The 72,089-nt window shown below is 34.8% G+C and overlaps 5 protein-coding genes across 9 annotated transcripts in view; 2 read left to right on the forward strand and 3 right to left on the reverse strand.

Annotated features, from left to right (window-relative positions):
* Positions 1-2,674, reverse strand: part of LOC128558478 (uncharacterized) — a 4,849-nt gene extending 2,175 nt beyond the window's left edge. Inside the window, exon 1 of one of the 2 annotated variants that reach the window (XM_053547898.1) lies at positions 2,581-2,674. In XM_053547898.1, coding sequence (XP_053403873.1) covers positions 2,581-2,591 — 11 coding nt within the window. In that variant the 5' untranslated portion in view covers positions 2,592-2,674. Of the gene's footprint in view, positions 1-1,966; positions 2,084-2,580 lie in introns of those variants that run through there. The other variant, XM_053547906.1, reaches the window with a different exon arrangement.
* A 2,897-nt stretch (positions 2,675-5,571) lies between these two features.
* Positions 5,572-25,221, forward strand: LOC123537619 (interferon-induced protein 44-like). 4 transcript variants are annotated; one of them, XM_053547860.1, is made up of 7 exons: positions 5,572-5,613; positions 14,480-15,009; positions 15,367-15,419; positions 16,034-16,231; positions 18,838-18,984; positions 20,125-20,296; positions 22,292-25,221. In XM_053547860.1, exons 2-7 carry the CDS (start codon positions 14,481-14,483, stop codon positions 22,597-22,599), a joined length of 1,407 nt encoding a protein of 468 aa, XP_053403835.1. In that variant the 5' UTR covers positions 5,572-5,613; position 14,480; the 3' UTR covers positions 22,600-25,221. The 4 variants fall into 4 exon arrangements, with proteins under 4 accessions (XP_053403835.1, XP_045177399.2, XP_045177392.2 ...); XM_045321464.2 differs by lacking the exon at positions 5,572-5,613 and adding an exon at positions 9,249-9,379; XM_045321457.2 differs by lacking the exon at positions 5,572-5,613 and adding an exon at positions 9,492-9,647.
* Positions 25,222-26,419: 1,198 nt separating this feature from the next.
* Positions 26,420-37,434, forward strand: LOC123537656 (interferon-induced protein 44-like). The gene is made up of 7 exons (XM_045321494.2): positions 26,420-26,525; positions 30,785-31,311; positions 32,001-32,050; positions 33,637-33,834; positions 34,374-34,520; positions 35,025-35,196; positions 36,349-37,434. Exons 2-7 carry the CDS (start codon positions 30,786-30,788, stop codon positions 36,651-36,653), a joined length of 1,398 nt encoding a protein of 465 aa, XP_045177429.2. The 5' UTR covers positions 26,420-26,525; position 30,785; the 3' UTR covers positions 36,654-37,434.
* A 596-nt stretch (positions 37,435-38,030) lies between these two features.
* LOC123537670 (ras-related protein Rab-32B-like) lies at positions 38,031-46,814 on the reverse strand. Its single transcript, XM_053547894.1, has 9 exons — positions 46,697-46,814; positions 46,387-46,419; positions 45,412-45,508; positions 44,694-44,750; positions 44,028-44,060; positions 43,320-43,347; positions 42,569-42,643; positions 41,669-41,777; positions 38,031-40,979 (listed from the first exon to the last, which is right to left on the reverse strand). Exons 1-9 carry the CDS (start codon positions 46,770-46,772, stop codon positions 40,804-40,806), a joined length of 684 nt encoding a protein of 227 aa, XP_053403869.1. The 5' UTR covers positions 46,773-46,814; the 3' UTR covers positions 38,031-40,803.
* Positions 46,815-55,695: 8,881 nt separating this feature from the next.
* Positions 55,696-59,961, reverse strand: LOC123545582 (T-cell-specific guanine nucleotide triphosphate-binding protein 2-like). Its single transcript, XM_045331907.2, has 2 exons — positions 59,699-59,961; positions 55,696-57,111 (listed from the first exon to the last, which is right to left on the reverse strand). The coding sequence occupies exon 2, from the start codon at positions 57,106-57,108 to the stop codon at positions 55,807-55,809; it is 1,302 nt and encodes a 433-aa protein (XP_045187842.2). The 5' UTR covers positions 57,109-57,111; positions 59,699-59,961; the 3' UTR covers positions 55,696-55,806.
* Positions 59,962-72,089: the final 12,128 nt, after the last annotated feature.

The raw sequence follows: 72,089 nt of genomic DNA on the forward strand, positions 1-72,089 counted from the left end.
TGTCCGATTCTGGGGTTCCAAATACTGATGACAAATATTTAAAACAGACTTATATATTTATATAGATATGTCCTAGAAGAAACTTTTGCTATGATTTAACTTTTATGATATACATCTTAGAACAGTAAGCCTATGCTAGATAGTTTTAGTTACAGATGGACTAGCCAGATCGAGGCTAAGTGAGCGGTAAGAAGGTTCGCAAAAATAGTTACACGAGAGCGGGATATTCCAATCCGCAACTTCAGCCAGCGATAGATTATTTTGGTCTTCCAATGTCAATGATAAACAAGCAACTTATTAATAAGTGAATTTATATCCTAAGCCAATAGTAAGTTTTGTGCATAAGGGGACTATATTTGAAAAGATATTTGATTTCCAGATATACACAAGTTGTGTACAATATGACCGTGCGACGTTTTGTTGATACATATTGTTCACTTCATTACTTTGAATTGTAGATCTTTTGTGAACAAAGATAATTTTGTGGGCCAATACTTCTTGGATGAGAAAATAGATTTCGCTCTTTTGACTGAAACTTGATAAATATACAACATCAGTTTGAAATCTGAACCAAAATGAATATAAATTAAGTGTAACAATTTTACTAATCGAAAAAATCAAAAAGGTGGTGTTGCGATATGTACTGTTCGAAGCTTTGAGTATTTTGAAATTCATTTTCAAAACTTTGACCATACACGTAGTTGGTGTGTATCGACTGGTAACCAGTGCGTTGTTGAATTCCTTGACTTAACCGAAAACGTTTTACCAGATTATGGAAGTTTACTTATAAAGAGCGATTTCAATTTGCATATTAACAGTGACACGAGTGATATATTAACTAACTTCAAGGACTCCCTAGTAGCAATGGACCCGGAACAACATATTGATTTCAGTACTCATACAGGAGGACATAGCTTAGATCTAGTTATAACTGAGTCACTTAGTGGTGTTCGTGCAGAGAAATGTGAGTCTGGACCATTTTTTGTCTGATTACTTTGTTATTATAATAAGATTCTCTTGTTAAAAGAGAGATTGCTAGTAGGAGTGTATCATTTAGAAACTTCAAAACTTTGAACGAATCAGAATATTCATGTGACTTTAGTGCAAAAAAGTTTATTCACAGAATATCAACAAGTATGTGAATGAGTATGAATCGGAAACAGAGGATGTCCTGAATCAGCGAAAGGAGAAAACTATAATTCAGAGAGCACCCAAACCATGGGTCAATGAAAATTTGCAACATTTGAAACAACACGTTTGAAAGTCTGAGCGTACATCGAGGCATTGCGGCGAAACAGATCAGTTGTAGTCATATAAAGCAGTAAGAAACGAATAACATCTTGAAATCTAACGTCAATTTAGAGAAACACACTCACTGACAGTAAAAAGATAGAGAACGCTAAAGGTGATTCCAAGACTCTGTATTAGTATCAGAACTAACTGGTACCAAATCTGAAAACCCACTGCCTCAAGGAGAGCCTAATGATTCATTGGCCGAATCATTTACTGTCTTTTTCATAGCAAAACTCTCAAAAATACGTCAATGCCTAAGTGAATACCCAAGACCTTCAACCTCAAGTACAAATTTAAAACAAAGTTACTGAATTGACTCAAGACTCATCAGTGAATTGAATACTACGTCTTCAGAGCTAGATAGTTTGCCAACACGTATTCTGAAACCACATACATGAACTTTTCACTAGTATCACTAAACTGGTGAATCTCTCAATACAATAAGATGCTTCTCCTGTGAAATACAAACAAGCAGTTGTTAGACCTTTGCAGGTCTTGAAGTGGAGCTTTCGAAATATCGTCCTCTGAGTAATTTATCATTTCTGTCAAAATTAATAGAGAAAGCTGTTCTTTACAGATTAACCAAACATATATAAAGATAGGGTCATATTTTTATTCATTTAGGGAAATCTCAAAATACGATTTATCATTGTAAAGGAACATATTTACTTACTGGGTTTATATTTCCGTTTTATTTCCTCCCTGCTTACGGACCTGTACCAAATGAAATGTTAAGACGTTTTAACACCAAATCCGAGGTTAACTAAAACTTTGATATGCCCAATTTAACCGATGTAGATATTGCATTTAGTCCACAGGACAAATGTATATAAGGGGAAACATAATCTGTTGATTAAGATAACGTTAAATGTTACATGTATGTGTTGAAATATATGCTCATTTTACATGTTGAATAGAAATTTGAAAAGAAAATTATGAATGTATACCTTCCTTGTTAAGAAATCTATTCTTCAGATCGATCGATAGAAAATATAATAATTTTGTGTATTTTCTATCGTTATTTGAAACTTTCTGACTGATAACTTTTCGTTGCCTAGCCTTTTATTGGGGGTCCATCAAGCTCTTTTTCTATGGACTTATGAATACCGGTAGTCAAATAAATTGCCGTGCCATAGACATCGTGAGAAATTTCTTTAATAGGCGATGTCTTATTTTCATGCGTTTGACAATCTATAAACTGGTCAAACCTGAACGACAAATGAATAAGGCTATACCATAACAGCAATATAATACATAAAAGAAGAAAGTTGAAGAACATTCATCTACCTACTTAACATTGGCGAAGTTTCTCAAGCCTGCAGATTTTAAACGAATAAACGAAAGTGAAAGTAGAACTATTTCGACAATTTCGATGTTTACCGTTATCATTACTGCTGATAATGTCAGCGGTTATCAGTGGAGTGTACCTGTTTGCCAACACTAGAAAAATGTTGTTTGCAGTTCAAAATTGCGATATTTGTTAAGTTTACTATTTTGACAAACCTGAGGGCACATTTAATGGGAAATGCGTTCTTACTTTAGATTTTTCAAACGGTAGCCTTCAGTTTGCAGCCACATAAATAATCTTTATTCAGTGTTTGGTCTGATAGGTTCAGGATAAAGTATTGCAATTGTAAATGTATATAGGCTTCTTCTCAAACCTCCCGCTACAATATAAAATTCTTTAACTGGTTGTAGGTGCAGATGGCAATATCCGGCTCGAGGGTAACTGTTCATGGCGGTAACGAGGCTCTCTGAGTTACCGCTTAAACAGTTACCCGAGAGCCGGATATTTCCATCTGTACATACCACTAGTGGTTGAATCTTTTTCATGCATTCCATATTCCCCAAATAACAGTAAAAAATAAATTCAAACATTTAGGCAACGATTTTCTTATAGCACGTATTAACAAAGCGCGAGAGCCTTACGTCTGTAAACAGAAAGTACATCATGATGTCACATAGACGAAAACAACGTAATAGTTCTGGTTTTTTTTATTATCTGTAGCGAAACGTTATGTTTTCCCGTCAAATGAAAGAAGCTATTTAATATCATTTTAACTATATATGTTTGATTAAACCAGTTTATTGAAATATGAAACTAATGCACAGGCACTCAAGTTTATTTTATATTTTCTTTAATATTGGCGAAACAATTAAAATGATATTAAATAGCTTCTTTCATTGAAATTTACAGCAAATATTTTTTGTGTAACTTAAAGTGAAAACTTTATCTTTTCAGATATAATTGACAGGCCTGAAAACTGTTAAATTTTAATGCTTCATGTTTTTATAGCTCACCGCCTTACATTCAAGTTATTATTTCGGGCGTCAATCATTTGCAGATATCAACACATTACCCCTGCATATTATGTTTTCGTGTCTAGTGCTATGGTTTTAATGTCGGAGCTTGTTTGTTTCGTGGAGAGAGTATACGAAAGAATTTCACTATAAAAAAAAGTTAAAACGCCGAACATTTCCAAAAACAAGATGTGCGTGGCTTCAAGCTGCTCCCTCCATTACAAGCATGAAGACGGCTACTGATCACATTGAAACTTGAAAGGCGATTAGCTTATTGAAATATGGCCAACAGAAACGGTTCTCTCAAAGTAGATTGTTTTCCCAGTAATCCACTTTTATTCCTTGTTAGCCAAGAGGAATTATTTAAAAGAAATTGATATTTGCCGTAATGCCACGATAACTGCCGAAATCATACGATTATAAAATTGGTCAATCGAGGATTTCCGCTACCAATTCCAGATAACTTTAGTTTGTTTTTTTTTTTGGGTTTTTATTGCATTTATATCAAGGTTGTTTTTCGTTATTACAAAGATAATAGGCGAATTGTGTTCGACTTCATAAAGACTTACTGTATGATATGCTACCTTGTTATTTATTATCCTGATTTCAAATTTAGGAATTAAAAATATGTTAGAGCAGGATTCGAGTGAAGATAATTTAAAGAAAAATCATAAAATATAAACAAAGTTACCATTGCAAGTGTATCCTCTAGTATGTCAAAACAGTGAAATAAACATCGCCAATTAGAACGGAAAAAACAATACTGTTCTCACTAATTAGCAGTAAACTGCAGAACACGTTACCCGCACTTATCCCACCCCTGTACTTTTGTTATTTTAAATAGATTAATTCATTCAAAACGCCGATTATATTGGGTCAATGTACTTAACCTTTAGCCTCTGACTGGCTCACACTATTATGTATTATTCGAAGGGTTGTACACTGAATAGTGAACAGTGCAGACCATGACCAGTCTGCGCGGATGTATAGGATGATCTTGGTCGCGAAGGCAGAATCACTTGCCGTCAGCAGGATAAAGGTTAACAGATCTTCTATTCTATCCTAAACGTTATTTGAAGTATATTTTTGCTTGGCGTACGGTTAAACAATCATACTCGCGATATTATGAATGTCATAAAAAAGTGAATTCAAGAAAGTAGATCTAAGTCATTATATAATCTTATTTCATAAATCTCGTTACAGAACTTTCTTATATTGACTTGAAATATGTTTTACTGCCTGTAGGTAATAGGACCGTGTTTTATTACTGGCCAGAGACATGAATTGAACCCTCGTCATTTCAAATATAAAAAAAATCTGACAGTGCTACTTTAACTGTCTGTGCCTAACCCTAACCCCAACCATCTTACCATTAGATTGAGCATTCGGGTTATTGTCCCAATTTATCAAACCGATGCAGACATTTCTATACGTGCATTATGGCTACGTAGCTGCACGCATATATGCATGTGTACGCGTATAGATATATAAGTGAAATTGTAATTACACGTGCACTTGTAAAATTAGACCTGGATAATTATATTTCCCGGTGTCTTTGTTTCATCTGTGTACGCGTAAATGTAATTACACAATAAAATGTGTGTGCATACATGCACGTATACTTTTCATACGTCCACAAGTAAACATGTAGGTGCTCGCATATATGGACGTCCACTTACATATTCGCGTGCGACTATAAATTTATATGTTCACCGGTCAAATATATTGACGTCCGCATTCAATTTTACAAGTGCACATTTAGTTTCGCATGCACGTACATATTTGTGTGAACCTACATAATTACGCAACGCTAATGTGCACACATATATTTACACGCGAACGCGTACTTTTATACGTGCACGTATGTTTGGAATGTGCACGCACGCAAAGTAAACTTTTGACAAAAATAGTACACCATAGAATATAAACACTGATATAACACGACAACTCAAATTCGATGTAATCACAACTGCGAGAAGGAAAGGAAATTAACAAGATTAACTGAAGTCAGGACAGAAAGTGAGTGAATGTTTGATTATTTTCCTTGACTACTTAATATCGATGGACTGGCGACTTATATAATGAGTAATATAAATATGACTTGTGCAGAAATATTTTCTTGTAATATGCAAGGCCGAGACCCAATATTTTGCAGTATTAGACGCGACGACAAACGGTTCATGTGTCCAGTTCTGTTTAACGATGAGATATATCTTAGCAAGCCGCATGTTATGTAAGTTACATACATACAAACATGCCATATGCACGATTCGTTACATTCATGTACTCCTTCTGTGCAAGGTTAAACATATCGTCCTATAACTATGATAACTAAAAATTGCAAACCGCCTTCTAAATCGATTTCGTCTTGAAATTGTTGTATTTGTTCAATACCGCTTATAATTATTTCATAATTCGGCCTAAAGAAGTGATGGATAAAATAAATATATGTTCTTCGATGTGTATTTTGTTTGAATCGCAGTCTTCGACTTTGGACATCTTTTCCCAATCAAACTACAATAAACGTTTATTTTAATTCACATCTAACTCATTCAACGACAAATCACTGTTTTGGATATATTATTTCCTGAAATAATATTGTCAACATGTTACTGCGTATGTTATGAATACACTAACATGTCTCTCTCATAATGGTATACTTTATTTCTAACAACTTGATCCATGTAATAATATAGTCTAATTTGAAAGCTTACTAATAAATTAAAAACAACAACAACAACAACAACAACATAGGTATCACAGATATTAACACTCGGTCTCCCTCCCCACTGCTATTTCGAGGTAGCTACTCTTATAGTGATTACAGCCTGCGGCCTAAAGGTCATTGTGTACTTCTTCGGGCAATAATCACGTAATGGCACCGAGTAGCCAAGTATTGCCCACTAAATAAAGACCCTATTTAACTATTTCAGTTAAATGTGTTTTTCTTAATCATTCCAGCAAAGATATTTAACTAACCTCTGTACTATATTGATTTAGTTATATTAATCGTATCACATTATTTAAGGGAGTATGATCAATTTTTCCTACAGGTAAGATTTTTTTCATACTCTGCAAGCTTGAAGAACATTAGTTTCTAAGATAAATAAGAGCAGAAAAGGCACAGGTCACAGCACTCGTTTTTATTTCATACGGCGTTTTCTTCATCCACTGTTTAAGCATTTCTGAAATTAAGTAAAATTGAAAAATGGGTGCACTTTATAAAACATATAACAGCCCATTAAAGTTTAAAGGGGTCTAAAGTCTTAAAAGTCCCTATACTGATAATTCAGTACTAAGTATAAATGTCACTAACATCAAATTTCTTTCATCTTTGTTGTCAAGGACATAACTATCCCACCCTCTTTGTTCAATGGAAAAAACGCATTTAGATCTACACACACACATTCCGTTGTTAATGTTTTATACATATTTGTTACCAAAGCTATTCTACTTAAATTGATATTTGAAATTACCGACCCCCTACCCCATCTGTTACCATTTCGCTATTTTAAATTTTTAAAAATATTGAATGTACTTTTAATTGAAATTCACTAGGCAATAGGAGATAAAATAAAGTTTTATTTAATACATAACATCAGCAGGTTTACCTAAAATGTTCACGTCAATATCCCTTCACAGAAAAGGTTCAGTGTGCTCAAGATGACGTCTTCTCTGAAGACATGATTACTTCCGGTCGGCCCGTTTTACCATGTCGTCTGTCAATAACTGACTGACTGTTCAAACCTTTTAATTATTCTGTTCACTTGAATCTTGTTAAATTTCTCATCCTCAGGATATCGTTTTTTGCATTGATCGAATGACTGTGACCGGTGAATAACTCTCATTATACAGATTTACTATCTATGTTCACTTTTCTTTGGACAACGCCATCTTGAAAGTATGACTTGTTTAGATATTGTCGTTTATGACGTCAACCTTTTTACATTACGTAAAACTTCATTCCGTCTCCTTTAGAATACAATATAACATGACTGCATTATGTGTTACATGTACGTTTCATATTAACTTGTAATGGTAACAAATATTATGAAACACCCTGTATATCCTTACTTTAGTAATGGTCCTCTTGATACAGCAAATGCTCTATGTCCCCCGATGTCTTCTTTCAATTTATATATAGTTCTCTTAAAACGTACCGTGGCTTAGTATTACTATTTTGATGAGTTTTGTAACGTGTGTGCAAATATTCACTTCTTGATTGATCAATATAGTGAAACCTTTTATAACTAGTCTGTTTTATCGAAAGGTTGAGTCAGCAGTGGCATCTATATTATCACTGCACAAAAGTCATTGGTGAATTGAAAAAAGCGAGTTCAATAATATGATCATTGTTTTGGTTTGAATTTACTCAAACATACACATGTAATGATCATACTTTATATACCAAACTTATTTACATTTGAATGTGTCATTATCATGGACTTTTCCCAATCTAGATAACGGGGATAATCTTCAAGTTATCACAGAATACATGTTATACTGAAACATCAAAGTTATTTATCTGTCATTGACAAGCTGGTACATATGGAAATCTTTAGTGACCTTCATTTGTGGTTAAAAGTTGAGTTTTGCCATCGTTATTTTTTCTAAAATGAAATTCAGTTATAGAATTCCTGTATATGAGATGGGCGAATATTTAAAAAAAAAACAAAAAAAAAAAACAACAACAACAACAACGCAGTTGATTTACATGTTATCCGACATAGCTTGTATGAATTATGCTTTTCATACCAGTATGATGCATTCAGCTCTTTTGGATTTTCCAGGCATGATCTTATGGTGGGCGCAAAATCTAGTCGAATGCAATATCCAAGTTGAAACTATTGTTACATTGACCATTCCATCTTTTTGTTTATTGATAATAGCAAAATGCAGGATAGTCATTGGTTTTGTCTGGCGGCACGTTCGTTTATACCTCTGGGTCTTTTTAGGTCAGTAATGAGCTGAGGCTAACAGCCACTGTCCATCCTTGCCTTTTTGCAAACCGCTCAAATCGCTCGAAGTACGCATCCCTATCATCTTTACTTTCCTCAAACTTCGTGAGTCTGGGTGTTGTGTTTTACTGCAGCTGTGGTGTTTTTTACCTTTATCATCCCCGAAAGCTCCGGCTTCAGCTTTTATCACAAGCACTTCAAACTCATGTTCCGTAAGAGCTCAGTCTTGCTTCTTTATATCAATAGTCTTTTTGTTGAAGTTCCCGTCAGACGATGTCTTTGAATAAGCTATATACGAATCCTATTGTATGGATGTTTAGCTAGTGTCTGTGAGTCAATAAATCAAACACCTCAATGCTCAGCATTTATCTGTAATTGAGGCATAACCTGGATATTTGTTTTTTTTGTTCTATCTGCTTAGATACGTTCAGAATGGTGCTATTTAAATAGAGGTCGTTTCTCATTTTTTCTAAATTAGTAGTTAGTATTTTACGATGCATGGATAAAAGAGTACTTGCTCATACAAACGGTTGGCATCAAGCTATAACTGTAATTCACCCGCATCAAAAATATCTTATTATAAACAACAGTTCAATTATCATTTAAGCAAAGTTACAATGCTTAAGGAGTCAAACAGTAGCTGTGAGTATGTATTATGTTGTTTATACATCAAACATTCAAATTATTTTACAGCAGTACGGCCACATGAGCGGCTGTGAAATGTACCTCGACACCGTTCGAGTGAGATAACAGGAAATAAACTAATACGAAATTTAGAAATTCTTTGATTTTGGAGAAGGAGAACAGTGCTTGACTAAAAATCTTAGGTAAAAAGATAAGTTTGTTGTTTATAGTTTAGACTAGTAGTTTTAGTAAAATATATTCGTATATTCTTCCTTCGGCATTTTTCGAAACCTACTTTCACTTTAGTTACACATATTGATTAAGACAGGTTTTAAAGATGTTTGTCCAAGGATAGCACACTTTCAGTTCATATTTGTGTCTTCTTTCATGATATTTTTATTTGCCTTACTGCCTGATGGCACTACAATATGTAGCCAGATATTCAGAGGTGTGTAGCCTGCTAAAATCGAGGTAAAAATTATGTGTTCACCAAACTATGAGATGTTTATTGGTGATGTATACTTTTTAAGAAAGTAAAGTTGATATCTCGCGTTTTGGAGGTTAAGTTCGCCTCTTCAAATATTTTGATGCTGGTTTGAATTTGTCAAGTGTAAAAGTTATTGTAATTGTATTGCAATACATTCTTCTAAGACTTTCCTGATATCAGAACACGCGCGTGAGAAAATTTCACCAAGGTCATGACGAAAAAATAAGCTGGTGTTTAGCCGTACTACAAAATTCATGTTCGTACAATGCGGAAATACACTGAGCAAATTTCTAACCGGCTACCTCACTTTTAAGAATATTTTCAAGATATCAAAAGAATTTCATTGATTGTAGTATACTGGCGGCATAGCAAACAAATGCAAACAAAAGGGCGATTGCATACACATGATAAAAACAGTATCACAGGTTTTGGAAGAGAACCACCATCAAACAGAAACCCCAAAGCTATTAAGAAGAAACAAAATTTATCATAAAATTTAATGTCTTTGAGCAATGTGGCGGATGCATCTCAGCGAAGTTGAAAAAGTAGACATTCCCAAATAAAACAGATTTAAGTTTTAACTCGTGTTAGTTAAAATGGGCAGTATCTGCTTTGTATGTTAATGTGTCCCGTTGTAAATTTCAACTGTTATAGTTATTTAAATAACCATTTAAAAACTAGCTGATCAAATTCGTCAAGCTCTGATTAAAGAAATCTGATAGAAAACATTAAATTTTACAGGGAGTTTTTGCTATACATCAACCAAAATTTCAAACCTTTTTCATAGAAAAGAGTGGGTTTCAATAAACTTGCCTTGTGTATTTATGCTAATAAACTTGAAAAGTTAAACTTGAAATAAATATTTGCGAGTTAAATTTGGTCGAAATTTTGTGAAGTGTATTGATAAGTGTTTGTTAGCTTGATAACCTTTTGCAACCGCGGATTGTTTTTTTTTATCAAATTATCAAATGGGACTTCCCCGTTTACTCAAACGGATAAGACAGGATTCAGTTTACACCTGTTTAAATGATTGATATCCTATCCAAAACCTAAAATTTATTGGTATTACCAGACAAAATCTAAAATCCACCAGGGCAATATTTGTACAGGTTTGGACTCGTCCTTATTCAGCCATAAAGTTGATTATATTCTAAAAATCTTGTATAAAAGCTGCTAGACTATATGGATATTGGCTCCATTCATCAATTTAGTTTAAGTGATGTTAAATGGTTCTGTTCGGGCAACAATTAACTCGAAACTAATAAACAGATTCATCCTGTCTACCACAGGTGGTAAAGATACGCCAGGTGCTGACACCATATATTCAAAACATGATTACGCTCAATTACATATGACACATCTCTGTGCGATATATCAATATTCTTCTGAGAAACCTCTTGAGCAAGACATCTTCTTTAACAAAGATGCAATTACCTAAACTATAGGCCTACATATGCATGTCAGGGAATACGGCAGTTACTTTAGGATTAGGTATATAAGTCACAGTGTGACAATAAATTAACTGTCAAAGAAGGTTAAAATTGTCAGTTATTTTACTGTGACTACATCAGTTAGAAAAGAAATATCATAAAAAAAATAAGCATATGATAACAAAAATGAGGAAAACATTGTGTCAGACGTTGTGCAAATCTGTCAAAACAGGAACTGAAAGTCTGTCAATGAAGGTATTGAAAGTTTGGCTCTTTGCTAATACATTTTTGAACCGAGTTTATATTTGCCGTCCATAACATGTTTTGCATAATTTGAGTCAGTGCTATATTTTCTGGTCCTTTGGCGTCATGAAGTCCATTAAAAAATCTGTATAATAGAATGCCGCTTAACTTTGTTGTAGGGGTTTGAGGATTACCTCATATTAACAAAATCAGTCAAGCATAACCTGCAATCATTTAGATCTTATAACAAAAGTCTGTTAGTACTATGCCTCCATCCATATGGGTTCAGTGTTGTTATAAGTCCCCTACTGATTGAAAACCAGTTTCGGGGACTATAGGAATGCACTTTTCCTTCCGTCATTCTGTCCGTCCTTCCGTCCGTCTGCAATTTCGTGTCCGATCCATAACTCATTCATGAAGGGATTTTAATATTACTTGGCACAAATGTTCCCCATGATGAGACAACGTGTCATGCGCAAGACCTGGACCCCTTACTCAACGGTCAAGGTAACACTTGGAGGTCAAAGGTCAACGTTTATTTTCCTCTCCGGTCCATAACTCATCCATCAGAGGATTTTAATATTACTTGGCACAAATATACCTGATAATAATGCGAAGTGTCATACACAACTTTCAGACCTCTAGCTGAAAGGTCAAGGTTATACTTGGCAGTCAAATCTTTACATGGCATGAACAAGGTCTGTTTCGTGTCCGGTCCGTAACTCTGTCATTCATCAAGGCATTTACTTGGCACATATATTGCCCATGATCAGACAATGTGTATTGTGCAAAATTCGGAGCTCTAGCTCAAAGGTCAAGGTCACAATTGGAGGTCAAAGGTCAACAGTTTTTTTTTCCTGTCGGCCAATAACTCTGTTATCCATCAAAGGATTACAATATTAATTGACATACATGTTCCCCATGATAAGATTACGTGTTATGCGCAACACCCAGGACCCTAGCTTAAAGGGCAAGGTCACACTGAGATCAAAGGTCAATAGGATTATTTTTCTTTTCCGGTCTGTAACTTTGTCAGGCAAAACAGGATTTTAATATCAGTTGACAAAAATATTCCCCTTGATGAGACAACGTGCATGCGCAAAACCCGGACCCTTAGCTGAAAGGTCAAGGACACATTTGGAAGTCAAAGGCCAAAAGGGATTTTCCTGTCCAGTCTGTAACTCAACAATATTATCATTATTAATATTACTTGGCACAAATGTTCGCTACGATGAGAGGGATTGTCTTGCGCAAGAACCAGGTCCCTAGGTCTAAGGTTAAGGTCACACTAAGAGGTCAAAGGTCAAATTCAAAAATGACTTTGTCCTGAGCTTTTCTTCTTCAGGCACACATGTTCACCATCGTTTTTAGACTTACTTCCATTTGTTGTTACTATAAATAGCTTATATTGTAACTTTTTTTATTACTGGCTGTAGTGAAAATGGAGACCATTTTTCTGTGATACAACATGCATGTTACATCCAATTTTTATGTGTATTTTGACTTATCTCTACCTGGTAAAGAGTTATGTGTTGACTTATATTATATAGATTTTTTTAGGATTAACTTCCCTTTGTTTACTACAAATGTATTAATTTTACGGTCTGTTGTGCTGATTAAAAATGGACACAAAGGGTATAGAGTATTGATATTTGTATGTGTTGAAAATTTCAAGGTGATGCTTTTTATATACAGGCATATGTTTGATTTGTTTTCACATCTCATCGGCGTAATTGAATTTGTGGACACAAACGATAGGGCCAAAGTGTTTTAGATAATCTGAACCAAAGGCTCAATGTGAGCTTTTGTGACCACTTTTCTCTCAAGATGTCCGTCGTCCATCGTCCCTCTTCCGTCTGTCAACAAGTTCTTGTCTGCAAAACCATTTATGATTTTGGTTTTAACCAAACCTTCACACATCTTGTATCACTACACGATCTCGAGTCTTTATTGAACCAGCCCTATTCCATCATGGTTCTACAGTTATGGCCCATGAAACGATAAGAAATTAGCTATCATAATTTCAGTTTCATTTATTATTGGATTTTAACCAAACTTACACACAACTTGTATCACTATACGATCTCGATTTTTTATTGAACAAGCCATATTCCATCATAGGTTCTAGCGTTATGGACCCTGAAAGGGTCAGAAGTTGGCTATCTTGGTTTCGTCTGCATAACTTCAGTTTCATTTATGATCGGATTTTAACCAATTTGCTCACAAGTTATGCCACCATAAGATTTTGATTCTTTTAATTTTTACCTAGCCATATCCCACTATGGATTGTAAGAGTTACGATCCCTGAAAGAGCAAAAATTGGCCATTTTGGTCTTGTTGGCATAGGTCTTGTTTGCATAATATCGGTTTCATTTATGATTGGATTTTAACCAAACTTGCATCGGTTCCTGTCTTGAACCAGCCATATTCCGCCATACTTCTAGAGTTAATGGCCCATAAAAGGGTAACAAAGGTGGCTATTTTGGTGACCTCTATATCCTAAAACAACATAGCTTTCTATAGAATAGAAATTTCTGAGCATCACACAAAATGCATGTCCATACTTGTAAATTAGCAGTATTTAAAGAGGAAATAAGATACCACTATGAAATACAGACCATGTGACTGTCAAAGGCAGTAATTTGTCACAGATGTTCCTTAAAAGCCTCTTTAATAAATGCTTTCGATTACACAATATGCCCCCAGCGGACAGCGCTGGTTTTCCCTGTATATCTGTATAGAAAACTTTAATAATCTTACAAAACTACTGGTCTCTTTCAAAATAAACAAATACAATTATTATTATGAAATTTAAGCAATGGGACTCAGGTGAGCGTTGTCATGGCAATCAAAAGGAAAATCTTTAAAAATCTTCTCCTCAGAAACTATCAGGCGGAATTGCATACATAGGTTGTAGAAAATTAATGATCTCTAGGTGACCATTTATCAAAGCTGCTAAAGCTGCTCCGTTTTACCAACAACATTACTGCTAGAGGGCGGGGCTCGTCTTCCTTATATGGTCTTCTCCAAAATCCGAATCTATGTTTTAGATATTTGATGTGTGAAAAGTTCGATGACATGTAGGCAATATTAATTTGAATTTAATGATTGTTTGTTCTGTATATTAGCGTATGTTTATTCAGGATGGCAGGTAGACTTTCAATTGTTGAGAAAAAGCAGCTCGAACGATTTATACATGCTGGACCAAAGGATTTCAACTTGTTATACAGTTTTACCAGGGACGGTGCGGATGCAACAATCTTCCATCAAATGTGTGATAACAAAGGTCCAACAGTAACAATCGTATATAATACTTTGGAAACGGTTTACGGAGGTTATACCGAGAAAAGTTGGACATCAGGTAGCGGACAGTACTGTAGGGATGAGCATGCCTTTCTTTTCGGTTTGCAACAGAATGGAAAGGTGGCACCTGTAAAGTGTCCAGTTAAAGTGATCGACAGCGCCATTTACTGTAAAACAACGCATGGGCCAGTGTTTGGTAGTGGTCCTGATTTGGTGACATTCACTGGTACATTAAGCGTTCAGGATGACAAATTCACAACAAATGCTAATTACAGTTTCGGAAATTGCTACGACATGGGTGGAATTTCAACAGATCAATTTACAAACAATATAAAAACAGTAACAGAATTAGAAGTCTATAGTGTAACAGGTATGGCAGTTATATATATATTTAGCTATATGTTCTGGTACATACTTACGTTACTGGATAGTCAGGCTTTTTTTTACCTAATGCAAATATTAAAGGATAGAAACATGTAACACAATTTGGAATATTGGATGAAAACATTACACTTAGATATATATTACGTATATCAGTTGCACTTCAACACATAGTAGTTTTACCACGGTAATATCAAAGTTGACAGTAATTCATCGGTGTATATAATAATCTTTGAGTAGAATCTTGTTACAGAAAACTAAAACGAGACGCTGTGAAAGGCAGTTGAAAATTTGTAAAATACATAATGAAAATTTCAGAATCAATGTACTTGAGTTCTGTTTATAGATTCGACGCTAGTGCCCGTTTGGAGGGAAATGGAAGGAGGTTGGGACAAGCAGGTATTGCTCTTAGTATCAATTAGGTCATTCTAGATATTAGTTTTAAAATTGATTGTGGCCGCACATAGCAAGTCCCTTTATAAATTACAAATCCTTACCTCATTTTTAAGAACACATGTATCTTCCAACAACTTTTTTTCATGTCACACTTGTTTATTGCCGAATTACATCAACAATATATTGCTGTGTACTACTAGTATACTACCACTCGTACTTGAATTGAGTTTTATTTGTCCAAATTTAAAATTTTGTTGCATTTTGGTTCTACCAAAATGTTAAGAATAAGACAACCACAATGAAACTTACATACTGCTATGCCTATCTTAAGTGAAAAAAACAATGTTCAATAGCCAGCTAGTCAACATGAATCCGTGCTGGTTTCTTTACATAACTTTGTTGAGTCAGACTTAGCTCGTCATCTGGCTTTCTTTTCAAAGTCGGTGGTATCGGTTCTTACGGCCATTTTTCACTCTAAGACGTAAACATATACTTCTGCAGAGATAGTGGTCTCATTTAAGATAAAACAAAATACAGATATAAAACTCACGCATTTGCTTATCAGCAAGCTTATAGGTAGAAATATATCTTTTTACACCGCACAAGCTCTCTTCCAGGACATGGAGGAACTGAAGAATGAAATGGATTCTTGGTCTCCGCCTCATAGGGTTGGTTTGAAATCGGCAAACATTCTCTTCCTTGGTCCAGTGGGAGCAGGAAAGTCAAGTTTCTTCAACACAATCGCTTCAATTTTCCGTGGTCATGTCACAGGACAGGCTGTGTGTGGAAGCGCTGAGCAGAGCATAACGTCAAAGGTTTGGTAGTTTTGAAGTATATTACATGAAATTACATGAAAGTAAATCTAATACATTTTAGTTTTCTTTAGCATAATAATCGTATTCTCTGCTAAAAATTCTAAATTCTAAAATTCTACATTGCCCTGACCACCATGCCCCATTGCAAACTTCAAAAGACCTTACTTAGTCAAGCCAGTTCGATAGCATTACATCAAAAGCAAAATAATATTTATGCTTTATGCTTTGAAAAAAAGTAAAATGGAAGTTAAAATAAAAGCTTACAATACCTATGTAGTATTGGTTTAAAGCATTCCTGACTAAAGTCCTTAACTTGTTATATATTAAAATGAATAGCTGGTCAACGGTACTCTATGTCTGTAACAATTATGATTACACAATGTCATGCAGTGTTTTCCAAATGATAAAATCATGCCGTAAACTGCCAGCCACCAGAACGACGTTGTCTTCACATACCTCTGATCGCACTCACACTAGATACAAGACGCCATAAAATGACAAGAAATGGAGATGTAAGCACAATAAACAGAAATGTAACAACAATTAACGGGTCGCTTACGATCCGATCTAGCAAAATCCACTCGAGCCGAATACAGCATCTAAGATCGCTCACTTGCATTCGAACCAGTACTATCGTAGGCGCAACGTACCCAGATAATACGTACTATAATGATAATTAGACAACCTATGTTGCGCACATGTTTTCGGAGAATCGGTCTCAGTTGGCTATGTCAATATACATTTAACAGAATCGAAAAGGTGAGCAATTATATTACGATCGGAAACACACTCAGATCGAGGGAAAAGAGCACTTGAATAATGATAGCGATTAACCTGCATTCTATTTATATGCGTTTTTCATTAGTTGTCATTATTGGCTAGTTTTTACTTACAGCTAGCTCGCCAGCTTAGCTCATAAGGGAGAGTGCAGATCTACCGTTCATAGGATCGTGCGTTCAATCCCCGTGCGAGGTGTATGTTCTCCGTGACAATTTGATAAAAGACATTGTATCTGATGGTATGGGGACCGGGGGAGGGGGAAGGCACGAAAGTGTTGACAGTTACTTACGGCGATTATGTTTGTACTGACATAAAATCAAGGATCACCGGTTAGGTTAACTGGCCTCCGTTGCATCACAGAAATACAGCTGAAAAACGGCGTTAAACTCAAAATAAAAATACATTTTTAGAATAATATATCCGATCTAAATCTTATTGACCTATGATGATGCATATATATATATATATATATATATATATATATATATCGTTTTGTCAGAAAAAAAAATCTTATTTCGACTAATGATAGAATAAACTGTGGTCGATTCTCCAAATAAAGTATATTTACCGTACCTTTGCCGGGAAACGCCGCGCCTATGCATTTCTTCTAAACGACCGCATAAGTAAACTTAATTGAAACGGAAACTTACCTCCACTGTTACATTTCAGCTATTTTGACACGTTAACTGAGCTTAGTGACGCCGTTTCTTTTCACTTTATTTAAGCTGTCCAATGTGGTACTCTTAATTAGTCTTCGATGAGCAATTTGATCTCTCCCTAACATGGAATCTCTAAACTACACAGGTCCACATTATTTTACGTATCCGGGTGACCTTTTCCAAATTCAACTTGCTTCTTGAAAACCTTCCTTTTATGTGAAGATTAGTTCCCTAATTTACTACTTTAGGTTTTTTGCTAAACTAAAACTATTTTTCATGTTCGCTGCATTTAGTGAGATATGTCCGCTAAACATTTAACAGCTGCCACCAGACTTGCGTAAGAAAGGAGTTATATGTCATTAATAATTTTGATCGGGTATTTTTTGTATAGGTTAGTGTTTATTAATGCGTATCAGCTACGAGCGGCGTAGCCGCGAGACTGATTAAGTTGTGTAAATGCACATGATTAATAAACACTAACCATCGTTAAATTCAGCAATTTAGAAGATATATCAGTTAGCACAAAAGCAATATTTCTGTTTAATATATTATATTATATTATATTATATTATATTATACCAGATTTATATAGCGCCCTTTTCATGATCAATTTCACGTTCAAAGGCGCTTTACATAGTTCAAATGCAGCCACACAGGGCGCATAATTCATCCTCTACTAGTACAGACACAGAGCGATCTGACCAGAGGGACAGAGTGAGACAAAGCCCCCACGACAGAGAGATCAGAAATCAGATACAGGCTTGTCCGGCTAACTTAGCCTAGCTCGTTTCGAATAGACAGCCTGGTTCTTTAACGTGCCCAGTGTATAGCACTGATACACGCAAGGATTGCCTGGGTTCCTTACCAGTACACCTCTAGTTGGGTGGAAAACACTGAAAAGCGTTTCTGAAAATTCCCGAGTAGCTGCCGGGGATCGAACCCCCGACCTCAGGATTGAAAGGCCAGTGTGCAATAATATTGAAGTTTTTCATGGGCCGGAATTTTACACACCGAGCATAAATTGACATTTTCATGATTTTCAAAATTTCTAAGAGACCTTTAAAATCACGCATAGCTGATATCGTGTATATTATACCACAATTTACAAAACATATCCTGTTGTAGATACATTAGCATTTATATTGAATGTTCATTCATATTTTTCAGTATCAAATGTATCGCGTACGAGGCTCCGCTCTGGCCAAGCCTATGAAATTTAAGTTATGTGATACGCGAGGGATTGAAGAAAATCAAGGTATTGATGGCACAGAACTTAACTATCTACTTGAGGGCAATGTTCCAAATGGTTACCAGGTCAGTCAAATAAACAATCTCATATTTCAGCAAAGCCACTTTCAAGTAGAAAATTTTAGGAATCGACCCCAAGTAACGAAGCACTACAGTATTATGACACATACACTTATTTATCATGAACATTTATTGAAACTTAAGATAATTCTTTACGTTCGGTCTCAAATATAGAATATCATTCAACCCTGAATGTCCAAAACTTCAGAATACACTTAGAAATTTCGGCAAGTAAAAAAGATGTGGCCGTGCGCTTGATTTTTACAAGGTTGGAAAAAAGAACCACACAAGTTTTATTATTGGAATAATATTATATGGCAAAATAAGTTTTGATAACATTGTCGCGGATAGAATTCTTTTCTACGATGTAGATTTGAATGAAACTTCTCATTGTTGTAAATGAATATGATGTGCTGAAATAAAATTTATAGGTCCGTATGAGATATTTTTTGAGATATTTTCCAACGGTACAAAATGTAAGGCATAATTTGAAATCATTTATCATGTAAAACTTTTTAATATCATATTTTATGTTTAGAAAGATAGTAATGTTGCCATTCAATAAATCTTCTCATGGGTTGTCATTAATTCATAAAATGATTTTCATCCCCTGGATGTCGAGGGCCTTTTCTTTCGCTTTATCAAACGTGCAGAACCACCTTAAATTGAAATATTTTCACTTAGTTTACATGTCAAGTATCTGCTTTCCAAGCTGAACAATTACGTATTGGGTTCGCGTTTGGTATGGTTATGTCATGGTCATGACTGACTTTTAATTGAAAAACTCATTTATTTTACACTCTGAATGAGGACTTGGATTTTGTACTGGTATATGTTTTTATCCTGTCCATTTGGAATGTAGCTATTACGCTGCATTATTTTCATGCTACATGTAATTGGTACCGGTGGTGAGACAAATTTTAAGGTCCTATCTTTAAGGTCGCAGCCAGACAGCTAATACGCCCTGATTTCTTTTCTTGTTCATATCTTTGCATGTTTCATCATTTCTGTCTTTCATAGCGAACTTAATTACTACCATTTATGATACAGACTATCATGTATATATTAAAGGTCAAACAATCAAGGTCAGTTGAACGAGATAGGTTCGTTTTGCCATCTTTGTCATTTCGTTTTTGTATTTCATAGTTCAATCCGTCCACACCAATATCACCAGATATATCTGGATTTATTTCAAGTCCAACACTAAATCAAAAGATTCACTGTGTCTGCTTTATCATTGATGGAAGTACAGCAACTGTCATGTCCGAAAGAATGCTAGAGAAGATAAAATCTCTACAAACAAAAGTTCGCCAGAAAGGTATGATACATTTTTTTCATATAATTGCACATGCTGTCGTCAAACGAACACCCACAGTTGTCATATATTTGACTGGCACAAAAGTAGTAGTGTAGTTTTCTACATGATAGTAAATGTGTATTTAATTTATGCAACAACTATGAATTTCTGAGTACCGTGTTTTTTCCATAAGACCAATGAATAGGTTTCACGATCAATATTCAACAGTAGTTCAGTAATGTAATGTCGGTCAGTTAACCCAATCTGTTTTCTGGATTCTTCACCAGTACTAACCTTCCTCTGTAAGTAACTGCCAACTTCTCCACAATACTTAAGCGGCGTTCTGTCTATTTAGCAAGGCGGAGAGGGGTCATTACCTCCTTTGAACGTATGAGTTGGTTGAAAACAAATGAAAGGTAACCACACATCACGTTACCAAGCAGATAGGCTAGTATATGTTAATTTATTGTCGGTCGATTGTGAAGCAAGTTGTGTTAATCGCTGTCGAAACCTCATTCCTTATGGAATTCATTGCCATGGGGATATGAGAGAAGATCTGTCAGTTTACCTTTTAAATGCTGAGTAACATTTTTCACGTTTTTTGGTGTGTCGCGGCTGTGGGTCGAATCCACGACATCCGTCAGGGCACTGTGCCGCTAGGCTTTCGAGGCGGCATTACAATGTAGGTTGTAATAAGATAGGTTATCCAGATATGTCTTAAGTTCCTATGAACTGCTTGGCAGCATTGATGTTAACAGCTTAGGCTGTTTGGCACCACGTTTATGCGGGTGAACTGCTGAAGTAAATTCCTGGGGCGTGACAACGTTAGCCTGATTTACAATATGTCGTTTGTGACGTTATCGACTGTTGCTGCTACAATTATTTAAGATTCTTTCACTGGTTATTGGGGCAGATGGGGATATCCGGTTCTCGGGTAACTGTTTAGGCCTCGCAGAGCCTCGTTACCGCCTACAGAACAGTTACCCGAGAGCCGAATATTCCTATCTGCTCCTACAATTAGTAATAGAATATTTTACTTGCATGCCATATTCATGAAATAGTAGATAAATATCAAACGGATGACTTTTTATAACACATTTTTTCTTACAATTGCGTATTTTAACAAAGCCCGGGAAATCAACGTCCGTAATTAGGAAAGACGTCATGACGTTTCAAAAGACATATAACGATTTTTAGTTTTGGTTTTGTTTGATCACTTGCAACGTTACGTTATGTATTTTCGTAGAATAGTATTCTTTTAATCAAGACATTTACTATAAGGAACAAAGAGAAACTATCAAGGTATTTGATTTCTATCTCGTTTTATGTAGAGAGGAAAGATGTAAATTACAACATAAATTTTTAATATAGATGTAGCTCTTTATACGATTTAAAGCACGAGAGTCATCTCACACCCACGTGTGTAAGATGGAGTTTTTTAGCACCAGGTCCTGTGAAGTCATCGGAAACCTCAGGCTTGTATGCAAGAATATAAGATTCTTTCACCAGTTGTAGGGGCAGACAGTAATAACCGGCTCGAGGCTCTGCCGAGTTACCGCGTAAACAGTTACCCGAGAGCCGGGTATTCTCATCCGCATCTATAGCCAGTGATAGAAACTTTTTCTTGCATGCCATATTCAAGAAACAAGAGTTAAGATAAATTCAATCGAATGACTTTTTATAACACTTTTAAGATGTAAGGTTGTAAGATGGAGTTTTCCAGCACCAGTAAAATCATCGGAAAATTCAGTCTGGTAAGCAAGAACTATGCAATATGGTACACCTTTCGTAAGCTATTTGGGGTTTCAAATCTTCTTGTGCACATTTTGAAACATTGCCAGGAGCAGCAAAATTGTTATGCAAAAGAGGCTTTGTGATTATTGTTCCTATGTAATGAACCCTCGCCCGAATACAGTTATTCAGTAATCAGTACTACATGTAATGCAGTCTTTAGACTTTAGTCAGTCTTTACCTGAGTTAGACTTGTTTCTATTCTATTTCTTTTGTTTGTTTCAGGCATATCACAAGTAGTGTTGGTAACAAAAATTGACAAAGTTTGCTCTCACGTAGAAGAGGATGTGTTCACGGTATTTCAGAGCGTCGCTATTCAAGAATTAGTTGATAAAGTTTCTGATATATTTGGTGTCCCAAGGAGTCACGTCCTACCCGTGAAGAATTTCGAGAAGGAAATATTCCTCAGAAATGACGTCAGCATTCTGGCGCTACTTTCCTTGCGGCAGATTCTTCGTGCAACCGAAGATTTCATGTTTAATCTTCTGGACTTCATTGATGATAAAAAGAAGGACTCAGAATCTTCAGAATGAAAGGTACTGGCATACCCGATTTCGCTGGTACTACTAGTATAATCGTGATTTTATTGTCAATACTTTAGAATTATATTCAAACTGTTTTGTAGTTTTCATATGGGGATGGAATACAATATACGCGTACTATTAGCACTCGTTTGCATCATACCCAAACACTGCATGCGAGTCTTGTCTTTTATTATACACTTTCTGATGAAATTCTGAGATGAATATTTTTGCGTGTTTTCATTGTTTATTTTAAACTGCTGTGAGATAACCATTCAATGAATATATACCATAATTTTAGACATGTACATCAAATTCATGAAAAGTGCCTTTAGTAGGGGCCTATCCTCTATGGACAAATCAGCTGTGATTTTCTTTTCAGTTAGAGGGCATGTGATCGTAGCGTAAACATACTAACAAAATATCTGTTTTTACTGTCCAATAATGTTACAGCAGGATGCCAGCAAGCAAGAGTATTTTATTGAAATGTATTTTGTTTTTAACACTTTTAACACTTATTATCATTATATGAAATCTAATGATACACGAGACTACCAAAGTTACCTATAGTGAAATGTCCATCAGTGCTCTTAACGAGAACGAGTTTATGACAATATGACACAAATAAATATGTCATATGATATCAATTTAACCTTTAGCCTGCTGGTGGCAAGTGATTTTTCTTGCCGGCTGATCGTGGTCTACACTGTCCGCTATTTAGTCAGTAAATTTTCATTGAACACCCCTTTGAATAACAAATCGAATGATCGGTCAGTCCGTTTTTTACAATTAGAAAGGTAAAGGTTAAGCCGCTAAGTGATATTTATTGAACACAACTGTGATGATTACATTTTTATACGCCCGTTTGAAAAACGGGACGTATTATGGGAACGCCCCTGGTGGGCGGGCAGGCGTCGTCCACAGACTGTGTCCGGAGAATAACTTCTTCATGCATGGAGGGATTTTGATGAAACTTGACACAATTGATCACCACTATGAGACGGAGTGTCAAGCGCAAGAACCAGGTCCCTAGGTCTAAGGTCAAGGTAACACTTAGAGGCCAAAGGTCAAATTCAAGAATGACTTTGTCCGGAGCATATCTTCTTCATGCATGGAGGGATTTTGATGTTACTTGAAATAATTGTTCACCATCATGAAACGGAGTGTCATGAGCAAGAACCAGGTCCCTAGATCTAATGTCAAGGTCAAACTTAGAGGCCAAAGGTCAGATGCAAGAATGACTTTGTCCGGAGCATTTCTTCTCCATGGCACAATTATACACCATCGTGAGACAGAGTGTCGTGCGCAGGCCCCTTCTTTAGAATTACTTCCCATTGTTTTATTATAAATAGCTTATATTATAACTTTTTCATTACTAGTCGTAGGGAAAAATCGAGACCACTTTTCTGTAGTACAACATGCATGTTGATGTACTTTGACCTTTCTATACCTAGAAAGGAATTTTGTGTGGACTTAGAAATCTTTTTGGATTTTTTTCCTTTTTTGTAAAATTAACTTCACTTAGTTCTTACTATAAATAACTTATATTGTGACTTTTTTTTATAACTGACCGTAGGGAAAACCCAAGACCACTTTTCTGTGGTACAACATAGATGTTACTTTCAAATTTTAGGTGTATTTTAAGGTATCTCTACCTGGTAAGGAGTTACAATAATTACAATAATCACTAAACAACCACAAAATTAAAATTCCATTTGCAAATATAGGTGCTAGTGTAAAGACATTTGCTGTGACGGGCGTATATTGTGACATTCTGGCACTCTTGTTATTAGTTATTAAAACTGGCAAAAATGTAGCTCGGGTGGATGGGTTACTTTAACCCCTAAAGTTTGGTAGAAATCGTCATAATTTGGAATAAATTTTTACAGCAAGCCTTTAATTGATATAGTAAGAACAGTTACGTAGGCAACACATTAACATCTGAAAGACTGTATCGAAACAATGTAGTAATCTTTCATTTGTGGCCAATAATAGTCTCAAAGAGAGAATTTTTCGCATTTCTTATACACCAGGTTTATTAAAATCAGCATAACTTTTGTTTGACATACGGTAGAAAACGACATCCAGCGTTTACGGATCCCAGAATGAATGTATTAGTTGCTGAAGAAGCTGAACCCTTGCCTTTTTTCTGGGTAACCGTTACGAAATCGAAAAACTAGAGGACTTACAGAAATTGGCACACTGACCATTCGGAAAATAAAAGAAATAACTAATATATAAAGTATTTGAGTTACAATCACGGGCGAAATAAAACATTAAAGGTCAATTAAATAAAACAGACAACAAGAGTATGTTCTATCTCTTAGACTAGTTACCACTGCTGCGAAAAATGCCAAAATGTCTTCATTAGCAATTCTCTTAGGTACGTACACTGCCACTATTTTATATTAATGCTGTGTTATAGCATATATTTCGTTTAGTAATGCATATGACACCTTTGTCAGACATGCATTCATTTAACATGCTATTCTATCGTCTATTTGATATTTGTTTTCATGTGTTCAGCCTTCAATCTTTTTTTATTTTGTTGTTGTAGTATTCTGCTTAGCGACAATTTTCGTATTTTTACCGTGGGCCTGGGTCTGTTTTCAAAATGAAATTAGTAAATTTTCAAAAGCATTTATATTCAGTTGGTTATTTATGATGAGATTCCCACAAATTAGTAGCTTTTGTGTTATAACATCTGCAGAATCCCGAGGGATTGGTTGGTACCCGAGCCCCTTGGAATCCGAAGATGTTATAACGCGAAAAGAACATGCGCTAACGCTATTCTAGCAGAAAACGTGTAAAAAAACAGGTGAATTAATATATTGTCCCTCAATGTCATTGAATTTCCAGGAAATGCGCGGTAAAATCTACGTTGTTTTGTCACGTCGACGTCATTTCATTTTGAATTATCCGTTTTGGGGCCGTCATGCGTTTACGCTTTGCCACGGAACATGCATGTAATGCATATATAAAAAGGTGTTATAAAGCACGTGAGCGCGAGAATCTCTCTGTTAACACACGTTTTCTCTCCTGTTAAAACACCTCCGAAAAGTGACAATAACAGCAGTTTTATGCTAGAATGAATGAGGTTAGAGCTTGAATTCGATTTCGTAGACGACCGGATCTAAAACATTACTCGAGTGGTCGAAAGTCAGTCCAAAAATGGAACAGGCATTCATTAAATGTGTATAGCTAAAACTCAGATTTGAAAAAAAGAGAAGAAAATCGTTATATACTTTTCTCACCACCATTGCTTACGTCTAACCTCGAACTGTAAATACATCCTCCTTTGCAGATAATACGGACAGTTCTGGCTCAGTGAGCAATTTTGGACATTTTTGTCGTCCTAAATTCGATATTCAACTCTTTCCATCGTATAAACGACTGAAATGTCAGAGTGAAAATGCGATATGATGAAGCAGATACGGATCCTGATTTTTTTTACTGGGGAGGGGATGTGGGGTACAATTAGAGGGTAAAGGCCTCATTGCCGAGCCGTGTAGCGCCAAGTGGTAGTAAGTTCGAGAGGGTCGGACCGGGATGTGGGACCCTCTTCTGTAACGGGGTCTCTCTCTGGAAATTTAGGAATATAGTTATGAAATGGTGGCCTCCGTTTCATTTTGGGGGGTCTAAACTTTGATATTCTCAGCTGACTGTCAGGATGGAGTTAGCGGGCAGAGTGGGGTAGGTACGGGCCTGTGAAGAGCTATGTATAAGTAATCATTGTAATAAATTCGCCTTATTTTCCCATGAAAAATTCAAAATGTTATGGTATCAGATGAATGCGTTTTTTTTACACAAGCCACTAGTGAATTAGTAGTAGCCGGTGACCTTAATGGTTGCAGTGATACTCACTTTAAGTTTACGGCACATACACCGATATTTCGAAAAGGACGTTTTTCACTTTCGGTTTGAAATCAGGACAGAAGGTAAGTTGGTGTTGCATTTTTTTTTTCAGTTTTGTATCACAGACACATGTGTGGACCACTCACCTCCACCACCCCTAGCCCCAAATACTAGGCCTACGCACTTTTATAATAGTTTTTCATCATCTTTGTATATCCCGTCATACAACAGAGGAAAAACTTATCTGAGCTAGATTTTTAACAAAATCATTTCCCTAGCTTTAATTTGATCTATTCTATGGAACCAATGCGTTTTTTTTTTTTGCAGATTTTTCAATTTACCTGAGCCGCAATTAATTACTACTAGCCGCTGACCTAGTTAACAACACATTCTGGTATTTCGAAAACAACTTTCACTTTCGGTTTACCAAATTAAAACCACAAGATTGTAGATGATAAATCATGTTCGTTCGCTTGAAATCGGTTTATCTATTACTATATTGCCATGCATTTAAATACATGTTGTATTTAATTTTTGAAGGTTAAAATGAACATTATACCCAACTGAAAAAATGTGTAAGCGGAGTAAACGTGGATATTGACAAAAGTGCTATCAGGCTGACTAGAAAAATGTTGTTTTTTTCGGATCCACACTGTATAGAGATACAGACAAATGGGGGTTGGGGAGGATTTAGTACAGTTCAACTTCCTTGTCAACTCTCAGCCAGTATCTTTTAGCCTTTTCGCAGGTCTCGATTATAAAATATGTTTTAAAAAATGCGTTAATAGTAAGTGGGAAAATTTAAAACCTGTTGAATGTAACAAAACATATTTTATGATCGAGACAAGCGCTGCCAGTTGGCAGGGACGTGCGCTGCCAGTCGGCAGGGGGAGGCTGTGTATAGAGACTGTACTGGTATTGTAGTTTTTTTTCAAACATTCAAGATTTGTTTGCGACTGTCAACCGACAGTTACATCAGTTTAATAAATCGTATATATAGAAATTAAGTCAGAATATATCCTACCCCAAAGGGGAGAGCGTAAACGTGACCCCCAAAAATGGGTTACACTTACCCTGCTAAATGTCTATAACTAACTTGTCCATCTTTCAATTTGGACAGTACCATTAAGGCCAAAAAAAATAGTTTCTGGTGGCAGGGCCAAAAAAATTAGTGGCGGTAGGTCGGTACTTTTTGTTTTTGGAAGCATTATTAATCAAGTAAATGAAGCATATTATCGCAGTCCGGGGCGACATGCCTTCAGGCTTTGAGCTGTGTATTTGCTATCCCTAACAATAATTACCGAAACGACATGTCATAAAAGCAACCTAATAAACAAGCCAGTTAGTCCGATCGTATATACAACACTGCCACTTGCCACTCGATCTTTGATAAACCGATTATCAGCTTTGTGTGTAGAACGCGTGACATATTTTATCGGTACTACATTTAGGTCCACCTTTACAATTGATGACATGTGTCTTCGTTGTTACTAGAATTAAAACAAAAATCCACGCGAGGTGTTTGAAGATGAGTTTCAACCGTGTTATCTAGTTTGCATAATTTTATGTTTTTACGAGCGATATCACGGAAATAATTTCAAAGTCTTATTTTGTAGCAAACACTTAACAATAACACGGATATATAACTTTATCATGCCTAAAAATAGCGGTCTTTTTAACAGACCATGACTGATGAACGGGACATTCGCGCTTATTGCCAAGAATTTTGAGATAATGGTCGTAGATTTATCTTAGGAAATGCCAATGAAAATCTGCCGTTAAAGGCCTAGATTCACTACTATATAAGTGTCCACCCCCGCCCCCCACCCCCCAAATCCAATATACAACTCTCATCTTATCTGCTGCTTATCAGCGATTATTTAATAGCAATTGATTAGAGGGCAATTAGCACAGCAGGGACCCCAACTAGAATTTGAAGATGTGTGCAGTTGAGTTGAAAGAATTTAATTTTTCTTCAGTAAATGTGGAATGATAATAATAATAATCTTTATTTTGATATTATGTAGATGATAATAACTATTACTTTAATGTTAAATAATGATAATAATGATAATAGAAATTATCATAATTATTATTATTATTATCATTATTGTTATTATTATTATTATTATCACTGGTATATCATTATCATATATATATTACATATAGGATGATAAAAGATACAGTAATAATATTGAAAATAATAATGATAATAACACACAAGTATAGTGAAAACTTCCTGAGTTCTTTGTGCTGACAAACAATAATCAACATTATTTGAATATAAAATCATTGTGTTCCATCTATGCTCAATTTTCATTTTCAGTATGTTGCCGAAAGGGACTTTTTCATGCTTTGCTTTGTAACTTTGAAATTCACATTCTGTTTTCAATTTAGGCAAATGTTTTTTACAGTATTCTGCAAGCTTTAGATGAGTGAAAGTCACATTTTTCAGAAATATCACAATTCTCCAGACAGAATTTGAAAAAATAAAAACTTGTATGTTTCTTTAAGTAAGTTTCTCATTATTTCATTATTGCGAAAATAGGTTTCTTATCATTTTATTATTGTGTTTGATCAACAAATATTTTTTTTACATAGAAATGCAAAAAAAAAAAAAAAGAAAAAAAAATAGTATAACTTTAAAAGTTATCAATTATTCATTAATTTAAAATAAATTACATCGTTTCCCCTTCTCACTAATAGATACGTGTACTTGTAAGGTAGACTGACTCTCCAATAAACAATGACCCTTTTTTATTGGAGCCATACTGTGATGGTCATTAGCCCCCAACTGTGCTGGTGAAGACAAAAATCCCTTGGCCCACTGCCAAAATCTAGAAGTTTAAATAAATCGCAAAGTATCTGTAGAGTTCATGTCAAGCGTAAAAAGTCACGTGCATCAGCTTACGTGTTTGCAACCGTTTGGTGCAAATTATATATTGTTGGCTTGAAATAAAATTAATGCAATCATAAACTGTCAGTCCGCTGTGTATTTGACACCTTTGAAGTAGTGACACGTGTCAGAAAATTAAAAGAAGCAAACGCACTTATGCGTGACGTTATTATCGAGTAAATTGTAGCGACGCGGATGGTATAATAGCACAGCGGTTTTGTTTGATTTTAAAGTCAAAACATCGCGCTATAGTGGTCATGCATTAATCAATCTAAGCTAAAAAATTTACGGTCGGCAGTTAAAATTTACGGTCGATCGGGCCACCAGAAAAACAGCTATTTCTTAGGCCTAACTCTTAAAAGGGGTCCATACAAAAAGGAAACTGACTGAATGATGAACAGTGCAGGTCATTATCAGACTGCACGGATGTACAGGCTGATAATGATCTGCACTGGTCATAAAGGCAGAATAAATCGTGTTCAGCATGATAAGGGTTAACTTAACAATAAAAGATGTAGTGTTCGAGTTGGTTCCTGCGACATGAAATTCATCTTAATATCAGTTGTGACCATGTTAAACCAATAAAAACAAAAATAGGATAAGCATTGAGATAGGGAATGTTCAATAAAGATATGGTAAACTATATTCTCCAATTAAAAAAAAGAAGAGAAAAAAATCGAAAACGGCAGTAATACCTACATTAGGTTTCTTCTTGAGTAAAGTTAATGTTGAGTTCTCTTTTAAAGATGTTCTGTCAGATTTTAGCATCATTTTATGATAATTTTCACCTTGTATATATTCTTTTAAAAATAAACAAAAAACAATAATTATTATTTACTAAAGTTAGCTCCCTATAAGAAATGTAGAAGAATGCGTGTTCGAGCCTTACAGGCGTCAGAGTCCTTCTTGCTCATATTACATCAGAACATACTGTAATCACCTTTCGTTTATGGCCTATATTTTTTGTACTTATTTTCAATTTTATGAAGTTTTATTCTGGAGAAGAATTTATCACAAAACTGGTTGTTCAGAGCCCAGATTTTATCTGCACTTGACCTACATGAAATAAAACCTTAAGACTAAGTCATCTGGGGTCAAAACCTAGGTCATTTGGTCCAGATAAACGCATTTAACTCTCCAGGGGCAAATTTCTATCTGATCTACTGGTAAACATGGTAAAATTGTTTTTCTTGATCTATCGAGGCCAGGTCAGAACAAAAATAAGGTCAAAAGGTCAAATCATAGAAATGTCTTTAATTCATTATCAAGTACAAATGTCTTCCTGCTCTGGATGAAACTCGGTTAGAATATTTGTAATTATAAGATCTATTTAAAATTTGAATCAGTGTCAGAAAACTAGGCCACTAGTCAAAATCATAGAAACGTCTCCAGTTTTAACCATTTTGAATTTGGAACAATCTAAGGCTCTCTTGTTTGTGTATTTAGGATGGCGGGCAGACTTGCCATTGCTGAGAAAAAGCAACTAGAAAGATACATCCAAAGTGGTCCGAAGAACTTTAACTTGCTATACAGTTTTACCAGGAATGGTGCAGATGCAGCAGTCTTCCATCAAAATTGCGACAGTAAAGGCCCAACAGTTACCGTAATCTATAATACTTTGGGAACAGTTTACGGGGGTTATTCTGAGAAAAGTTGGAAGTCGGAGGGTGGCGTGTACTATAGAGACGAACATGCATTCCTTTTCCAGCTACAACAAAATGGAAAGAATGTTCCTGCAAAATTCTCTGTGAAAAAGCCAGATAAAGCCATTTACTGTCACAACTCAAATGGACCAGTATTTGGAGGTCATGATTTGAATACATTCTCCGGTGTGTTGCCAGTTCAAAACGACCAGTACACCACAAATGGTAGTTTCACTTTCGGACATTCTTACGACATGGGTGGAATTTCGGCTGATCAGTTTACCAACAAAGTAAAAACCGTCACAGAATTAGAGGTCTACAGCGTATCTGGTAAGCGACATTTTTTTTATTTATAGCCGGCCGGAATTTGCACATTTTGCAATAATATGAATCATCCGTCGGTCACGTGCAATAAATACGATTTTTATCCAGATTGACATGGAACACCAATTTCAACTCATTTCATTCTGGTAAGTTTGCGCGCGCATCAAGTCTGTACAGCCCGACACGTTTCGGGAAAACATGGTTTCGCCTTTTCAGTGAAATAAGGAGTAAGATGAATATGTTTAATGTGAGAAAAATCACTACTTTAATAAGGAAATAAATCCAATGGATCGAAAAGAAACTTAATACAAAAATAAGTTGCATTTTTTTTTCATATTTTGTGATTTAATAAGAAGCAGGAGTCCAGTGCATCACTTTGGTTGTGAATGATTTGAAACACCATTTAATACATTATTTTACAGTATATGAGCCATAGGAGAGATACTATGTACAGTATTATAAAGTTATAAGGTTTAAAATGGTGTTATTAACTGTTCATGCTGTTATTCAACACTAAAGCCACTTGATTGACCAGTATTTTCTTATCGATTCGTGAACCTGTCACAAGATAAGGATTCTCCGGCGTGCCCGCCAATAAAGCAAGTAAATTAACGATTTTGTCTGAAAGATTTTTTTCTCAATGGACTTGTTCATGTGAATTAATGTGTGTAAAACTGTACGATTTTGTTTTTCAGATTTGCCTCTATTGCCCGTTTGGAGGGAGATAGGAGGCTGGGAACAGCAGGTATTGCAACTGTATAACTAATCGTAAAGGCCTAGATTTTGGCAGTGGGCCAAGGGATTTTTGTCTTCACCAGCACAGTTAGGGGCTAATGACGATCACAGTATGGTTCCAGTAAACAAGGGTCATTGTTTATTGGAGAGTCAGTCTACCTTACAAGTGTATCTATTAGTGAGAAGGGGAAACAATGTAACTTATTTTAAATTAATGAATAATTGTTAACTTTTAAAATTAAACTACTTTTTTTTTGCATTTCTATGTTGTTCAAACACAATAATAAAATAATCAGAAACTTATTTTCGTAAAAATGAAATACCAGTAATGAGAAACTTACTTAAAGAAATATGCAAGTTTTTATTTTTTTCGAATTCTGTCTGGAGAATTGTGATATTTCTGAAAAATGTGACTTTCACTCATCTAAAGCTTGTAGAATACTGTAAATAATGTTTGTCTAAAATTGTAAATAGAAAAAAGTCCCTTATGGCAACTGAAAATGAAAATTGAGTATAGATGGAACGCAATAATTTTATATTCAAATAATGTTGATTACATGAATACAAGAAAATCAATTTCCAATTCGAAAAATATTGATTGTCAGCACAAAGAACTGATGAAGTTTTCACTATTATACTTGTGTTTTATTATCATTATTATTTTCAATATTATTACTGTATCTTTTATCATCCTATATGTAATATAATAATGATAATAATAATAATGATGATAATAATAATAATAATAATATAATAATTATAATGATTATGATTTTGATTATTATTATTATTATCATTATTATAACATTAATGTAATAGTTATTATCATCAATATAATATCAAAATAATAATTATCATTATTATCATTCCACATTCACTGAAAAAAACTTAATTCCTTTCAACTCCAATGCACACATCTTCACGGTCTAGTTGGGGTCCCTACTGTGCTAATTGCCTTCTTATCAGTTACTATTACATAATCGCTGATAAGCAGCAGATAAAATGGGAGTTGTATATTGGATTTGCGGGGGGGGGGGGGGGGGGACACTTATATAGTAGTGAATCTAGGCCTTTAAACGAAAAAAAAAATTGTAGTCGGTAGTCTGTTTGAATTTAAATTTACTGTACAAAAATCCGTACAAGTGCTGAACAAAGTTGAAAAAATGGTCTGCAAATTTGAGTAAAATATTTTTGAAGATATACTGTGAAATCTTTAATAATTTTGGAGCGTTATTTTTGCAGATTTCCTGTAAGGTCTATTCGCAAAATCAGATCAGATCCCAGCACTCATTTTATTATCAAAAGTTGAACTTAACGAATTCATGATCTGAAAATAGCCATTTTGGCCCTTACCATAACTTTTCTAGCCCACGATATTAAGTGATTTCACGTTACAGAAGAGTTTGCTGACAAATTTGAATTAGAAATTTGCAGAAAATTTTTTAACAGAATATTGTCTCTTTCTTCCTAAGTTTAGCATGAAGTTATGTGTGTGAATTGAGGGATATACTTTTTATGATCACGAAGAAACCAAATTTTAAATATATAATAAAAAGCCATCTACTCTGCTTAGGAAAACAAAAAAATCTATTCCAGGATTTAGAGGAATTGAAGAATGAAATGGATACTTGGTCACCACCTCATGGGGTTGGTTTGAAATTGGCAAATATTCTGTTCCTTGGTCCCGTGGGAGCCGGAAAATCAAGTTTTTTCAACACTATTGCTTCGATTTTCCGAGGTCACGTCACAGGACAGGCTGTGTGTGGAAGCGCTGAGCAAAGCATTACGTCAAAGGTATCTTTAGTATTTGACTCCTATACTTGGCTTTATTTGTTCCTTCATTTCTCGAGTTAATTCTTGTCAAACCCTACTGATCAGTCAGTAAACATTCAGACCAAGGCACGGTACCATAAGGGATTAATTGAATAGGGTCGTGTTCTATTTAGGTACTAGACAATCTAATTGCATAGTTAAAAGAATGGAAGAAATCAATATTCATTATCAGTATCGTAGCAGTTTAGCATTGAAAATTGTTCAGTATAATTGTTCTGTCTCTCAGCTTATGAGTCAAATGTATATCTTTTAAATAGCAGTGATATATTTTACCGTGTGATTTTGATACCAATGGCTATGTATGTACGAATCAGTTTATACATTTCATCCATTACCTGGACGCTTGCAGTAGCAATAAAGCTATAACATCATCTAAACTGTATCAATGTGACAAACCTACATAAGAACGAGCAAATAGAGTTCCTGGCTTTGATTTCATATAAATGGCAAACTATTTCATTCTAAGCGCTAATTCAGCAATTATTATATATGATTTACAGTATCGTATGTATCGTGTACGAGGTTCGGCCATGACCAAGCCGATGAAATTTAAACTATGTGACACGAGAGGGATTGAAGAAAATCAAGGCATTGATGGCACGGAGCTGAATTATCTACTAGAGGGCAATGTTCCAAATGGATATCAGGTATAATTATAAATCGAATCTGCTCTCTATTTAGAATCACAGAACGTACTACGCAACAGTAGCAGACACGGTTTGATTGATTATTATCAATTATTATAACTATTAAAGTTGTTTACAAAAAGCTTAGTTCTGATGCTTCAGAAGATTACCAGTATCAAATTTGACATCAGTTTGCTTTGTTAAGAGTCCAGTCTCAATTTGTTTTAGAAAAAAAGTCGTATTTTATGCCAGGTTAGTCAGTTAAGTTTCATTTGAAGGCTGGCTTATAATCTGTATGCAAATACTGGATAAGAAACCAGCATGGAGCTTTTACTAAATTAACTAAAGAGTGGATTCGTGTTATCAGTATTCGGTCTTTTCTCGATACGGAAATGACGAGTAGGCCATAATTTTCAAAATGAAATTATCTTGTAACGATAGATCAAAGCTTTATCAATCTGTGAAACAATACAACTGGTGTGGCTTGAGAGTTTCTTTTTTCATGTATCTGAATTTCGATTGCAGTTCAATCCATCTACCCCCATATCGCCTGACATATCAGGATTTATTTCGAAACCAACATTGAACGACAAGATTCACTGTGTATGCTTTATCATCGATGGAAGTACAGCCACTGTTATGTCAGAGAAAATGCTTGAGAAAATCAAATCTTTGCAAACAAAAGTTCGACAGAAAGGTATAATATAATAATTTATATAAATGATGCATTGCCGTTTTACCGTGTAGTTTCTTTCGATGCGAATCTACTGTGTTCTTATATTTTATTGTAACAATACAGGGGGACTCATTGACTGAGTAAATAAAGTGCCTAAGTTCGAATCACGTTCCCTGAACCACTTTTTGTTTGAAACACCACAAGCTGCGCAAAGTATGTGCCGTCCATGACTGAAAGTATCAGCCGGTGGGGCATCTAGAATAAAAGCTGAAAAGTCTACATATTTTATCATAGCGATTGAAAACACAGTAAAACAAACATACGCATTTATAAAGATGCTGTAATGCCCATTCTAATATGGCTCGATTTGATTTTCAGTTAAACAAAGAAGGAAATAAAGCTTTGTATATTCTGCGATAAACAACGGTTGGCTCGCGGACCGGTAAGAGAGCAATATGACGTCAATTATGACGTTAAATTGCCGCATGACGTCCGATACATTACTCCTTGGGTAAATAAAGTCCAGCATGATATTTATTAAAATATGTCAATGAGCATGTCAGAATAAAAACAATCAATGCCTTCTTGTGATTTATCATCTTATTTTCCACGGTTCATCGTTCAGATGCTTCAGTATTTAACCAATCGGGCTAACGCCCTCATGGTTCAATCCCTACGCATCTGAATTCTGCACCGTGATAAACTAGACGATAAACTACACGAAGGCCTTGATTATTTGTTAAGTATATCAACTTAATAGAAAAAACTCCAAAGTCTTAACCAACCGCACTGGCATTACCTTTCTGCATATATTTATTTGTCCTCCGCCTTTTTCGAGACAAAAGGGAAAATGGAAATGGGTTGCATCCGTCTGTCCCCAATATGTCAACCATTTCTTATCTGTTTTCTTTTGTTTATGAGTATTACTAAAAGAGAACGTCTCGATGTATATCTATAGTTGCTCTTTCTTTTTTTTCTAGATTTTTCTATTTCGTCCTGTATAATTTTGGAATACATGTATTAACTAACTTTTAATGTAATGTTAAGTAGATTTAATTCAGTTTCCATTTCACCATAGGTTCACTTTTAAAGCTTTTTTAAGACCGGCTGAAAGCATTAGGAAAATTATTGCAAGCTTAAACCTGAGCTAAAACCCTTACGTTTTTACTTCAGGCTTGTCACAAGTAGTTTTAGTGACAAAAATTGACAAAGTTTGCTCTCATGTAGAGGAGGATGTGTCTACGGTTTTTCAAAGCCTTGCTATTCAAGAATTAGTTGATAAGGTTTCTGGTATACTTGGCGTCCCAAGAAGTAACGTGCTACCCGTGAAGAATTACGAGAAGGAACTCAGCGTCACAAATGACGTCAGCATACTTGCGTTACTCTCCTTGCGACAGATACTCCGGGCAACTGAAGATTTCATGTTCAATCTTCTTGATGTTTTGGACGACGAAAAGGACTCAGAATCTTTGGAATAGACATGAAAACAACAGCATGATTATTTGTTGGCATTTAAACTGTACATGTAACTGCGATTATTTTGCTTGTACACAATTGTGTACACCTGTATATCTGCTGCACATGCTTAATTACACTTAAATATTTAGTTCCGGTAGGCATCATGCGTAATGAGATGAAATGAGAAGAAAAAGTATTCGCTTGAACTATTCAGAGAAAATAGTTTATAATATAATCATTGTTAAAACTTTTCAAAAATAGCAACAACATAATTTAGCCAAAAAAACTTAAGATATCATTTTACTCCGTACGCTAATTTTGTAAGGATAACTCTTGTTTTGTTTTCATATTTTAATATCTGCATTATAACGAGAAATTGGTTGGTGCTCAAGGCTGGAAAGACGAGGGTACCATTGTATCCCGAGGGTTTCTGAATATGTTATGAAAAGAAATAAACATGCGCTAACGATGCTCTAGCAAAAATGTATTAACTTAAAGGAACAGAAATGTGTTCCATTTAAGTTATTGTCATGAATGTTTATTGAATCCACTGGAATGTCCGTGTTGTATGATCTTGTTGTCGCCAGTTCGTTTTGAATTATGCGCTGTAGGGCCCGTAGACCATCGAATGCGCATATGTAAAAACGTGTTGCTCGTGAGAGCAAAAATCTCTGTTAAAACACGTTCGCTCTCTCCTGTTCGAACACCCTTTGAAAACGACGAAACAGCAGTCTTATGCTAAACTGTAATTTTATGCTAGAATAAAGATTCATGATAGAATAAAGTTTTATATCTGGAAAATGGCATTCTTAGTATATATACCACAACAGATGTTCTGATGCATTTTCTGTTTTGTGACACTATTGAAAACTAAAGTTTTGAATTTGTTGAAAAAGTACGATGTAATTGATTTGAAAGATAAGTAAATTTGTAGGATAATACTTAAATTTTCTGAAAAAAAGAAGTGTATATAACATTTGACAGCCTTATAAAATACTGTACACTTTATATTGTAATGTTATTTGGCAATAAACATCGGAACATAAATTCATATAGCATGCACGAAATATTGACATCTGTACTAGGGCGTCCACATCTAAGCTAGAAAGTCGGCACATGACATTGACATGAACACATATGAAGATATATGAGCCGCACCATAAGAAAAACACTGGTCAGGATCCATTCTGTCCGCTTTCAAAGCCTATTGCAATTAGAGAAACCGTTAGGGAACATCATGGATCCTGACCAGACTGCGCTAATGCTCATTCTGTATGGATTCATGCTGGTCGCAAATGCACAATGTTGGTTTTCACATGGCGGGGCTCATACGTACAACAAAGTAGCATGAAGAACAGACTTGGTACGATATACTTTAAAAATAACAAAAGAATAAGTCTGATATTGCATTTATTGCAAATTAACAAGTTACATTGCACTAAATTTGTAGAATTCTTAATCATATTTCAAGAAAGTATCTTGTTGAATGTTGCGCACTTCTAATATTTCAATGTCATCAATTTGCAATCCTATTGTGTAACGATCTTATTCTATGTTTTGTTTCTAGGATTTAAGAACGCGCATATTTTTATATACATAACAGCATGTATTACTTAAAAACATTTCTTACTTTACACAGTGATTTTTTCACTGTAGCATTTGTTTCCTTGCTAAATATTGACATATTGCAGTAAACATTCAATTTATTATATCTTAACAACAATAACCATCGAAAATACCTTCACTCAGCTATAACAGTGCTACAGTGTAATAGTATGATAAAACACGTTATCAATGAAGTTTAGGGGTAATTAGTGTCTTTTGAACAATTGAGCCTTTTTAATAATGTACATTATGAATTACGCCATTTTAGGTGTTTTGCGTCAATTACACGCATTTTAGGTGTTCTGCAGTCATAATGGAAGACTGCATGTTCTGATACACTTATTATGTGTCTTTTGACTCTAGAGTTGTCTAATTGTAAACGTCACAGCTCATTGACGGTAATTCAAAAGGCTGACGTTGTCAGTAAACAAACTGATCTTTCAAATGTGGCCAATATACATTTAAAATATATTTGACTAAAATTATAACATGGAGCACGCTAGAAAACAAAAGGGCCAAGAAGGCCCTAGGTCGCTCACCTGAGAAACACACCATTACAGTGTAAAACATGCTTGACCTAGTGATTTCATGGAAATATTCTGACCAATTTTCATTAAGATTTGACCAAAAATGTGGTCTATTAGGTGTAAACAAGTATTTTTTCAATTTGACCTAATGACCTAGTTTTTGAGCCAAGATGACCTACATTCAAACTTGACTTAGATTTGATCAAGGCAATCATTCTGACCAAATTTGATGAACCTCAATAGACAGTCTGTATCATATACAAAACGTTTTTCTTTGATTTGTCCCAGCGACCTTGTTTTTTATCAATTTGTTATTTGATCAATTGAAAAATACAAAACCTATTGCGTACACAAAGTTTTTTCTTTAATTTGACTGGGTGACCTAGTATTTCGAATAAGATGACCCATATTCATAACAGACCTAGATTTTATCCAGACAAATACTCTGATCGAATTAAATGAAGATCTGATGTAAAATGTTGCCCCTATTGCAAACACAAGGTTTTTCTTTGATTTGACATAGTGACCTAGTTTTTGACCCCAAATGACCCGTATTCCAATTTGACCTAGATTTCATCAAAGACTATCATTCTGACCAAAATTCATGAAAAGGTTTTTCTTTGATTTGACTTTGTGACCTAGTTTTTGACCCCAGATGACCCATTTCGAACTTGGCCTAGATTTAGATAAGGTAATCATTTTGACAAAATTTCACCAAGATAAAATGAAAAATACAGCCTCTATCGCATACACAAGGCTCAACTGAAAAATACCGCCTCAATCGCATACACACGATTTTTCTTTGATTTGACCTAGTGACCTAGTTTTTGAAGACAGAAATGCTTTTTTCAATCTTGGCTTAGGTTTAGTCAAGGTTATCATTCTTGCAAAATTGCATGAAGATCAGATGAAAAGTACAGCCTCCATCGCATACACAAGCTAAATATTGACAGACGACAGACAGACAGAAGACAGACGCCGGACAACGAGCGATCACAATAACTCATCTGAGCGTGAGTATTGCTTAGGTGAACTAAAAAGAGTGAGGCGTTGAAATAAAATATAAAAAATTAATAAATACTGCGAAAATGCAGCATACTTTCCCTTTGATTAAAACTGGATTGTATTTTTTTTACTTCAATTATAATACATAGCGAATGTATGAGCGGGTAGCCAGTGTCATCCGACTGTCATTTTATTACAGTTAACTTTTTGTTAATTAATTAAAACTTGTATGCATATGCAACATTGATTACTTTCAAATATGTTTTCATTAGCTATAGTATTTGAAAGATTAAATGATGTACTTTCTAAAAACTGGAGTTGGGCTGGTGTCAAATATGATTAACATGTCAAATAATAATAATATTAGAGAATTAATTGAAAAGCATACTTTCAAAGATTATATACTTCTTAAGTATCCTGAAACATAGTGTTCAAGATTCGAGACAGACCGAATTAATATTGATTAACGTAACTAAACTACCCTTAGATATATTGGTGGTTAAAATATAATTTAATCCATAAAACAAACGATGTATATGGTTAAACAACCGTTTCAGCTATGTAGAGATAGACAAACGCCGTTTCAGATTTGTAGAGATAGACAAACACCGTTTCAGATTTGTAGAGACAGACAAACACCGTTTCAGATATGTAGAGTTAGACATAACACCGTTTCAGATTGTAGAGTTAGACATAACACCGTTTCAGATATGTAGAGTTAGACATAACACCGTTTCAGATATGTAGAGATAGACATAACACCGTCTCAGATATGTATAGATAAATATAAAACCGTTTCAGACATATAGAGAGAGACGAACACTGTCTCAAGTATGTAGAGACAGACAAAACTTTTTATCAAATAAGTAAAGGAAGACTCCAATGTCTTTATTACGTTACAAAAAAGGAATCCAAACCTAAACTCTGTCTGGGAATACTGATAAAATTCAACACGACCCAAATACTCCGAATAACTTCTTATCCGGATTCCACACTTATATAAATGCGTTAGTTCCACAGCTCCACATCTATATCAACTACAACATGAAGATTGTTTTTTATTGTGTGTTTCATCTTCTTCGAAGGAATCCTCATACGAATGTCCCGCGGTATAACTGTTACGGCTTGTAAGTGAGATATGCTCTTCCGGTTGTTGATTCTCTGCTGGGAGCTTTAATATATAGTCTATAAGCAACTTCATGGCTTCATCTGAAAAAGAAACATGTTTGGTTTTACCGATACTGAATAGAGAGTGGCAAACCCACGTGACTTTTGGATACCTTACACACGGAGAAAATGTCCCGATTAGGTGACATCTAGTCTAAATTTTCCATATTACTTCACGGATTTTCAAAACATAAAGAGTGCCGAAGACAGAAAAATGAGTGCAATGTCTGCAACCAGTTCCCAGTATTATAATTCCACCTAATCACAAAAGTGTGAAATTTGTACGTTATCTACACAGTTGGTTTATGAAAAGCAGCTGGGCGAAGTTTTTGAGAAATTTACTAAGAACTGAAGGACAGATACTTTAGGGAGAGGAAAACACTCATTTTGCTGTCTTCGACGCACTTAATTTTATGAAAAGTAAGAAGAAAAATATTGGTAAAATATTACTTGAAACAGCACTTTTCCCCGTGTGCACGGTATCCAAAAGTCAAGAGGGTTTGCCATTCTGGTATAACTCTTTACAAAATACTTTTTAATAGTCGCAAAGTAAATTAGCTTTTGTATATGCATGTTTCTAGATGATTTTATAACGGAAACCCGTGAAAGGACATTTGATGCTGATAAAATATTCATTCTGCAGATTGATGTAGGGTTTGTGTTTTTTCTGCTGGATATTTTCATCTGTTGTTGCGGTTATTTAATTGCGTTATATTTCAAATGTGTCTTACCTATATTAATATTGTCTTTCGCTGATGTCTGAAACCACTTTAATATATTGTGTGTTTTGCAGAAATCTTCTATTTTCTTTTCATCTATCGCCACATCTTCAACATCACACTGAAAACAGGAACGAAACAAATCTATACAAAATGTTAAGTCTCTTTAATACACACTCAGCTTGGTCTATTTGATATATTGCAGACAATTATTATGTGATGAACATTTAATTCAAGTTTAAGGAATAAAACTCGATTTTGCAAGATCCGGATGTACTATACACATCATTCTACAGGGTTCATGGGGTAGAATTTGCATTAAACTGTTAAAACACTCATTGTTTTGTGTCTAGAAATGATAAATTCTAAAATTCGTTAAAATATTATACTTTGTGAACTGAAGATTAGTCAATTCAGTTTTTTTTCTACGTTTCACTATGTAAATTTGTTCATTACTTAATTTTTAGGCCTTCTACCAGTGTGCCCGCCCGTGATGAAATAATGCACGGATTGGCGCCAGGGATCTTCCTCCACCATAGAATTTATAAAGCTTAAAGCCGCTGTATGTCCTATAATTGTGCCGGTTCTATGTTAGCCCCATAATCCCTCTCCCCTGTCACCCCTACCTCACCATAAAACTATTTCAGTGAAAAATGGCATAGAACATGCACATAATTAAATCCTTATAATAGGAATTTCGCTACAGCCGAGTTCATTATATCCATTGAATTCAGTACCGAATAGAGAAAAACATGTTGGTTGAACAAGTATTTCTTATTTCGAACGCATGTAATAATTTCGTATTTTGAGAGACTCAGTTTTAAAAGATTTTGTTTTATCTTGGTTACGTTTTGCATGACATACGTTTTATCTAAAATGTCTACTCAAATCTGAATATTGAAAGTTTGTTACCTTGTTTGCCAATAGAATGATTGGCACCGGTTCTTCGTTTGACAGCATGACCTTCGAATTTACATCATTCAACCACTGAAACATAAGCGATGAAAGAAAAAGGAAATTTATTAACTAGAAAAACATGCAATAATTGAAAAAAAAAAATTCAAGTACACATAAATTTTTCAAAATAATAGTATTTAAAAAGTTTTTACAGACAGATCTACTTTTCATGCAATTACAGTAGACGTTTTATCACAAATCTTGTCTTCCATTGGGAAACAGTAGTCAATCTTCATTCAAAGCCAGAAAACGTCATAGTTCAATTATATGACGATCTTGTACATGCTTTTGGTATATCAAAGACGCAAATATGGCCTAACAATTAAACTTAGCAATGTTTAGGATACATACATAAACCTTATATTGAATTATTCCGAGCGCTGGGGATAACATGCTGTGCGATCACAATAAGGCGTCAGATTGCTGAGGGCTCCATATAAGATGTCGTGCGATCGAAATAAGATACCGTGCGCTTGAAATAAGATGCCGTGCGCTTGAAATAAGATGTACGATCGGGAAAAAAAGTTAAGCGCTAGAGATAAGATGTCGTGAGCTGGAAATGATACAATCTAAATACATAAGTATATGTCCAAACTATACCACCGTAGTAATGAAATAGAAATGTATTTCATTAAATAACTCGATATCGTAATGTCGTGCAGCGTGATTACGAGGAATATAAATGATTAAATAAGAGGCAACTCACCTTTGGTATGGAATCAAATGTTGCTGGTCTGAAAAAGTGTTCAGATAAATGTTCGAAGAGTTTAAATTAAATATATCTGAAGATGAATCCCAAGAAACACATACTCGAAAACGTTAAAGCGTATACATAGAGGCACCATGACTCATACAGTATCTACTTATTAATCTTTTTATATTCAAATTTACTCGTACAATTATATTCCTAATTTGAAAATACTGTAATACTGGATATTCTGTATTGACATCAACACGGAATTTCTTCGAGAAATAGCATTATACATGTATCAGGAAATCTCTCATTTTAAATGTAAGAAAATTTCGCACTTAAAGTGTAAGTGGCCTCCGTAGCCGAGTGGTTAAGGTTACTGACTTAGAATCACTTGCCCCTCACCGATGTATGTTCGAGTCTGACTCGAGCCTCACTCGGGGCGTTGAATTCTACCTTGTAAACGGAGGTCGATAATTCTACCCTGGTGCCCGCCCGTGATGAAGTAATGTACGGAGGGCACCTGGGATCTTCCTCCACCATCAAAGCTGAAAAGTCGCCATATGACCTAAAATGGTGTCGGTACGTGCGACGTGCGACGTTAAATCCAACAAGAACAAACCAAAAGTGTAAATAATGTCTAGTAAGACCGAATGAGCATTATTTAGCTCCTAATTCAATGTCGATAATTTCTTTATTTGTATCATGTTATTCAGCTCTTACCTTGATAAATCAAAAACAATTATTGCTGCGATTCTGAAAAAAAGAGAGAATTATTCACAGTGTGTTCAAAAATATCAAGATCTAAAAACAATTTTTTTACTTTCAATTTAATCTATTACTGAATATTTCAAAGCTGTGATATGCTTTTCTTACTGAATTAATGTATAATTAAGTGCTGCTTTAAATCTAGAACATCCTCATCAAATGTATTTAATTCGGCCGTAAAGTAACTGTGTAAGTAAAATTGAAGTCTCATGAAATTAATATGTTTTAAAGTAAGAACCATTTCGTTAGAAAATATGATATCTGTAGCATTATATATTCACACTGTGTTTACATATACATTTATTTGTGTGCCTATACTACACTACTGTTTATACACTTAAACAAGTTTATTTTATATTTACATAGCCATAACACTGGGTGTATAGTTACATTATTGTTCACATTTTCAAATATAAAATTCTGGCCTAATATATCATGTTGTATAGTGCATTTCTTTTGTCCCATTCTATAAACTTAAGGATATCAACGAAATTTCAACCATCGAAGACTGCCCATTATAGAATGATTGATAGCCATTTCGTATTGTTTAACCTAAGTATTTTTTTTTCAAATTCCATGAACAATGAGTATATAGCAGTTAAAAAGGGATCTAAAACTTACGCATATTTGTAGTAAACCCTTGTCATATGACCAAATCTTTCATGGCCAGCAATGTCCCTGAAATGAACTCAGTTCTTTTAGTATTTTAGTAGTTCATTTAGTATTTCACATCTAAGGATTAATTTGTACGTGATACGTTATTTTAGTTCATGTGTTTCTCTTCAAATTGACATTGTCTATGTTACATACCTAGGATGAATTTTTTAATTATTATGTCAAAGGACCATATATTAGACTGGCTTTAGCCAAATTTGTTATCCTCTTTAATGAAGTTATTATTATAACAGGAAGGGTATTACACGATTGCACAATCGCGCTCATTTTTATATAAAACTACTACTTTTACACATATTAAAACGAGGCAACTATTACAAAACAACCTTTTGACATATTAAAGCAAATTCCCTTAATAATTTAACTTAACTATTGCCTAACCTTTAGTGATTTTGCCTATGCGACCATTGCCGACCAAAATCAGCCTGCACATCCGGTGGTACTGCCCAAATTGAATGACGGACGTTCATTTTAGACATTTAGCTGGGTAAGGGTTTAAATAAGGAAGTATATTGTAATGTAAACACATGCTTGAAAACATTCGGTAGATCTACTTTTTTACGTACAACACCTAATGATTTTACACCTTCAGTGTACACTTTTTATCTTTCCATGAAACATTAAGTTACAATAATGAAAAAAAAAAAAGGAAAATAATTTTTACCATAACTGCAAGTTCACTTTCGTGTCAGAATCCCAATCTATAGCCTTCAAAGCGAAGTCGACACCAATGGTTAGTTTGTAATTCGGTGTAAAGTATCCTATAAAAATATATAATAAAAAAGTGCTATATAAATGTGGTTTTATAATAATGAATTATGTAGTGCCGAACACAGTATTTTAACTAAAACCAACCCATAATATACACTGAATAGTCAAAACTATTGACCAACAGGCCATTCAGTAAGTGTTTTATTACATGACATAACTTATTCTATCAGGCTTGGTGTTGAACTTTATTTTGAACTTTAGAGTATAAACTATGGACCGGTATTTTATACATATATACTCTTTATTCCCTTTCCCCCACCCCTCCACCCCCATCCCCATTTACTGAGATTTTTAATAAATTAAGTGGCATTCAAAACTGAAAACCTACTTAACATATTTTACAATTATGTATATGAAAAAATCATTACGTAAGTTTCAGAAAAGTACTCGACATATTTCACAAGACTTAAGTGTAAATATTGGAAAGACTGAGAAGTACATATATCAAATAGCGAAAAGCATCTAATTGTGAGCGCGCAGATTTCAAGATATGCATGCACGTACAAAAGTAAATGCGGACGCGTACGTTTGTATACGTGCAGCCGTAAATAGATTTTGAAGAATGCATATTTGCACGTGCACCTATAACTACATGCATGCATAAACGTATGTATTTTCATGATAGATGTTTGGTTAAACGTCTACCGTTTGATTAAAGATGGCCTGATAACCATCGAAGTAAAACAAACGATACACATGCAGTTATAATTAAACATTCTGATTAGTCAAAAAGGTAACCCATTTACAGTGCGTCTTAACTATGAATGAAAAATATGTTTTTATTCTCGATATAAAATTAGAAAATGATGTCAGTTGCACATTTATTGACTTTGTTAACCTCTAAACGTGATCAAGATAAAAATATTACCTTCCACATATCGTCTGATAATTGAAGTTTTACCTGAAAATAGAGGTCAAATATACAAAAAACAGTAAATCTTAAATGAAGGTACATCTAAATCTGAAACAATACAAGATTAAGAATCATACATTAAACTTTTACATTAAACTTTACCCCTATCTACTTTCGGTTTACTATCTATTATTTAAATATCATTGACATGTCGCTTTAACTAAATACAAAAAAAAAAACACGCTTATCTAGATTTAATTTAAACGGTTTAAAAATTGTTTCTTGATATAGACACACTAAGTCTAATGTAAATGAAACAACTTACCGACACCGAATTCTCCGATTACAAGCACTTTAAATAAATGTTCACGGGTGGACGAAAATTTGTTTGTAGTGGCCATTTTTTTATCATGTGAGATATCCCACGTGACTTCGTTATATATATAGATACTGACTTAAGATTAGTTATGGGTAGACATGTATGCTATTTATAATATACCTTCATGTACATTTACAGCAACACACGTGTAAATGTCACGTTTGGTATTTGATTAGCAAATTACGGACCAAGTTAACATTGCTCTTATAGACCCCGAAAGTTTTACAATATGGGTTGTTTTTTTTTTGTTTTTTTTATACAATTTGGGCCGAAAGTCTACTATGTACAGTGCACTTATTATAATGTGTGCACGTTTATCGTGTACGTCCATATATGAGTGCAAGCATCCAGAATTATGCGTGCACACGTAAAATTATACGCTCGCGTATATATTTACGCTTACACTGGTAAATATAAAGGTGCACGCGTTGTTACGCCGTACAGAGGTTGTGTCGTATATAGTTCACGCATGAGCTATATTTGTTGTTTGACAACGCATACAGCTTACAGTATTGTCCGTAAGTATTGACCCGGCACTCATGAATATTCCGTATATTTCCGTAAATTAATTTTCGTTGTCCGAACATAAATAGCGATATAACTAAATATTACATATATCGTTCTTAATTGATATACTGTCGCAAGTACAGGTAGCTGTGCGGACAAAGGGTTTATCTGCCAATATCAGTATTGTGGGTTCGAGCCCTACGTCTGACCATATCTTTTTCTCCCCAAATTTTATATGCAGACTTATTAGTCATTTGATCAAGCGTATCGTGATATTTATGGTTCATTTTTTAAAAGTAATCATATAAATAAAAAATATTTACCCGTTGTAAAAATGTGGAATAAAATTGTTTTAAATGTATTTTACATAAATGACCAGCGTTCCAGAAGAGAAAACAATTAAATAGAAAAAGTGGAAACTCCACAGGTCGCTCAACACAACAAAAACGAAAATGTTGCAGGCTCGGTGTGATTGAGCCTGTTCATGGACGGTAGTTAAAATGCATGCTACCGTCCACGCCCTCTACTCCCGGGTTGAGCAGAACTCAACATTTACACATGCTAAAAGTACAGAAACAATTTAGAGACATCAGTAGATGTGTTCATACGGCGGTGCACATAGAACCTTCGATGCTACACTAGCGTGTAATTCCGTGAAAAACGGCGTATGGTCCCCAGTTAAAATAATGGGTTTGCCCTAAACGAGAAAACAATGAGCAGAACTTAGACCTGTACGAAATTTTACAGCTGTAAAAGACCTGTATTTTTGTTCAAAATAACAGTCATGCTTATTCCAAATTTACACCTGTAGATTTTATATAACAACATTGATTTTACAGCTGTAGATTTTAATTTACAGCTGTCAAACGACTGTAAAACAGTTCGAAATATGCAAATGAGCTACACCTGTAAAAAATGTTACAGCTGTAAAAATGAAAAAAAAGTTACAGCTGTAAAAATGCCCAAAAGTTACAGCTGTAGAAATATTATAGGTGTTGAAAAAGAAGGCATTATTTTAAGGGACGAAAGTAGAGGTGCAAAAAGTTTTAGGATGAATTGCAATTCTCTAGATAAGGTAGCAATTACCATGAAATGGCAAAATAAATGATCTAGTACGTAAAGTACATGTGGTATGATTACAGTATAGCAATAGCAAAATTCAAGAGTAGGATACAAAGTAGAACATATGCAGAACTTGTTTATAAAACTTTCTTTCAATGTAAGTCATGAAAACATATGACAATCTTGAAATTATTTCTTTTAAACTTATCGGCTTCCAGTATAGAGTAAATAGTTAATGTATGTACTTATTCATGTCCTTTTACAACTATAATAGATAATTAAACATCTGTACTTACTCTATACCGCTTTAAATTCCAAAATTTTACAAGATGTGATGTCTGTGTGAATTTCAGTTATATCCCGCCAAAATGCATTAAAGATGGCTGACATTATACTCATGTTTCCCTCCAAAAATGTTACAGCTGTAATTTTGAGACATGACCATTTTACAGCTGTAACTTTCAATAGTAAAATTTTTACAGCTGTAAATTTAGACCTTCATATTTTGCACCTGAAAATTTCAACTGTATTTCTGATCATTCTTCCACTTACAGGTCTTTTACAGTTGTAATTTCAAAATACATCTCTTTTACAGACGTTTTACAGCTGTAAAACAGGTCCTTTTTTCGTACAGGTAAACAAGCTGGAATTTAGAAAGTAGATCTGAAGTTATGGAGCCTGCATAAATTCATGAAATATGATACATAAAATAATGTAAACGATAACATTACAATACTGTAACAATAAATTGAAAAAAAGTCTGTTCAGTAAGTGATTTCGAACCCGTGTTAACGTATGTGGAAGTCAAACACCTTACCTCTACGCCACCGTGTCATCGATTAACTTTTCATATTACTTTAGTAATGTAGATACTTTCAGGATACTAATATTGCGTAAATTAACGAAAACGCCCGAAAATATTGGCGAAGATTAATGAGTGCCAGGTCAATACTTACGGACAATAACGATAGCATTTAATGATTGGATACACACATGTTTATGCTTTCCAGATAGGTCCTGTCGTCTTAACCTACATATCTTACATGGTCAGTATTAAATATGGCGTATGTTCTCCGTGACTATTTGATAAACGACATTGTGTCTGAAATCATTAGTCCTCCACCACTGATTCATGTGGGGAAGTTGGCAGTTACTTGCGGAGAACAGGTTTGTACTGGTACAGAATCCAGGAACACTGGTTAGGTTAACTGCCCGCCGTTACATGACTGAAATACTGTTGAAAAACGGCGTTAAACCCAAAACAAACAAACAAATTAAATATATTTGTGATCATCATCATCATCATCGTTGTTGTCATGATTATGATAATGATGTTATATTTCACATAATGATGTTTCACATAATGATGATCATGTTGATGTTATGTTTCACATAATGATGATGATGTAATGTTTCACATAATGACGATGATGTTTCACACGTGATAATGATAATGATGTTAAGTTGCACATATGATGATTTTGCTGATGATGTTATGTTTCTGATGATGATGATGATGATGATGTTATGTTTAAAAAAATGATGATTATGATGATGATGATGTTATGTTTCACATAACTTGGATGATTTTCACGATGGCTTTATGTTTCGCATAATATGTTGGTTTAGATGACTAAGTTACACATTTGGTGTTTTCGTTTGAAACTGTGTTTACAAAAATGATAATAAATTTGATAATCACGTGTTCTGTCTGCAAAAATGCTAGCAAACATTTTGCAAATACAATTTTGATAATTAATATAATGGTTTGTGATGACTACTAGCGATGACGACGATGATGATGGTGATTATGCTGCTGCTCTGCTGATGAAGGTAGTGATGAACTCGACGCATATGGTGGTGTTGATAATTGTGATGATCGTTAGAAAAATAACGATGATTATGATGATTGTTGTGGATGTTGTAGTGCTGGTGTTCATCATGCTGCGGCTGCTACTGTTGTTTGCTGCTGCTGATGGCTGTAATACCGACGAATATAATGATGATGGACGGATAGCTCAGTGGTTTGCACACTGGCCTTCCAATCCTGAGGTCGGGGGTTCGATCCCCGGCAGCTACTCGGGAATTTTCAGAAACGCTTTTCAGTGTTTCCCACCCAACTAGAGGTGTACTGGTCAGGAACCCAGGCAATCCTTGCGTGTATCAGTGCTATACACTGGGCACGTTAAAGAAACCAGGCTGTCTATTCGCAACAAGCTAGGCTAAGTTAGCCGGACAAGCCTGCATCTGATTTTTGATCTCTCTGCCGTGGGGGCTTTATCTCACTCTGTCCCTCTGGTCAGATCGCTCTGTGTCTGTACTAGTAGAGGATGAATTATGCGCCCTGTGTGGCTGCATTTGAACTATGTAAAGCGCCTTTGAACGTGAAATTGATCATGTAAATCTGGTATAATAATAATGATAATAATAATATATATGATGATTATGATGATGATGTTGTTGACAACGGTGGTGATAATGTAGTGCTCAATAATGACAATGTTGATTATCAAAAATGAGCTATGTATACTGGGATATGCAGCATCTTGACGTATACAGCTTAAGGCGAGCTGTAATCAGTTTAAGCTAAATACGGTTTTATAGTCACATGTGAGCGGTATACGGCGTAAGCTCTATACGGCGTAACAACGCTTATATACATGTATACGAGTATCCAGAATCACTCGCTCATGCGTAGAATTTATACGTCGACGTATATATTTACTCGTAAACTTGTAAATATATAGGTGCACGCGTATATTTAAGCGCGAATAGAATGTGCATGCACGCGTAATTATATACGTCCACGTGACTATAGTTTCATACGTGCTCCCGTAAATATGTAGATGCACGCATTATATGGACGTAAATGCGTAATAACAAGTAAATGGATATATATGCGAGCGTGCACTTACATAATTAAGCGTATGAAAATATATACATTGACGTATATATATTTAAGCGTTCACGCATATTTTTATACGTACACGTATATTTTGAAATGTGCGCGCACGTAAAGCAGACTTTTAACCCAAGTGGTACACCATACGTTTGTAGGTGGACGTCCATATGCGTGCGCCTAAATAAATCGAAAGTAGTTGGCCCCCGATGACAATTGGACATTTTCGCTCGATATTCTCTGTCTAGTATATGCTTTTGGCCTTCCCCGGTATGAATGGAAAGCCATGTGCTTGTATTAGCTACATGATCGTCCGGAGAATGCCGAAACGTCGTACTAAGATACGTAATTGCACGGAAATTACCGATTGTCACTACTGGCCCACTACCTTAATCTTCAAGTCATTTTAGACAATAATTTGTAGATATGTGGACAGTTTTTGAGTCAGCTATTTCCAATAATGAGTTATATATTTATCTATGTCAACATTAGGGCGTTTCTTGTTGGTTGTACAACAGTTGGCAGTCCGTCAGTTGTCCTAGAGGCTTCATGTATTTTCATTGGCACCTTCAAAGTAACAGTTGTAGGTTGTGTGAGTGTGTGTTCTTTTTTACTAAACGGCATAACAATTTATGACATTTCAACGTTTTGCCAAAAAAAGTTTAAGGTAAAGTGTGTGTTTAATATGGCGTTATCACTATTGAAAGAGCCAGTCTTGTTGACTTAATATAATACACATTAAACTTCTGCACATTTGCTTCTCAAATCATTGAACCGAACAAGAAGACATTTACATTTACATCTAATGTGTACTGCCCAACAATCAATACTGATTATAACTAGAAGGCGCTTTTTCTGGGACAGACCAAGCTCAGTTGCAAAGTTAAAAAGAACTACAATTACTAAGATTGAAAACATAGATATAGATCTGAAAGTTACAGTTGCCAGCCTCTCAGTGAACAGAATTAAGCTGGGGCTGGACTGTATGTATAGGGGGAGACCATTCCAGCTACGAATTGTTCTTGGAAAAATGGTGTGTGTGTGTGTGTGTGTGTGTTCGGGTTTAACGTCTTTTTCAACAATTTTTCAGTCATATAAACTACGTTGGCTACTTGTAGCAGTGAGCACAATGCCCAACTTTATAGTGCTGCCTCACTGGAATATCACGCCCTAGACACGTGACATGAGTTGGAATGGTATTGCGTATGATATTTTGGGATCAAGTAGTTCAGGTTCCTTGTAGGTTTAAGATGGATATGATCAACTGCAATAAGTGGCACTTTTTTATTCGGCGTTGTTCAAGGGATTGCCAGTTGAAATCTTTGAGCATTTGAGCTACGCTGCTTGTTTGGCCATAGTTGTTACATACGTATCGAGCTGCAGATCGTTGTACTCGTTTAATTTTGTATGTGAGGGATTTTTGCCAAGGGTGACATATAGAAGAGCAATATTCAAGCTGTTGGCAGACATAGGTGTTGTAAGCTGTTTCTTTTACTTTTCCGTTGTTTGTTTTGACATATCTTTTGATGAATCTGAGTGAATTGTTTGCTTTCAATGTGATGTTATCAATATGACATTGACCAACTGAGATCTTTACTTAGTGTGAAGCACAGGTTTTTAGCAGTTTCTGTAGTTTTAGTGCTATATTATGGAGTGTATAATTTTAGAGGATAGTCTTTTTTCTTTCAAGTAATCCTCAATACCTCACACTTATCCGGATTAAACTACTCTGACCAGTTCTTTTCCATGACTTTCCAAGACAATGATTCCAATCACCGGATTTTAACACACGACCTCGCGTTTTCTATAATGAGGCTCCTTTTAAATACGCCACAGTATACGGTATTAAAATTATGCTTATTACATGTCAATGCAATAGGTTTTAAAAAATTATAGAACTGCAAATGTTCACAGCATTCACGGCTACTTTTGAAAAGACATTACGTAATAATTCATCGCTTTGAATATATTACATGATTAAAGACTACAGTACTGACTTGTTAATATCCTGCCGTCGCCATTTGCCTAATTATCAAAGAGCAATGGTAGGAAAGCAGGATGATATTCTACCGTCGCTATCCTACCATCCTTCTATCGCTTCCCTACTGTTTTACCATCGCCATCGCGTTTTGAATAATTGATGTTTCCTCTTTTCAACTTCAAGTAGAATTTCGCGTCATCGATGTTTCAACATTGTTTTGTTCAAAGCTGTATACTTATATATAACATCACAAGTAATTTCAATCAGCACGAGCATGAACTCTCGGACGAACAACTAACCGTTCGCAGTAACCAAAAGAAACAGGAATCTGAACAGAAACAGGTGAAGGAAAACACGATGAAAATATGAAGCAATAGATTGGAGGCGTTGTCATGCCCAGGCAACGCCGATGTTGGGCATGTGCTGTTAACTATAGGAATGATCATCCAACGTTGTGGTTAGATGAATTACCGAGTTATATACCCTGCTTAAGGATAGTTGTTTTCGATACTATGGCATTGGATATGTAAAGAACGATTATCGTAATCAGCAAGGGCCTCCGTGGCCGAGTGGTTCACGTCGCTGACTTTGTGAATTACTTGTTCCTCACCGTTGTGGGTTCAAGTCACGCTCGGGGCGTTGAATTTTTCATGTGAGGAAGCTATCCAGCTGGCTTAAGGGAGGTCGAGTTTTCTACCAAGGTGCCCGCCCGTGATGAAATAATGTACGGAGTGGTATCAAGGATCTTTCTCCAACCTAAAACAATGGAAAGTCGCCATATGACCTATAATTATGTCGGTGTGACGTTAAACCCAACATTCTTGCATAAAACTACTTTTATCACTGGATCCGCCCATATATTAACGGGAGAAAAATCGTGTGCAAACAAGGCAGTTCACGTGCTGTTAATAGATGATTTTTATTTTTAAAATGCTTTCCCAGGGACGTACATGTATTTCTCCGCATATTGACATCTGGTATCTTCGTCTTGTTTCTTCCATAAGAACCTCGGATTGTAAAATAAAAGATGCAATCTAAACCATAGAATGTTTTGTTGTATCAGTTACCGTAATACCACCGCCAAATGCACTGCCCCCAACAATATTCGTACTTCCTCTCATGTTTACTCCCCTTTAAGAACTTACTTTTATAGATAACCGTGAATGTTTAAAAATCGCGTGTAACTTGTGCGATTGTTTGTTTTTAGGATTCATAAAGTATCAGTCAGTATGTTAATTTTATCTAATTTCACGAAGAATTTATATAAACAGCTTGAAAGCTTGACTCAACGTTCGTACTCATCCGTACTCCAAATATATCCGTACTCAAAATAACTCGAATGTAAATTTATTATTCTTGAAATTGTGCTCCTGTTCACCAAATTTTGAAGTTATATGAACAGTTATTGGTAATTTCATGTTTGTAATTATAACGGGAGATAAAACAATTGATTAAAAATCTTCAGTATGTGCTTTTGGTAATGTTGTTGATTTCTGGGCCCTGATTATGGATATTTAAAATATGTTTGCCGTTTCCAAGAACAATAGAATGATAATTAAAAAATGTACCGGGATCGAAAAGTCATCAAATATGAAAACAAAGCATTTAGTCGACGTGTAATGTTTATATTTATGCAAGAATAGCGACAATACTAGATTAATTTGTGTATTACCATCTGCAGAAGCCCGCGGGATTGTTTGAGACCGATACCGAGGTCACAAACATATCCCAAGGGCTTCTGCAGACGTTAATACACCAAAAACATGTATTATCCCTACAAAACAAACAAGCGTAATCAGCATGTCGTATTACACACTTGACAGTATTATACATTTAAAGTCCACCGTACAAACAAAAAGGTGGCACAATTTGAGGTAACTTATTAGCTGAAAAACTTTGCCGGCGAATATATGCCCGTGCTTGGACTCAAAGTTGTTTTTATTTTCGGCTCCTTTGGTATCATGTATTTGTCTAACAACGTTCACTAGCGGGCGTGAAAGATGTTACATTTCAATACCTGTCATAAACATACTCGATTAAAAACGAGTCTGCTATTAATGGCACACTTGGTTGCGGTCTGTGTTTCAAAAAGATATTTTTTAAAAAATCTTTCTGATATTTCTCCACAACAAAATACAATGTAAGTTAGTGACAAAAGTGAAAGGCAATGTTTTGTTTGAAATTCTAACAGTCCATGAAAATAAATAAATTCAAAAAATATGTATTAAGAAAGATAGAATATAATTCATTGAAATGCAAAAGATTCTTGTACATATATTAAAATTGTCTGTCGAATAACAACGTGTTCATTGTATATATTGTATACAGCGGTAAGTTTGTATCTATTAGGCGTCATACAGGTATAACAGATAGAGAATGCGGTTCCTAAGGGAATATAGTTTATTGGTGTATCATAGTCTCGTGTATGTACATGCAGCGTTTACGAAGATGTCTAAAAATAGATTAAAGTGCACTAGCACTTAAAACAAGATAAACAAGACGTTACAAGTATTTATTATATAAAATTTTAGCTTAATCATTCAATATTTACAAGGAACATTACAACTATTACATGATATCGATATCCCCACATATATGATACATTTTTTACGGTTTGTATATTGACTTCACGAAACTCTTTTGGGCGTTCAAGTCATACACCTTCAAAGCCATTTTATACATCTCCCCTAAGTTTTGGTGCAGAGCGAAACAGCTGAATTGAAGAACTGGCTGTGAATGACTACGAAATCCTTCTCCTAGCTGGAAGATGATCAACTGATATCCTAGAAGTGATTGCCTGAGGATTCGAATAAAAGATCCAGAGCGCCCAGATAAAGAAGCTGACTTCTTACTTAGCTGACTGACAGTATCTTTGGATAGATCTTTAAAGAACTTCTTGAATTCTTTCAAATTAGCATCGGTTAAGCTAAGGACGTCCTTGTTAGCGCTAAGAGTTTTATCATCTATATTAAATTGTTCCTTATAAGTTAATATTTCGTCTTCAAACAGTTGTTTTTGTCTGTCAACATCATCCCAAACGCACGCTATTTCCATAGCCTTCTCCGCAATTCTCTTTTCTAATACATCTTTCTTCTTCTGTAACACTTCACTCGTAAGCACTGACAGGGACAGGGCAATTGCTTCCATCTTTAGACTATCTGAGTCTTGGAGAAGTTGTAGTTCAAGTTGTCCGAATTCATACTTAAGTTTGTCATGATTGTCAATAAGGAAAACAAGTGGTGCTTCAATATCGGCTGCGTCCAGATTTGTATGGCAATCTTGCCGTACCTTTCCCATTACATCTTGGGCAGAATGGGACTTTGGATGTGCCCGGCTGTCGTTGTAAATATCTATGTCGATATTCGTTCTGACGAAGTAAAATCTTTTCTTTCGTTCTTGAATCTGCTTCGCTAACCACAAATCTTCTTCTGTGAATCTACTCTTCGATAGAATCATGAAGAAATCATACCGATCAAATTTTACACAAGTAAGGTACTTGTCTTTAGGATATTTCGGTGTGCCTACCCCGGGCATATCCCAAACTATAAAGTTTGGATTTTTGGGATGCTTGTACGGTGTCAGTTCCATAGTAGTTTCAGTGACGCCAACCTCAGCTCCACCCTCGTCGTCAGCACACACATCACGTATGGCGTTTATAAACGCGGATTTGCCAGCCCCTGAACTTCCTGTGACGGCAATATGTAAATCAGTGTTCTTCCATTTATCTAAATCAGAACTGAGCTCTTGTTTTACTCCCTCTATACCCTTGTCTTTTAGAACTCCTTCTAGTACTTTTATTTTGTCATCAATGTTATCAGCAGTACTTCCTTCAAATTTGTTTTCATCGGTTTCATGCCAAACGTCGCTTGAATCCATCCAGTCTTGATACTCTTTCTTCAGAGCGTCCATTGTCTGAAACAAAAAAAACTATAATATTATAGCTTTGACATATAATAACAGAGTAAGAACATATTTTGTACTCTGTTCTTGTAGTATGTTTTAAATATCGTATAATCTTGAACTACTTTTACATAAACCGTCATTTGATAATGGTTTCTATTGTATCATCACGGGATGAAATAAAAGCTGTCAACTGGTTAATTAGTGCGCGTATGAAATAACATAATATATGAATCTATCAGAAGAATAACCATGATAACATTACCAGATAGAAATGAAGTTTTGTTCTATGTAAATCAAAAGATAATTCATACCGTTCAGATATTTTGTCATATTTTTGTCAAATAGTATCTATAAAATATTCAGAACTGATGTGCTTCTTCACTGGGTCTATTATTCGTCTTGGATACGCGATGAGGGCAAATTAGGAAAATACGCCTCTTTAGGCATTTTATTCTATAGAAGAGATACTATGTGTAGAACCAAGAGAGATATTACTTTTGAACAGTTTAGAAATGTGTGCAGCGCTTGTAAAGAAAACGTTAGCCAAACGACAAAATACGCCCATGCAGACAATGAAACATCCAAGAAAGACAAGCATTATTTTGGCAAGTTTACATGTCGGATTTTGTGTGTGTGTGAAAATAAGAAAACGATGCAGAACAAATATATATCATCTATGTGTATTAAAATCATTTCAGTCGTATTTATCAACATACAGTTACGCTTTCGTGCCGATAACTAAAAAATCTAGTACATGTAGTCATGGCAATTTATAAATGTCTCTGTTAATATTTCAGTCGTTGAGACTGCACTGAAAAGTTATTTACAGTCGAAGCAGTTATGCAAATTCGCGTACAACTCATAGTGCCAATATTTGTCAATGAACACTTTTCAAACTGAAAGAAGCTGTGTCTTTTCATTAAAGAAGTTATTTTGAAAGTCGAGTGAAAGAACATACCATTTAACAAGTTTCAAGTTTTCAAACTTTTATTTCAAGTCATGGCCCGTTAAGGGCATGCGACATTTACAATTAAAAATAGGACAATACATTATAAGACAACAAAGTACAAAATGATGTTGCAAGTATACCGCAACTAAAACACTAAGCAAGGGTCCCGTCCCCACCGATAGCCATGTGCCCCCTATGACACAAGCTAAATTCCTTCGTACAACCATTCAGAGAGGCACGCGAGCACCAGAGAAAACAGAACACCAGCAAACGCACAGCGCCCGACCGTAAAATATCGGAAATAAATTATTAGTAACATACAAAACCAGCAAAATTCTCATATGATGGAGACTGAGAAGTAAAAAGATTTTCTGGTTAAGTACAAAGTGACATGATTTTCTTGCAAAATATTGCTACCTTTAACAAAGTATTCCTATTTTCACTGTTCGTCCTTTGTAAAAACATTATGGCATTAGGATTTCTGAAATAATACTGGCTTAAATACTTATTCCTATCAACGGTAAAATGATGACAGATAAAAGGATAGTGAAATTCATCGCCCAAAAGCCCAGAGTTGCAAACGGAAGTGTGATAAATATTGCAATGTTTTCATTTCCTTTATATGGACATTTGCTGCACTCTATTTTCTCCCGCACAATTGGTCTTACAGTAATGCTTGTTTTCTTCAGCCTCATATGCACATACGATACCTTTTATGCCATATGTGCTTTCATGATTGGAGAGAAGAAAATAAACTGAATTGATTTTCTTATTAACCTTATGCCGGAGACCGGTCTAATACGCCAGATACTGGATCTTTTACGGAGCCAATATAGAAATTAGTGTTAAAAATCAGTACGGTTCTCAACGGTCCATTGGTGATCAATACATTTTATATAAAACACTCGAAATAAAAGAAAGTAAAACAAAGGCATATTCATTAACAGTTTAGAGAGGCGTTATTTTACAACTAGTACATATTTTAAAGATAGATATAAAAATACACAAAAGGTTTGAATGAGCGGCTATTAATTTAATCGGATAGATTAGCCTCCACGCTTGACTGGAGCAATAAGTGATCACCCTATATTGCGAATAACCATTGACTTCAGTTAAATTTAATCACGGAAGTCAGTTAAAAATAGTTTTGTTTCATTTGAATTTTGCAACTTGTTTTAAATTTGTTTGATTAAATGCTAAAATAAGTTATTACAGATGTTTAAACCACGCTTTATTTTTTTTTCTGATTTGCCGTGAATGAATGTTTAAAACATTCTGATGCCAACTGCATATTTACATGTTAGAGATGAAATAAAATCTAAATCGTTAAAAGCGTCATGTTGTAGCTGAATATCATAACTGTAGGCCGAATCTACGGGGTAGTTTTGCAATGTGAAATAAGGTTTAATACTAAAATGATATTTATATGAATTTGAAAAGTAATAACACAAAGGTTACGTTAAAAGATTACATAGCACATAAAATAACAAAATTTAAGACGAAAATATTTTACATTAAATATAGAACAGTTATAATACCGTTATTACAATATGCGATCCTTTATTTAGCATTGAAACAAATATTAAAAATGATATTTTAAGATTTTTTATGAAAAAAAAATGAATTTTAAGTGATATGTCTTCTTACCTATTGCTTTTGTTTCCGTTTGTGTTGACACATAACATACACAAGTCTGATTCTATTCAGTTATGTTATATTCCAACAACAGAATTACATGTTTATGAGAAAATCAGTTTATAATCTTTTGTAAGTATTATGTAAAAATATAAAGTTAAGATCACTTTAACTTGAAGGAACCTTTTTCTTTGTTATGGTATTGTCGATATTGATTGTCAATAAAACCAAACTACCGAGTGTACATAAATTTGCTATGTTTGTAATGTGTATGTATTGTAAACTACGTCATGGGCACCTACAAATCCGATATTGTCTCAATAAAAGCGCCATGCTCAACATTTCCAAAAGTTCGATATTCGTACCACGGTATACCTTTATTTTGGAATGTACCGCTTTACCTTTATTCTTTTCTCTTATGTCTTGTTTTCACATGGCGGGTGTTAATTGTGTGCCCGAGCAGTATTTGCATAGGTGGAACTATCTATCAAGCTTTGGTTCAAATACAATAAAAGGTACATTTGCAGATAAATTTTCTCTAATCATTTAGCCAATGAAGTAATGAAGTTCATAGAGTGCTTGATTGATGAAAATGTTTTGTTTTTTTTTTTCGTTTTTTTTTTCATTTGTCGGCATTAGGTAAACTGCTCTGCAAAATCATTATCATTTTTTAATTATAAAAAATGTACCTAAAATAATAGCATGATAATATTTATTCTTGTAGAACTTTTCAGTTTTTATTTTTGGCTAAAATAACGAAAAAATACAGGCGTGCAAAATTTGCGCGTTGTGTATTTTGGTTCACATGGCGAAAGATTTGCTTCTGCATAGGCTCAGTATTTTTGTAGGGTTAAAGCCCTGCTCCGTGGCTGTTCAAATTCTATTGTGTGTATGCAACCTATGATTACAATAGGTAGTCAATCAGACTAAAGTACATCTCCTATTACGCTACGCATAGGATCTGAAAACGACCTATTCATTGCCTCGTTCTGACGGCTCTTTCGCTAGCCAATCAGAGCCTAGCTTACAACATCTTGCAAATCTACATGTAGCATTGACTTTTGATATTTACAATTCTTATGTCGTACTGTATCAGATAGCCGGTTAGCTCAGTCGGTAGGCCACTGGCTTTGTAAGCGAGGGGTCCCGGGTTCGAGTCCTGGAATAACCGCATATTTTTCTTATCCTTTGACAATCGAACACGTCGTCTGATTGGATAACATAAAAATAGCAATAATGGAAATCCAAAATATACAGAAGACGAATGTGAATGGGTCGTTCTCAGATCTTCGTTTAGAAGATCAAGTACTTTAGTCAGATTGAATAGGTAGTAGTCGCAACTTGACGGCGATAGTTGGTCTTTTGGCTGATTATTCATATCGATTATAAAGGGTGTAGCCGTATATCTAATTAGTATGTTAAAATATGTACTTACATTGGATCAGTTACAATTTTCCAATAAGCATATTTATTTTTATTTTCTCTTGCAGCTCTTGTTTTTTTTTTTTTTTTTTTTTTTCTCAACGAAAGTTGCTCGGCAATACTGTGTAGAGCTCTATAAAAGAAGCGTTACCGTAAAAGAGTTTCACTTACTCTCCTTTTTAGTAGTAAGTTTTGCGTCATTTAGAAAGGTTAACCATCGGGGTCAAGTTACGCCCAGTATAACAGTAAACGCCATGCGCAACACTTTAGCACGCAAAACCACAGTTATTTTATATAGAATTTTATCAAAATAATATCTATTTGACAAGCTTCACTGTTCATATGATTTTTATGCTTTTTTTCAGCGACAATTTAAGGTTAAAAGGTAGGACTGGAGCAGGTCTTTAAGATATTGCGCTTGTAAACAGCATTTTATTATCAGCTACATATTAACAAAGTAAACAGCACAATATTATCAGCTACATATTAACAAAGTATAGTTTATTTCGGTATGCAGTACCAGCTATATTTCACAGCTTCAACTGTGTCCAAATGGGGGCTCTTGGCCCTTTTCAGGGACCGCTCGACCTAAAAATAGAAATACGTTTAAACGACTTCTTTTTATGAACTGCTAGATTGATCTTCATCAAACTTGGCCCGTAGCATCATTATATAGTTCTCTCCAAAATCTCTTCAATTGGGGGGCTTTTGTCCCCTTTTAGGGACCGTTAGAGCTAAAAATGGAAAAGCATTTAAACGACTTCTTCTCATAGACCATTTGATGGATTTTCATCAAACTTGGTCTGAAACATCTTTATAAGGTCCTTTCTGAATTTTGTTCAAATGGGGTTTCTTGGCTCCTTTTAGGGGCTGTTAGGGCTAAGAATAGATATACCGTGAAATGACTTTTTCTCACGAATCGCTCGATGGATCTTCATCAAACTTGGTCTGAAATATCATTATATGGTCCTCTCTCAAATTTGTTTAAGTGTTCAAATCGGGGCACTAGGCCTCTTTAAGGGTCCGCTAGAGCGAAATATAGAAATACCTTTAAACAACTTCGTACTATGCACAGCTTGATGGATCTTCATTAAATTTGTTCTATGGTATCATTATATGGTCCTCTCCCAAGTTTGTTCAAATTTGGACATTTTAGCTCCTTCTAGGAACCACAGAGCTAAAAATAGGAATACTTTTGAACAACTTCTTATCATGAACTGCTTGATGGATCTTCATCAAACTTGGTATGTAGTACAATTACCGGTATATGGTCCTCTCCCAAGTTTGTTCAAATGGGGGCACTTGGCCCCTTTTAGGGTCGCTAGAGCTTAAAATAGAAATATATTTTAGTCTTTTTAATTTAAAATCATAAAAATGTTTTTGTTTTTTAAAAAAGTCTTTTTTTTTAATTAAATTCTTCGTCACAGGCAAGATCTAACTAGGTCAAAGTCGGTCTCAGGTGAGCGACTTAGGCTGACTTAGGTCTCTTGTTGATTAATTTGTCAAGCTATAATATTAAAAATGCAGACCAGGTTATACGGTGCAAATGACGAGTGTTGGGTGATACAGTTTTGCGTTTGATCAAACTAGTTACCAGTTTTGAAGAATAAAATCAAAATTATGACGAATATGAAGTGGTAGTAAGTTTGCCTCCCCTTTTCAAAAATGATTTCTTTCGTTTTGCATAAAATAATTTTCTAACTCCATAATTTACAATAGTTTTCAAACTTAACACTAGTTAAAGTATATCGTCTACGGCTGTGTAAAGTAAATTGGAATTCTTCGGATCACACTGCTTCAGATCGCTGCTCGGAAGCATTTGATCTGTACCTTACATTTATTGTTGTTTAAATAGACTTACTAGCTTTGACCATTATACAAGTTAAATCATTCTCTGAAAGAAGCTTTTGCCAAAAATGTTCTGTCAAAAGTATAAGCGTTTTTTTTTTTTTTTTTATAATGAATGGACATGGATTACAGATTTGCACAGACCTAAGCTATTCCATATTGCCGAACTTGTATTTTGTATTTTTTCGTACTTTGCAGCCCAAATCCTTAATTGGTTAAGTAATAGTTGGGAATATTTTGTCGAATAAACACTAAGCATTATTTAAATAACCTTTCCGACCGGTAAAATGTTGGTAAAAGTATACTCTAGCAATATTGATTCTGTTCCGAAGTAAGCCAATGTCAAAGTCGAACCTCAAAATCAATAGGGTCATTTGCTGGTCATGATTAACCTCCCTAAAAAGTTTCGTGATCCTAGGCCAAAATGTTCTCAAATAATCGTCCGGAAATAGTTTAACTGTTCTGAGTCACTGTGACCCTGACCTTTGACCTACTGACCTTAAAATTAATAAGTGTCATTTGTTGGTCTTGAACATCCTCCCTATCAACCTTCAGGATCCTGTGCCCAAGCGTTCTCAAGTTATCATCCGGAAACCTTTTAACTGTTCCGGGTCATTGTGACCTTGACTTTTGACGTACTGACCTCAAAGTCGAACTTAACCTGTGTTTTATAATGATTCACCTGTGTACCAAACTTATGATCCTAGGCTCAAACGAGCTCAAAAAAAAAAACAAAGACAAATATCAAACAGGGAATGCCACGCACCAAAAACGCAGCCTCCTCGAAACGAAACCCACAGCACGCAGATGCGTGCACCACACACACACACACACACACACATACAGCCATCTTCTGGAAACCATTTAACAGTTTCAGGTGAACTTGGCCGATGATTTACTTAGCTCAAAGTCTAACTAGTCCTGTATTTTGTGGTGTTGCACTTGTGTACCAACAGTAACTGGTCCAAGCATTCTCAAGTTATCATCAGAAAACCGTTTAACTGTTCCGGGTCATTGTAACATTGACATTTGACATTTTACAGAATACTTGCAGTATTTATTTCTACATCAGCACGATCGTGCATCGTGAGGAGTAGGAAGTTAGGAAGGGGGAGGTGCGGGTGGGGGCGGGGGGATTTGTATTTGTCACACATGTTTATTACATATCAGTGTATATTAAATCAACTTTTTAATTAATGCCTTAGCATCATAAAAATTGATGAAAATTATGTGTGACAGGGATTAAAATTAAGGCTAATGTGAACTTAATTAGAGTAAACAACCCAGGGCTCTATCACAATAACAATCTGAGTCAAATCATGTTTTATTAAAGTCCTTATCTAAACTCTTTAAGTGTTTTACCTGTTATTTAATTCAAATTAATTCTGACAAGAGCACACTCTTTCATGATCATTAAAGTTTAAAAGGTGTCAAGAACACGTCATGGAATCAGGACTTTTCGAAGGATTTTTTACAGGTAAGACAAATTTACATGTATAATTTATTTCTAAAATGTTGTAGAGATGCTTTGCTGTATATACTTCGTTATATTTTAAGAAACTAATACATATTATTCAGTCAAAGCTAAGAATCTCTTTTACATAACTAGTCAGTGATAGTATTGTAAAGGATGCTAAACATGACAACACAATGTGATTATGACTATCTGATGTCAAAAAACATAAAAAAAATAATTCTTATAGATACGGAGTTCACAAATCCAAGTCGGACAACTCTAATACAGATCTTGCCATAATCTTTCTTATACACATGATCGTGGGTATGCTGCAATGAAATCGCAAATAATGCAGCTTTCAGGCAGTTGGAACAGATACCACATACGAACGGAAGAGACTTTTTCAACAATTCTTTGTCATTTAATTCTAGAATATCTTCTTTCAAACAAGCCCTACAACGTAAACTGAAACACCTGTTTTAGTTTGTAACTCCACTGCATATATATTCTGATGAAAGGAATACACTTCTTGTTCCATATGAATGTGCTGCGTCAATGCTTAGAGATGCTCATTATAATATTACTAGTAATAGTGATCAAGGGCTGACAATACAGAAATATAATTCCAGTGACGACTTCTTGTCATTAGTACACGTAGCACTTAAATTAAGGGCTAATTTGTTCTCTCTGGAAGGACATTCTGAACTGAGTGTGAATGAAAATGATTCAGTAAACTGTGTTCCAGAGTGTCTGTTCATGTTTCTGTATTTAACGTATGGTGGCCAAGAGCTTCTAGATGAAAAATTTGACCATAATGATCCTGAATCTGATAGGCAAAGAAAAATATTAAGTGTAGCATAAGATATTGTTTATGGAGTGAGTGATGGTAAAATATGGACCCCTAAACACATAGATCTTGCAAGTACATTGCACTAGATGACTAGGTTAAAACATTTAATTAACCTATTTCATAGTGCAGGACACACATTGAGCTACAAAGACATACTAAAAGTAGACCCATCTTTAGCTGAAAATAAAAATAACACCCGGAATCAATGGATTCTGAAACTGTTAATGTAATTCCGCTGAATCTTACTGAGAATGAGATATCGACGCATTAAACACCGTTGTTCAGAGGTGTATGCATATATCAGAAAGACTGGGACAGTCACATTCAGTTATAACTGTTGACCAGGCTCTTTACTTTAAGCTTGTGGATTTGAAATAGACAGTGCCCTAGAATGGGTGGTTTGCAAATTTTAATGAATTATTTGAAATCTGGTGTAACTTTTTTAGCACTGCCTGCAAATAAAATTGATGTAATAGATTTTTATCAGAAGCTGATCATGCAATCGCCTACAGAAAGGACGTTGGTTGTTGGCGTCGGCTTTTAGGAAGAAGAAACTGTTGAAAACACTGTCATTGAACTTACTTTGGATGTATTAAAGGCTAAACGCGAGGAAGCTGATACAAAAATCATTCTCCATGTTGTTCACTGCAGTAAACGATCAAACTGTAACACTGTTGTAGTTTCTGCCGGAGATACCGACGTATTTGCTCTTACCATGCCACTTGCAGGAAATAAATGCAACAGTATGGATGATGGCTGGAACATTGAAAAATTGAAAAACATTCAAGTGAACACAGTGTTAAATAAATCCTCAATAACTGAAGAGTTGCATAGAGATTTACTTGCCTTTCATGCACTTACTGGCTGTGACAGAACATCAAATTTCTGTGGAATCTCAAAAGATTTGTATTTAAAGTGTTTACAGTCAGTGCAAAATGAATCATAGAAGGTCTTGGATATGGACAACTGTCTGATGAAGTAATGAAAACCAGTGAATACTTTATTTGCGAAATGTATGGCCAAGATGCTGTAAGTACTGACAGTGCTCAAAATGTTATGTTTTGCAGGTCTACAAGTCCTGAACACATACCCCAACCAGTGATGCTTGCTCTTTACACATTAGAAGAGCTCATTATCAAGCCCTGGTATGGAACTGTTCTCAATGCAGACCTGCCTGCACCTTCCGAGATGGGATGGAAGGTGGTAGATGACACACTTAAGTCAATTCTTATTACCCCTGATCAAATTCCTCAAGCTTGCATTGAGTTCATGCAACTGAACATCTGGATGTAGGATCCTCAGATGTAAACGTAAAAAGACTGGGCTTTGTTGCACAGATATATTATTATATGCGGTAAAAGCATTACCAGCTGTATGAACGCGAGGCATGAAATTAACATGGAATAGGACTGTGAGAGCAAATATTTCAGTCTATCTTATTTAAAATAATTATATGATAAACAGTTTATTAATTTAACTTCTGTCCTGTAAATTGATTCCAAATGTAAAATTAGTGTACTGTATTCAGCAAATGCTTTGCAATAATAACCAACGTGAATTATTTAAAAGTCATCTTTTTGGCGAAATACTCAAGTTAGAATGGGTTTTTAAATGCTTTTTTTTCTCCTAACGGAGCCAACATTCGGAGTAAAAGTTATTTATCTTTGTAAAAAGTGTTGTAAATTTAATCTGTTACTATGTTACATATAACTTTGATAAAGAACCTTACATAGTTTTGGATAATTGTAGTACTGTTAAATATTTATATTAGAAATATCTTAATTTGGCGGCCGTTTTGTTTTTGACCTACAAAAATCATTTGTCAGATGGCCAACATATATTTTTGAATTCAGCATACCAAAATTATACTAAAATATATATGGGAATAAATACTAACAAAATGCCTGTATCTCTCACATTTATTGAAATCTGGACTAGACTATTACATTTATCATTAATTTTTGTAATAAATCAAATCTACCAACAACTAGGGATTATATATAATTTGTATGAAATACTTGAAATGATCCAACAGCACCATATATGGTGGCTGATTTCTGCCAGTGTCGTTCTGTCGTTCTGGCGCCCCCGTCATAACGAAAGAACGACGTTTTCCTCTGTTAGCGTTGTCTCGTTCTGTCATTCTGGCGCCCCCGCCATAACGATAGAACGACGTTTTCCTCTTTTGGCGTTGTTTCGTTCCCTCGTTCTGGCGCCCCTGCAAGAACGATATAACGAAGAATGCAACGCGACAGAACGAAAGAACGACACTTATAAACGGCGCCCTAAAAAACGTCGTCTTGGCGTTCTGTCGTTCTGGCGCCCCCGCCACAACGACGGAACGAAACAACGCTAAATGTGAAAATATCGTTCTGGCGATATGGCGCGTTCCGGTAGAGCATGCGTAGTGATGTCATAATTTTCGTATTTTGCTTAAGCCCATTTTTACTGTTTCATAAATAGATACATGCACTTTTTCACGGAATCCATATAAGTTTGGAAACGGCACCTATCTTTCATATTTCACACTTCATTTCATTCATATCACCCGGTTTTGTTTCAAGCTTTTAAAAGCTGAAAATAACAGCGACTTAGCATATATATCCAGCTATAATACTCATGTTATTCAAATTTGGAAAAAAAATAAACATACTGATAAAAACGGTGGAAGTTTTTATCTAGTGTTAAATATGTATACGGTTAAATACTTAAAACATTTTAGCCCATGATCAACAATTAGGTAAAATTTTCGTCTTATCGGTAAAATTATCCCCCTTGAAATCACCTGGCAGTGCGATATCGACTTTTATCTGGTTGATATTTTCCAATAGAAACAAAGAAGGAAAAAAAGTTTGAACAAATATTGTTTTAATTAGAATGAACACACAATATTTATTATCCTATTGAAGTGTTCGTCATTCTTTTCTCTTTACAAAGATATAAAAATTATTTATCTAAAATGAAGTATTAATGCTTCCCTTGGCGATTAAAAAACATCACTATCAGTCTCTGTTTACGGCATATAGTTACTGAATAAAATAAGCAAAAACCTGTGATACGTATCTTATTCTTTTCCCTGTAGCCACTTTATTCATATATTGAGAATATTTATTATCCTATTGAAGTATTCTACAGACAATAAACTTTTTATATATGTTTTTATTTTGAAATTATTTTAATGTCTTCTTGCTTCCCTAGACGTTTAAATGTTGGTGATTTTTGTATTATTTCTTTATTTGCCGTGTCCGTGGTATTTCCGGACGCGTGCGGAAATGCACGAACCCGCCCGAAGTTTAGCTGCCGATGATACAGAAAATAGTTACAACATAGTATAAGTGATAATGATAGTGCGGGAATAATTTCAGTTATATTAAGGCGAACCATAGTTTTTGGGAATTACAAGCTTACCGCAAAATAAATGTTACAGAGAAAGATGCTGACGTATCATGTTAATAAATAAAAAAAATATAAGACATGATGCACGTTGCAACTATATATATTTCTTTCTAAACCACTGTCTCGTATTTTAAAGATTCGTTTAATTATACTTATATATACCCCTTAATTTAAGTTTTAACCATAAATATGTTATAAAGAATTTATATAATGCAACATTTGAGTAAATTGTTTTCGGAGCCCCTGAAACAGCCATATTAAAGCGCTTTTCGATAGTTGTTTATTACCAATTAACAGCTTTTTGCAAGTTTATTGCTTATCAACACCTTTTTATTAGGGGATTAGGGACGATCAGGTCTTTTTATTACACAGATGATAATCTTCTCGGTGACTGCGTAAGAGCATTTTGAAAATTGTAACATGTTTAATGAACGAGACTTAAATACACAATAAATATATTGTTTCATTTTCAAGTACAAATGTACTTAGATACATAAGATAATGGGACACTGATTGAGTATTTACTTGTATTTGATTAACAGTATTTTTTCCTCAATACAGGTTAATTGTTCGACATTAAAGTATAGATATATAGAACACGTGTTAAAAGTTCGCCTAAGAGTGAAAATATTATAGTATAGAAGTTCTGTGGCAACATTGTGAAAAATTGTCGTTTATTAATTTATTAGTTTATTCAAAGAAGTATAAAATACATTTTTAATTTTTTATAGCTCTTTGGTTTATTGTCTCTCCTGAAAATTATTATGTACTTTCTCTGCTCCATATATAATGCTTTCACTTGCTGTAGGCATTGTATTTATGCAATAAATCGAAATTGAATTGAACTGAATGTACGCACAGCTAATCTCAAGAAGGTATAGCACACACTAAAAGATATGAAAAATCTGTAATCCCTTGTTCATATAGTTAAAATATTCGTGATAGTTATTATGAATAACCTTTACACTACATTAGTGTCTCTTTATCCTAAATCTTTTCTAAAAGACTTTTTTCTATGGTGTGCTTGTTTTATTCTTAGGTTTTCCACTTTTTATTTTAAAAATCTGACATTTATTAAATCAGTCAGTCGGTCCCTTTTGAGAAACCTACAGATTTATTACACAATGACTGGCTCGGGGCAAATAGGTCACACTTCCAATTAACAGGCTCTGGTGTCATAAAAAGATACCTTTTACATTGTCAAGTATGTTTGCTAGTTTGTTTTTTTTCTGTTCATTTTTCATCAGTGTGTGACAATGTTTTTCAAATGTTCATTACATAGCAAAATTAATTTTAACAAGTTAAATATGATTAATAATAATAATAAAAAACGCATTTCACATCTATTTATAATAACTGAAAATGAAATTGTCAAGTTTGTAAGCACTTTTAAAAAAAATTTTTCCTGCTTTCTATTTTTTAAGATAATAGTAGTTTCATGTACATGTATGTTATGCTCGCCTAATGTACATGATTTTGTGTATTTATATTTGTTTTTATGTCTCAGTTTCTTTAATGTAAAATATAAAGAAGATAATGTAGTGTTGACCATATTTTCATATACTATGCCAAAGAAGTATGAAACATTTTTTTTTTATAGCTCTTTGACTATGCTAAATAAAAGAATAAATAACGTAGTATCTTCTTTTTTCCGTTCCGTATTTTACATTATTGAAAAACAGAATTAAAGCAAGTTGATGACTATATTTGCTGTTGTTGTTTTACCGGTACTTAAAATTGGTGTGAAATAAATCACCCTTCCCACTACGTTTTTACAGGAGATCTCTAAACTATAATCCTTGTTTTTTTTATGATCGGCACCTCCCGTGATACGATAAACGGAGATAGCCGAACCATAACGATCTAAAAAATATCCGATAGTGATCGATATTTAGCTAGACGGTCGAAGGGAGACAGCAAGGTAAAGCGTTGATCTGAATAAACAAGGAAAGATAATAGAATCGATTTTTGCCCAATTCTTCAGTATGCATATTTTACTCTAGACACAAGTAAATATTTGTTTTATTTAATGCATTCCTTCTAGCTTTGATGAATATCAGAAAACATGTGGTTATATCCACTTTTTTAGTGAACTACATGTTTAAATATGACGAAAAACTGGGTCATCAATTAGCAGCAAACACAATAAACCTTAAGGTACACTTTTCAAAATGACATTAAATTATATACATATCATAAACATGATATAATCGGCTAAGAACACAACAACAGCCCCTTAATATGTCTAAAAATAGATTTTTTCGTCGTATGTTTCCGCCACACTCCGTAAAATATCGAAAGTTGCCGAATATGAATGTACGGTACACTTTCATATTCATGACTACTCCAGTATCAGGCTTTATGATGTTTTTTCTTCTAAGTGGATGTTTGTTTCACAAAGTGCCAAGTGGTTCCTATTGAAATTTTCATGCTTTGACTTCAGATAAGTTATTCAGTACTATGATGTACTGATGCCTCTGATTAATGCTACCTTGTTTCTGACACGGAACAAAGAGACCGTATTCATCAACGCATAAGTCTGACATTTAAATTTTACAATGCAAAATATCCATTTTACCGTGAGACAGTAGCTTAAAGATATCCCGGACATGGCGTCATTGATTCTCTATCTCTGATTCATATTTCGTGTGGAGAACAAGATTATACCCATAAGGATTCAAAGAACACCGACTGCCGTTGAAAATCTGTTTAAAAATCCTAAACAACATCAAAACACGAATAAGCACTTCAGAACTCCATTGTTATGTATGCAATCATGATTAATCTGAAAAAAAAAAACAACAACAACAACAACAAAAAACACATATGCAATCAGATTAATCTAAAAACGACATAATTATCTAATCAAATTAATCTGAAAACGGAATATGCAGTCAGATTTCTATTAAAACGACATATCTTTAAGTTATCAGATTTATCTGGAAAAGACATATGGAAACAGAATATATGAAAACGATATATCTAGTAATCAGATTAATCTTAAACGACATATTTTATGCAAACATATTAAGCCGAAAACACCATATGCAAACACATTAATCCGAAAAGAACATATTCTAACAGATTAATCTAAATACGACATATGCAATCAGATAAGTTTGACACAACATATGCAAATAGATTAATCTGACAATGACTTATGCAATCAGGTTAAACCGAAAACGGCATATGCAGTTAGATTTATATTAAAAAGACATATGGAAACATATTAGTATGACAATGACATATCTAGTCAGATTAATCTTTAAACGACATATGCAAACATATAAATACTAAAAGAGCATATGCAAACAGAATAATCTGAAAACGACATATGCAAATGAAATGACCTATCACTGACGTATGCAATCAGACTTATCTGATTAACAAAATATAACACATGTGACATAGGTTTCTGTCAAAATGCATTG

Source organism: Mercenaria mercenaria, chromosome 1 (assembly GCF_021730395.1).
Source record: "Mercenaria mercenaria strain notata chromosome 1, MADL_Memer_1, whole genome shotgun sequence".
NCBI classification, from domain to species: Eukaryota; Metazoa; Mollusca; class Bivalvia; order Venerida; family Veneridae; genus Mercenaria; species Mercenaria mercenaria.

Excerpts from the sequence above, each read along its gene's own strand:
- LOC123537619 (XM_045321457.2), top strand. The coding sequence starts at position 9,592 with ATGGCACTACAATATGTAGCCAGATATTCAGAGGTGTGTAGCCTGCTA. Across the intron at positions 16,232-18,837 it reads AGCAGAGCATAACGTCAAAG|TATCAAATGTATCGCGTACG; the intron begins GTTTGGTAGTTT and ends CATATTTTTCAG. Across the intron at positions 20,297-22,291 it reads AACAAAAGTTCGCCAGAAAG|GCATATCACAAGTAGTGTTG; the intron begins GTATGATACATT and ends TGTTTGTTTCAG.
- LOC123537656 (XM_045321494.2), top strand. The coding sequence starts at position 30,786 with ATGGCGGGCAGACTTGCCATTGCTGAGAAAAAGCAACTAGAAAGATAC. Across the intron at positions 31,312-32,000 it reads AGAGGTCTACAGCGTATCTG|ATTTGCCTCTATTGCCCGTT; the intron begins GTAAGCGACATT and ends TTTGTTTTTCAG. Across the intron at positions 35,197-36,348 it reads AACAAAAGTTCGACAGAAAG|GCTTGTCACAAGTAGTTTTA; the intron begins GTATAATATAAT and ends TTTTTACTTCAG.
- LOC123537670 (XM_053547894.1), bottom strand. The coding sequence starts at position 46,772 with ATGGCCACTACAAACAAATTTTCGTCCACCCGTGAACATTTATTTAAA. Across the intron at positions 46,420-46,696 it reads AATCGGAGAATTCGGTGTCG|GTAAAACTTCAATTATCAGA; the intron begins GTAAGTTGTTTC and ends CTCTATTTTCAG. Across the intron at positions 44,751-45,411 it reads AAAGTGAACTTGCAGTTATG|GGACATTGCTGGCCATGAAA; the intron begins GTAAAAATTATT and ends AGTTCATTTCAG.
- LOC123545582 (XM_045331907.2), bottom strand. The coding sequence starts at position 57,108 with ATGGACGCTCTGAAGAAAGAGTATCAAGACTGGATGGATTCAAGCGAC.